At 48.9% G+C, this 70,305-nt stretch overlaps 1 protein-coding gene and 1 long non-coding RNA gene across 4 annotated transcripts in view; both read left to right on the top strand.

The window, feature by feature from the left end:
- The window catches only part of ACKR3 (atypical chemokine receptor 3), a 21,236-nt gene extending 16,665 nt beyond the window's left edge, over positions 1-4,571 (top strand). For all 3 annotated transcript variants that reach the window (XM_026049546.1, XM_026049553.1, XM_026049559.1), the window contains one exon: positions 2,719-4,571. In XM_026049546.1, coding sequence (XP_025905331.1) covers positions 2,746-3,840 — 1,095 coding nt within the window. In that variant the 5' untranslated portion in view covers positions 2,719-2,745 and the 3' untranslated portion in view covers positions 3,841-4,571. The remainder of the gene's footprint in view (positions 1-2,718) is intronic.
- Positions 4,572-15,975: 11,404 nt separating this feature from the next.
- LOC112955710 lies at positions 15,976-29,424 on the top strand. The gene is made up of 2 exons (XR_003250930.1): positions 15,976-16,045; positions 28,284-29,424. It is a non-coding gene; the product is annotated as an uncharacterized LOC112955710 (long non-coding RNA).
- Positions 29,425-70,305: the final 40,881 nt, after the last annotated feature.

Below are 70,305 nucleotides of genomic sequence, written 5' to 3'. Positions count from 1 at the left end.
GGGAGGCAGAGTTGCTTTGACTGATAAAGCAAGATGTGCAGTGGGGAAGTCTTAGCAAGCCAGGCGATTCATTGGGTTTAACTCTCAGCCTTGCTTTTTGCCGTGCCAGCAGGATGAAAGCCTGGAAGGTGGCGTGGATTTGAAATGATAGGCTAGATAAGCTAGATCTCCTCACATCTCCTCACGGGGCCCATTTGGGGCCCTGTTTATGGAGAGATTTGATCTCTCCTGGATGTGTGCGTGTCCCTCCCCATTGTTAGTGCCACCAGCTTCCCTCTGCGGGGACAATAGGCTCTTGAATCTTCTTCTCTAATCTTGCCCCCCTTATCTCCCTGCTCTTCCTTGGCCTGTGTCTTAGGCAAAGCCCAACTGTGGCAGGCAGGAAGGGTGGGAGGTCTGGGCAGAGCCAATTATGTAAATGGTGCCTTGAGAGCTGCTGTGTAAATGAACGGCCCCTCTCTGAAGTTGGAGCCTGCAGCGGCCTGACCTGATGGGATGCGAGGAGAAGATGCTGAGCAAGGAAATGCTATAGTAGTATGAACTATTCTTTGTTTTGTTGTCTCCTCCTGGCAATCTGTCGTGGCAAAGTCAGCGTGATGAAATCTAAGGGCGGCAGAGTTTTCCGTTTTACAGGGTTTTTCCATTTTAGTTTCCTTGATGTAGGCAGCCTTGTGAGCCCTGTTGAAACTTGCTTTGCACCCAAGAGGTCCTTCAGGGAGGAGAGATGGTGGGAGTGAGGACAGTGAGGAGCACGGAGGGCCGTGTGAGTACTGCCCCGTGCTGCCCTGGCTTGCCACGCTCCAACCATTTATTCGCTCACGTCAACATTGCCCCCAGGGCAGAGGCAGAAAGCGGAAGGACGATGCGAGTTTCACGGTTTGCCTCTAATTGCATGGACTGTGTGAGGGAGGAACACGGATCCTGGCTGCGGTTCAGGATGTTAGACGTGTCCAAAGAATTTTATGTCCTAAGGAGGAGAAGAGAAAAGAAATGCAAGCTGAAACCATCAGCTAACAAGGGCAATGAGTGAGGAATGCTTTTCCTGACGGATGCTTTGCACACTGCATCCCTTGACAGCTTGCTCGGACTGTCCTCCTTGTAATAACTGTTCCAGTGGCCAGACAACAGATTAGGAGGGGAGCTACTTTTAACAGCTGAGCTGGGAGGAGGGAAGGACCCGTGCCAGTTTGCTTGACTGCCCTGCGTTGGAAGAGACGCAGCTGCTGTGCAGTTCCTGGAGCTGCAGATGTGGCTTTCACAGCTCTCAAAGCCTTTCTGGGGTCTGCAGGTGGAGTGAGCCTGTGCTAGGCCATGAAGCTGCTGGACCAGTGGGGTGCTCCCTGTGGTGGCCTGGGAGCTTGCAGGGAGCACCCATGGGCTTGCTTTGGGTGCAGCCCAACTGGCTGCTCCAGCTAAAGACAAGTACTGAGTGTTACTTCAGGGGAAATGGGTTGCATTTCGGTGCTGAATCAGCAGCTCAGCTCAAGTGTAGGCGCGTTCCCTGGTGTGGGATGCCTCAAGTCGCTTCTAAGCTGCAGCCCCACAGGTTTTTAGCTCTGAAAGCTCCCTGGGTGATGTGTGGCATTCCCAGGCCAAGATAGGAGGAGTCAAGTAGAGGCCTGCGACAGGCGAGCTGCTGCCATGGGTGGAATTGTTGGCCCTGCAGGGTGGGAGGATCCTGACGAGGAGAGGAGGCCTTTTAGGCCGCCCCAAAAGCACAGCAGTAATTAGCAGTCAGGCTTGGATTTTGTGCAAGGCCTGTTGTTCTGCTGGGGCCCTTCCTTCTCCTGGCAAGGAGCTCAGCAAGTAGCCCTTGGCTTTGTCCACTGTCTGCCGGTGGACATGGGAGCTGAAGAGGCAGGAAAGTGTATTTAAAAAGAAGAAAAGGTGAGGAGGAAGTGGTTTGTGCTGGGTCAGCTGTGATGGGGGAGTAGTTTGTGAATAAAATCTCTCGTTTTAAAAGAAAACTTAAGCCCAGCAGATGGACTCAATGGTCAAGCTCTGATTTTTCTCAGCACTGCATGATAATCATTAAACATAGGGGATGCTTTGTAAAGTAGAATTGGGCAGAGGGAGGATGGAGCAGGATTTAAATTTGAAATTGGACAAGGTTACAAAGCCCCTTAGTTCCCATTTCTGCTGAATGCAGTTGGAGCTAGACTTGACGAGATGCTTACCAGAGCTCATGGTCAATGTTTTACGGTACCACGTATCAACCAGATCGATTCTGCTGTGCTTGAAGGAGTGCAGATAAAACGGCTTAAAGATTCCCCTGCTGAAAGCAATAGTATCATCATTTATCCTAGAGAAGACACATTTAGTTGCCTGACATTTATTTGGCCATAGTTTACTCTGCGGATTTCACACCCAGGGACGATAGCCAACCTCATGATGTCAGACATGAGCTGTAATAATAATAATAATAATAGAAAAAAAAAAAAAAAGGGGGGCGCAGAAAGCTAAGCTAATTTTGTATCTCTTTGGTCAACCAGATGGGTTTTGTTACATGTCTTTTTGGTGGTGGTAATGGTGATTGTTGTTCTTTCTCTGTGGATCTCTTTAATGGAAAGTGCTTTATAGAAATATAGCATTACCAGCGCAGTGTGTCCTATGTATGGTTTCCTTTTGGCAGACAATATTTGCTTTTTGTTAAAAAGACAAAGGTAGAAATGTTCCTGCTAACTCAGGTCTCTTCTTTTGACCCTGTTTTGTCTATAGGTGACTTGAATTCTGAAGTGAGCGAACATGAGTGCCCTTGACTTGGCGTCCGTCCTTGACTTTCTGGAAATGGCCAACTTCTCAGAGATCAACTGGACGTGCCACAACGGCGACTGCATCACGGTTGACGCCACAGCGTGCCCTGGCACGCTTAACAAAAGCGCCCTGCTCTACACCCTATCCTTCTTCTACATTTTCATCTTTGTCATAGGGCTGGTGGCCAACTCTGTTGTGGTGTGGGTCAATCTTCAAGCCAAAATGACTGGCTATGAAACCCACCTCTACATCTTTAACTTGGCTATTGCTGATCTGTGCGTCGTCATCACCCTGCCAGTCTGGGTCGTCTCCCTTGTCCAGCATAATCAGTGGCACATGGGAGAAATTACATGCAAGATAACTCACCTCATATTTTCCATCAACTTGTATGGAAGCATCTTCTTCCTGGCGTGCATGAGCGTGGACCGTTATCTCTCCGTTGCCTATTTCACCAATTCCAGTAATCGCAAGAAGAAGATAATACGCCGCTGCATCTGCATCCTAGTGTGGCTTCTTGCCTTCAGTGCCTCTCTCCCAGACACCTATTATCTTAAGACGGTCACTACCAGCAACGAAACCTACTGTCGTCCCGTGTATCCAGAAGAGAGCTTCAAAGAGTGGCTCATTGGCATGGAGCTCATCTCCGTTGTGCTGGGCTTTCTTATCCCTTTTCCCATCATTGCTCTGTTCTACTTCCTCCTTGCGAAGAACATCTCTGCCTCCAGTGACCAAGAGCGGAAGAGCAATGGGAAGATCATTTTCTCCTACGTCGTCGTCTTTCTGGTCTGCTGGTTACCGTACCACGCGGCTGTGCTGCTTGACATCTTCTACAGCCTCCATTTCATACCCTTCAGCTGTCAAATGGAGAACTTCCTCTATGCCACTCTGCACATCACCCAGTGCTTCTCTCTCGTCCACTGCTGCGTCAACCCCATCCTGTACAGCTTCATTAACCGCAACTACAGATACGAGCTCATGAAAGCCTTTATTTTCAAGTACTCGGCCAAAACTGGGCTCACCAAACTTATCGATGCTTCCAGAGTGTCAGAAGCAGAATACTCTGCTCTGGAGCAAAATACCAAATGATTGCGATTCTCTAAAGACACTGCTAGGACTTTTCTTTCCCTTTTTTTTTCCTCTCCTTTTCCCCTGTGCTTGTTACAAACGGGGCATGAGTTACGGCCTACAGAAGAGAAATAGCAAACTGTATTTTAAGAGCGGAATCGGGCACAAAAGGAAGCGGTACCAAAACCAAGCGTTTTGTTGGTGTGTTTTTGTTTCATCTCCCGCTAGCCTAGTCTGGACTGGTCAACACTGCTATGCAAATGGAAAAGACTTTCTAGCAAACAAAGCCATTGTGTACCGTAGATAATGTGCGTTTTCAAGATAAGCTTTTTCTTCCATGTGTAGATTCCCTCTTGGTCTTATTTGTATATGTTATATATATAGTGTGTTGTATTTAAAAGCTCAAGACTTTATTTTCTGGCTATTGGTGTACCGTATACAATTGTATTTGAAAGTTAAATATATTTTTATCGTGTATTTGAAGTATATTGCTGATGAGTGTATCCAGAGTGCTGTAGTCTGAGTGTTAGATTGCTGTTTGGTTTTAACTCTCCTAGGTAAGAGGGTGGCAATAAATAGCAGAATGGAAATGATCTCTTAAGGGCATCCTCACTGACCGGCACACTTTATCACTTTATTGACCATAGCTCTATATGGTGGTTGTACCCATGTCTGGAGCATAAAATGTATGTACTGTAGAATAGTTACCGTCATGTTAAAATTAACAATATTGTAGGAGCTGTTAACTCCTACATTGTGCTTCACAAAGCTGTATCCTTATGCTCAGAATGAATGATACTACTTTTGAGAGTTGTCTCTATTTGTAAGTTATTTTTGTAAAATAAAGAGCTGGAAAAACTATACATGCCAGTGGTTTGAGCTGTTTCCTACCCTCTGCTTCCAGTCCTCTCCTCAGGGGGAACAGAAGTTGAAAAGAAGAGAACTCAGGGCCGCATCCTGTCCTTCTTGTGGTGCGGCAGTGAAGAGGACAGAGCTCATTGCACTTCCCTCGTGTGTTGATGGCAGACAAAGTGCTGAATGTGGCGTGTGAGACGGGATGAGTGAATGGTATGAGGGGAAGGGCTGAGCGGAGTGGGACTGGACAAGAAGAGCAAGCACAGTTTGGGAAGGCGAAGCCAATGCGTTTTAAGGTAAAAGCTGTTGGGAATGATGAAAGGCTATGACTCTAGCTAAGATGTCAATGCTTCGAATGAAAAACAGGAGCACACAAATGGTAAGAAAGTTTGATCTAATCTGCGTTCAGTCCTTTGTGGTTTTTGCTTGCGGTAGCATTCAGCGGGGAGTATTCCTAAAAGCATTAGATTCATTTTTATCTGTTCATGTCTTTGCTGTGGTTTGCACTGAATTGGTGGTGTCACACTGTCAAAGCGTGGGGTGAGATTCAGCTGGTGTCCTATGTTCGAAGCAGATCTTCTGTAAACCACTGAAGCACTTGTACTGTGGTCGTCTTCATCCCAGGACAAGGTAACTAATGTTAAATTGATAATATCTTGTAGCCCATTGTTGACTTGCTGCTGCTGTTTTGTGTGAGAAGATGATACTTAAGCTTCTGTTAGTGTGCCCTTGTCCCTCTGAAATCCCAATAGCCAAACAGTTCTTGGGATGAGTGTATTTTGCTTCTTTCTACATGTGGTGTTTAAGTTTTCTCAAAAGAAAATACCCTAAAAAACAAATCATTGCCAGGGCTACAAAGGTGTTTCCAGAAAGCACTGGCTCATCTCCAGCTGGAGGAGCCTGGTGTAGAGAGGGGCCTTTGCCCATCAGTCAATGTGTTTTAATACCTTCTGCACAGACACTCCCTAGAAAACTTGTTTATTTGGCTTTTGAGATTCCTGTAAGCCTTTCTTACGGTATTGTAAAGCAAGTTCTCCATCATGCTGTGCTTAAAAGTAGAGGTGCTGGGATGGTACTGAGCTGCCTGTGAAGAGGTGCAGCCATCCCTGCCCAGATCCATCTTCAGGTCCACGTTTCCTTCCTCACACAGTTGCTTGCTGCTCTTCACCATGACCCCGGCAATATGTTTCTGTGCAAATGTCTCTAGCAGCGTTGCTTGGTTCAAAGCCTGCCTCAGGGCAGTATGTTTTCATGCGATGCTGTGGCTGGTTTGGAGCTCCAAGTTGGCTCGGATCCTCTGTTTCAGAAGTCCCCAACTTCCCTTCTCTTTCACAGTTTGCTACTTCACAGCGCAGCATCGGCTCTGGAGATCCCCATTAGCGCCAAGTGTCAGGGCGGTCCAGCAGGCCTGTTGTGTAGGCTGCAGACACATAAAGTCCCTAGGAGACGGATCATGGAAGAGCAAAGCTTCTTCCAAAAGCAGGATCGGCCTGGGAGGCCTGGTGGGAGGGGAGACTGTGACCCTTTCTGGGAGTAGCTGTAGCGTTGCGCGCTGGGTCCTCTCCAGCTCCTGGTGTGGGAAGGCCTGGGCCTAACCACCCCGTAGGCTGCCTCGGGCATCAAAAGGGCTGCCAGAGCTGGGACACCAGTCGCTGCTGCCTGCTGGAGTTCGGGTTTGGGGAATTGTGCCTGTCTGCCCCAGGGAGGTCTCCTCTGGGCATCAGCACTGGGGCATCAGGCAGAGAGAGGTCTAGTGAGGGGGAAAACTGTGATATCTTATTAGATTAGTTCAGATGGAAAGAATGTGACCTGCTGTTCTGCTCGCATTGCTGCGGGGCAGGAAGGGGAAAGCGAAGGGAGGTCAAACCCACCGTGAGATAAATGCCCCCCTCCTCACCTCCCCAAGCTTTGAGGTGCTGCCATGGCCCCTTGGGGTGTACCCGCGACCCTGATGGGAGGGTCTCCCTGGGTGGGCAGCAGTGTCTCATGGGCGCCGAGCCTCCCACGCCAGGGAGGCATCTCGCCATTCCCCAGAGGCCTGGTAACACTGCTGAGGGCAGCCAAGACTCCCCACGTTTTGCTCGAGCGTCTGCTCTCTTCCAGCACAGAGGCAGAACTCACACGTTGCCTTCCATATGCACCACGTTAAGGAAGTCATAACTCAAGGAGCAGCTTCCCAGCCGGCCTTCTCAGTAGCCAGCTTGCTACGGTCAAGGAGGGCCTTTCCGGGCCTTAAACGTGTTTCCTTGCCCACTTTTGGGGATATTCTCTGGCGAGGTCTAAAGGAGAGAGCAGATGGCAGCCCTCTCCTGCCCTTGGAGCTCCTGCAGCCACCGAGTGTGCACTTGCTAGGGTGGGAGGCAGAGGGCCCTAGTCACACTGGAGGTGAGGAGACTTGAAGTGGTCAGGATTCTGCAAGGGGAATGGCAGGGAACAGGCTCGAGGGGAAGCCAATGGAGGGCAAGACCTTGCAGGAGGAGAGGCGGGCCAAATTTGTCTGACGCTGCACATCTTTAACTCAGATTTCTCAATTAGAAGAAAAAAAATGTATGGGTTTCAGTGGGTCTGCCTTGTGCTGTAAGGATGCAGCACAGTGTCCCCACTGGTGTTTGCAGTGAGACTGAAAAGATGATCTGGGACACTTGGAGTTTGACCTGAAGGAAAATCTACCAGCAGATAACAGGTGAGTGAAAGCAGGTATCCCCTGACAAAAGTGACTGTGGTTTGTTGTGATTGATGTGCTGGCTCTTGTGATTGCCTTTCCCTAAATGTCCTGCTCCTGCAGCTGGGGACAGTATGAAGGGTCTCTGTCTCCTCCCCATGCTGGTGCAGGACGGCAGCTTTGGGGAATGACCGGAGAGCTGCTTCCCAGGAGCTTCCTCCTCCCTCTGGCTCTCAGGCCTCGCTTTCCAAAAAGACAGTTTGCTATTGGAAGAGCCTCAGTAGAGAAATTAATAAAAATCAAATGTAATATATCATAATCCATGTTGCGGCAAGTCCCCTTGCTTCACTGCCTAGCTTTAAGGCTAAAAGGGTTCCAGTGCTGTTAGACCGCACATGTCTCGGAGGCAGGCACAGAGCAAATAAAAATACATCTGCTCTATGAGAGGATTTTTTATATAGAAAGTACAGTCCTGTTTTATTGTTACTCAAACAGAGATTTCTTTTTATGAGCCATAAACGACATTCAGGTGTAGCACAGTGACTTTAAATCAGATCCTCTGGCAGCCATCTAGATAATGTACTGCAAGAAGCGCCTAACACGCTAACTGGCCTGTTTCTCCTTTGGCTAATTCGTGGTTTCAATGCTGCTGACTTTAGATACTCGCCTTTGATGAGTTCGCTGAGCATAAAAGCCATTGGAAGTTACTTAGAAGTAGGAAATAACTCAGCTGTGAGCAATATTTAAGCACGTGTCCATGACAGCGCTGCCAAAGCCAGATCTTAATCTGCTTCAGAGAGCTCCTTGATGAGGCGCGTTGGATTGGTCCTAGGTGCTTTGTGAGCCGGCGCTTAGCCCTGCGTGGGGCCAAGCTGGGCATGGAGCAGAGGTAGCATCTCGAGCACAAGCAGGGCTGGATAGAGGGGGATTGGTTTGTCTTTGCTCTCGCCTTGGGGTGGGGGAAGCCCTGAAAAGCCTTCTCGCTTCATGTCGCTCTGACACCGTGTGGCTAAGGAGCTTCTGAGCCAGAAGCTGCTCTGAGTTACACCGTGGAGTTAAACCAGGATCATGCTGCTAATTTGAAGGGAGCTATCCAGGATTTGGAGAGCTTTTTATAAGTAGGATCAGGAATGCTAGCAATAATCCTGTGCAAATGTATGTGTGTGCATCAGTACCGTTAGTGCAATGCAATGTAATCCCTGGCCTACAGCCGTACATAAAGCTGGAATAATGACAGCAAAACAGATAATAATGATACGAGCTTGCTCTTGCAAAAGCACTTGCATTACACAGTCATGGTTACGATATGATTAAAAACTAGGCTTACGAAGATCCCGTGATGGACAATCCAGCTGTAAGACGAAAATGCTGCCACATTTCTAACGCCCAGAGTCATGCACAGAGCACCTACCATTTTGGTAGTTGCTCTTTGCCAACAGTTCACTTTTTTTTTTTGTGTTCTTTTAATGAGTAGGATTTCAGTCTGTTTGTTTTTCCAGGATTATGTGGAATATGCAATGGCCTTGATCCCGTAAACGTTACAACCTCCTAGTGCCAACGTGACATCAGCGTCCCGGTGGTGCCGTGAAACCACTCGGTGCTACGGCTGGAGCAACGCAGGCCCAGTCCCCACCTCCAAGCCCTGCTTAGAAATCCCATGGCCATTTCACCGAGGGGCAGAGGACTAAGAGGAGCGAGACCTGAAAAGCTGATGCTAAGTGATAAAGTAAGAAATCTTTAATAAGATATATGTGTGTATATATATATAAATGTGGGGAACTCAACCAGATTCTCTGCAAACAGGCTTCGCTCCAATGCAAAGCTTGAGCTCAGTGCAACTCAGCAGATCCCCTTTAGCATAGGACTTGGGCTGCTTACGTGTTAGGTACCTTTTGACACTGGCTGGTTTTAAGCCAGCTTTAGTGATGGATGGTTTTACCTCTACTCTGTTAGCGGGGAGAGAGGAGGGGAACAAAACACCGTCGTGTTTGCTGTCTGAACAATGCTATTTCCAGATGAAAGAAAAAGAGTTAAATTACATTTTAGCAGAACAACACCGACAACAGCAAAGGTCAGGAAAGTTTTAAGTGAGGTCACCCTATCGATTGCAACAGTGAAAGGATTGACATCAAATATTTTGCCATGAAAAGCTGAAAAGAAGTAAATTCAGCATGATACATTGAAACCTGAGTCGCTTTCATGTGTTGCAGGACGTCTGACATAGCAGGTTTACTGTTCAAGCTGAGATATGTTGCCTTGCCAACATATATTCTGAGTTATCCAAGCACATTTAATGTTTTTGCAGTAGTGACGTTTCCCTTTTTGGGGGGGCATTTTCCTTTTTCTTTTCAAAAATTGTTGCAGAAGATCTCAGACCTACCTAGGAAATGACCTTAATCAATTTAGTTCCACCGATGAGTATGAAAACTCAGATCTTTCTTTTTGCCTTTGCTAAACATTGTCTTGGTTGCATTGAGTGGGGTGCCCAAGTCACAGCTTGATAGAAAGTGCGTTTTGTTTGTTTTTTTCTTTACCCATCCAAGTGGCAGCTCTGTTTTGTCCGCAACGACTGACGTGACTGACAAGGGTTTTGAATTTCTAAACTCTCCAGTCTTAAAGTTTCCAAACGCATGAAAAGCGAATGACACGCACACAAAAATGTAAATCCTTGGAAAACAGGCACCAACCAAACAACAAAAAAAACAGTTCGGCAAAAGGGTGACAGACGCTGCATTCAATTTTTTTTTTCTCTTTCTGTTTAATAAGTCAGTGTTTCTGGGCCACCTACAGGCACATTTATATGTCCTGCCGTGGAGAATCTGGATGCATAACACCCGAGCTGCAGTCCCTGCAAGCCATGTGGATCCATATGCATCTGGGCTTAAGAGCTGCCGGGGCTCGCTCCTGTTGGGTCTGTATTGATCAGGACAGGCTTTGATCGAAGGCACACCTGGCAGTTAAACATTATTATTTGGCCTTTGGCTTGCAGGAGTCCCGAGAGAAGGAATGGGCTCGGCCACGCCATCAGTGTCAGCTCCCAACCCAAGGAGCAGCGGATCCCAGGGATCCCTGTGGATTCCCTGCGTCCCCAGGGGCTGCGGCAGGGATGCAGATTGGACAGTTTTCCCCTTGCGCCACAGTCGGGAATCGCATGGAGGAAAAGGGACCTCCCTATCGCCCCAGTCCCCATGCTGCTCCTGTGCGCTGGTGAGGAAGGTCGTGGTGGGTCTGGGGACATAGACCTGAGCTCCTGTTGCTGTTTTGCTATGGGACCAAGGGCAGATATTGCCCTGGCCTCCGTTTTTATCTGTCTGCTCTACTGATATTTGTTTCACAGTGTGTTGGGTGTAAAGCTGTAAAGATAAGTGAATATAGCTTGTGTTACAGGCAGACTAACCCCTTACTCCACCAGGAGATCCCCTGCAGAGACCAGGTTGTGAAGACCCTGTGGCCTTGCCAAAGGATAGGTAAGGTGACCTTGGGTTATGGAGAGAGGGATGTGGTCAAGGCATGCAGGTAAGTGGTGCTGGACCCCTGGGCCAGGGGTGTTGTGGAAGGTGGTATAGGGCTCTGCTCCATTTACTGCTATCTGCAGAGGAAATAATTCACGTGAGGCCCTCCTGTGCAAAATGAAGGGTCTTAAAGGTGTTTCAGAAACGCTGCAGCTGGTGGGGGTGATGGTGGGATTGACATGAGCCAGCCAGGCACAGGACTGGCCCATATCTGTACTAAATAGTTCATAAGCACTCTGGAACGTGGCCAAGGTCCCTCTTGGCACCACCTTCCTGTGCAACCTCACTGTCTGAAACCAGCATGGGATGAAAGGTAGGATGTGCTGAGGGTGCTGAGCCTTTGAAAGCCCAGGGCCGAGCTCTTTTCAGTAGTCCAGCCAGCTTGCTTCAACGGTTGGCTTGAATTTCAAGGTTCCCCCATTGCTTTGGTGGGCGGCATTTTTGTAAAGAGAGCGGAGAGGGAAATAAAAGTTTCTCTTCTCATTTCCCTTCTTGTCTGGCCGGGTGAATGCAGCATTTTTGGTTGAGGGGATCGGTAGAAGGAGGGAGGCAGCGGGTTGGAAACGTCAGTTCTGCAAGTCCGCAGCCATCCCCGGCTGCTGCTTCCTCTCCGTTCGGCTCCGCTGCTTCATCATGGGTCCAAAGCGGCTGCTTTAATGGGAAGCTGGCCGGCAAAGGAGAATCTATACCTTCCCTTTGCAGGGAATCAATAACTAGCAGGAGGGGTTTGGATTCCTCCTTCCTGGAGAGAATGGCCTTCATTGTGAGCCTGGAGAATAACAGCAAGGGGAGAGAAGGAAAGGGCCTTTTAGCTCCCTTGGACAGGAGACAGTTTTGCTCAGAGTGTCTCAGCCACGTTGGGGTCTTGGTGCGGTGAAAGCGCTCTAAACCCTTCCTGACCGTTGTGTTTTTTCTGTGGAGGTGGCTGCCAGGCCTTGTGTGTGCAATGAAATTATAGGAGGGGGGTGACATTTGAGGCCAGGAATGGAAAAGAGGGGACATTTGGTGAGGGCAGCGTTAGCAGCCTCAGTGGGTCCCTTGTGCAAGTCGTCCTCCAGGCACAGTCCCCACTACTGCCGTCAGCCCGGGGCTTCCTTGCTCTGCTGCTCCATCCCGCTCGTGCCAGGGATGCTCCAGGCTAAAATCCCATGTTTGGGGTCAGAAACCAGCGCTGGTAGGTGGGCAACCGGGCTGCAGAGGGGACGGCTGCGCGCCGTCACCCCTGGCCGTGCAGACGCGGACCTGAAGTGCATTAAACCTTCCCCAAGGAGGGTGTTCCACACACGGGCTGGAAAGCACAGCGAGCTTTCCAGTAGCTGCTGCTTCCAGGCAGGCTGCGATCCAGGAGTGCAAAAACCCGTGGAAACGATGAATAAAGAACAAAAACCAGACCCCGAGACAGGGTCGGCTCCGAGCCTCCCTCGAAACTGGAGGCAATCTCTGCGGGCTGCGAGAAGTCTCACGCTTTATTGGGGGGGATTTGCTCAGGTGAAGCTGAAAACATCTGCCTCAAACTGCTGCGGAGCTGGGGTGCTGTTTGTGCAAGGGCAAAAGGCACCTTCAGGTGTAAACTGCAGGGACTCTGTCTACATCGTGGGGCGACGCACCTGGATGTGGCTGGGAAATCCGGTCCAGATAGTTGGATATAAGGGAACAGGACTGCACATGGGTAGGGAAGTGCTTCTGGCCCTGTGTACATCACTTTCTCCCAGCAATTTGGCGTTATGCTTGACAGCAGCCTCTTTTCTCTTGCTCTGTCAGGGAGAAAGTCCCATGGCCTGGGTTTCTGTGTAGGAGGCTTCCTTGATCCCCGCTGTGCTCTCCAAGAGCAGCAGCTTTTTGCCTGCGGCGTGTGCCGGAGCTCTGGAGGAGTCTGGGATTAAGTTGAGAAGTGGTTTGGAGCAGCCTGTGCTGCGCAGAAGGGAAGTCTGTGCAGGCAAAGGCGCCTCCAGAGACACTATAGCCCCAAAGATTAATGGTCGTCACGTAGAGTATAAATGGAAGGAAAATATGTTCTGTTTGGGATTATGAGTTGAAACCTGCCTTGTGCTACCACTGCTCTGGGTTGCTGCCTGGGAGAGCGCCCAGGGCCGGGAGCTGCAGCAGGGAGCGGGATGTGGGGAGCAGGGTGTGGGGAGCAGGGTGTGGGGTGGGGGTTATGGGGTGCAGGATGCACAGAGCAGGGTGCAGGGTGTCCTGTGCGGTCCTGCCGGGGCAGGCGATGAGCAGGGATGGGAGAACCTGCCTCTGCTCTGGCTCGCCCCAAGGGCTGTCACACGTGCCCTGAGTGACATAAAGCCCAGAGCAGACAGGAACAGTGTCGTCCAGCTTCTCAGACCTGCGCTTGGCTAGTGGGAAATACCCTAATTTATGACCTGATGCTGTCCCATCATCTGGGAACAAAACTGCTTTAACTTCATGTGACGATGGAAAAGGGAATTGTCAATGAAGTGCAGGTGACCAGGTTCACGTCACGCTGGTGCATTCCCTCAGGGAGTCTTTGCAAGGCAGTTTAAAAATCCCCCCTCACCCCTTATTCACAGCTTAAGTAATGAAAGGGAGGAAGGCAGCAGGACAGACAGGGGCTCCAAACACCTCTGCCAGACCTGCCGAGGTAACCTGCCATCCCGCAGGAGAACAAGGCTGGGGATAACCAAGAGCAAAGCCATGGGCTCCTACCAGGGCCGTGAGGATCACACATAAAGGGTTTTTGTGTGTGTGTGTTTTTCCCCTTCGCTGCATTATGTACCTGCTCAGCTGCTATCTCACTTAGCAGCAACACCTCCGTGTCTGATTCTGAGTCAGCCGGGGCCTTTCTGTGGCTTATTGTGCAGTCCGTGTTCTCTGGTTGCTCTGTCACGGATCCGGAGGGGAGAAAGAAAACGGGCTGGACGGGCTGTGCTGCCCCTTGCCTTGCGCCCTGCCTTGCGCCTTGCCTTCCTCCCCTCCTCATGTGCTGAGAACCCAGCTCCCTGCCGCGCGTTCCCGACAATCTCGGAGCCTCCTCTGTGCTCCACAGCTGGCCAGTCTCCTCCGGTGCCCAAGAAGGCGCTCGTTCCTGCCCTGCGGATCCCTCTCCCGCTGTTCTCAGGCAGAGGTGGGCACGGGTTTGGCCAAACCTCCCGCTGTGCCTGTTCTGGCGGCAAGCTGTGGTGCGCTGGGGTCCCATTGCTCTGCGCCGCTGTCCAAGAGCACCTTGGTGGAGGATCCCTGCTCAGCCGGGGCTGCCCGTCGCTGCTCAGCTCTTCCCAAGGTAGGGAGAGCCTTTGTTTTGCCACAAGTGTCTCTGCAAGGACATTTTGCAGGCAGTTCATGAGAACCAGAATCGCATCTAACCCCGTTCCGTTCCACATTTGATGGATTGAACCTTTGCTTTTTCTGAAATTCCTCAGAGATAATAGCCTAGCTATTTAAAGTCTGTTGTTTTACAGTGTAATCCTCCTATTTTTATGCTTGCTCCCTGGCTGCAGCAGCTGTAGTTGTCCCTGTACCCGTCTAATACGGATTAGTAATGTATCACAAGGGTAAAAATACATTTTTCTTTTCTTTTCCAGACATTTGGAAGCATCTGGTTAGACAGAGAAGTAACCAGCTTAGATAAATCATGTTTAAAAAGCTTGTATTTTTATTTTCTGACTTCTCTTTTTGTTTTGATTTTTACTCTTCCACCTCCTGGGGCATCTCCCCAGCTGCATTCGTTGCCTCCATTGCTGGGCACTGCTTTTAAAGGCTCTGTCTCCCCAAAGCCACCTTCCTTTTGCTCCTTGTTCCAAACAAACATTTTGCACAGGATCTTTTTTTTTTCTTTTCTTTTTTTTTTTTTTTTTCTAGACCATCTGTTCCCTTCATTTAAAACCTGCCTTTTAAGCTGTGCTTTGTAGATATGTAGTATTATTATAGCAGGACTGATATCGGTGCTTATATGTTAATTCCCTGCTCTCCTTATGGTGCCATGTCCTGTTCAGCAGCTTATATATCAGTCAGACTTGGCCTCTTGGGACTGGGATTTTCCACCTGAGGCATTTGCCTTCAATAGAGGTCTTCTGGGGAAATGCCAGTGCAGAGCGATCCAGTCATTTCTGAGAATTAGACTGCAGAAGGCAGATAATTCGCACCCATTAAAAAATTCTTGCTGCTTTCTGTGGAAAAGGGAAGGTGCTACGTGCTTAGGAGCAGGAAGTTTGAAATGTGGGGGTGAGAATACATGGTCAGTGCATTAGGGATGTGGGTTTTTTGCAAGTATCTACCCAAACCTGGCCACAACAAAGCCTGTTGTTTGCAAACGCTCAAGAGAGACCTGTTAGAGTTTGCAGCTAAGCTCCCTGAAGATGCCTGGGATGTGGTTTCCAGAACGTGTTCAAGTCTGAATGAGCTGGTTCTAACTGGGCTGGGCCTGGCAGATCCATTACCTTGAATTCCCTGGTGGTGCCAAGCTGCCTGCTAGAGCGAGGGTGCTGGTTTCATGCATGGAGTTGCATGTGGTCTGTGGTGCAACACGTGTTTGTGACCAAGAGCCCTGGGACTTGCACTCTGGGAGCAGGAGGAGGGACCTCTCTGCAGCCCAGTGCCCTGTCTTGGCTGCTGCCTTGCTGCAGAGCTGGGTGCTGGCTGCTTGCAGGTGCGTGGTGATCTCCTTGAGCAGCTGTTTTGGGTTAATGCTCCCTGGAAAGGTGGGTGGGCCCAAACCTGTGTTTATTTGAGACCCCACCGTGAGCTCCGTCACTCTCCCTCCTGCTCATGGAGCGCTCCTCTCTGCAGCAGATCAGTAAGGGTCTGGGGTTGCTGTGGACCTGCTTGTGCCACCGCTGATGTGGATGTTTTGCGTGTGCCGTGCTGGATCCCAGCACCTGCCTCAGCTGGAGTGATTGGGGACGGGATGTGCACCTACCACCCGCAGTGCCTGGTGAGTGCGAGGGGACGTGGGAGGAGTGAGTGCAGGTGAAAACCCTGAGGTAACCAGCTGTAACACAGTGCTGGGCTTGAGCCCTCAGTGCGCCTGCCCCAGGCCAGCCAGGGCAGGGGCGACCTCCACTCTGACAAGGGAGATCAGGCCCTGTGTTACATTAATGATGAGACTGCATGGGACTTTTATCTTGCCTTTTTTTGCAGGAAAGGCTGTGATGCCCCCAGGAGGATGGAGGACGGGTCTCACACTGCTCTGTTCCGGGACTGTCACCACTGAGCAGACATGCTCCAGGTAGGACTTCCAAAGTGCTTAAACACTCAAGGGGGAATCTGCCAGAGGGTCCTCCAGGAACACATTATTGCCTTCCCCCAGGCCAAGGGAGGAGGGTCTGGGTGCCGCAGCACAGGCAGCTCCCCAGGGCCAGCGCGACGGAGCAGCCGTGCTGCAGCTCCGTGTGCCCACCACAGGTTGCCGTGGGTCCTTCCCCTCGCCCGTGGCACCGTTTCCCCTGTCCCGTTAGCCCTGCTGCTGGTGCTCGGGCAGGCAGAGGCCTCGCAGGACCGGCGAGCTGTCGCCTCCCAGGCAGAACAAACGCGGTACGGGTGGCAAAGCCGCCGTGCGCTGGGAGCTAATTGCAGATCTGGTGTCAGAGCGGAGTCAGAGGTCAGGCTTTTATGGGGAAGACTCTGTTCTCGTGGCTGTAGAGCCTCTGATCTCATATCCCAGAGCCCCTTTGGCTCCTGGACACATCCCTAGCATCTGCGCCACCACTTCCACCTTTGCCTTTAATAGCAGTAAGGGGGACAGGCAAAGCTGGGTGCTGAGTGCGAGCCCCAGAGCTGCATCTGGGAGGAAATTGCACTGAAAGAAGGGCATTTTTCCCTCCAAAGACATCACAAAAGTGAACACATACATATAGTTATTTTATGCCACGGTTATGTGAGCTAGCACCCTGGCCCCTAGTCTTTCAGCTGATGGGCAGCTGAGCTCCCCAAATGTGTTGTCTGCCTCAATGTGATAAGAGAGGAGGCGCGGGTGGAATATAACTGATGTCTTCTGGCCGTCCGCGTCCCAGGGATTTACGCGAGGGAATGGTGCAATAGGAGATCTCCCTTGTAACAGCCTTTATGTTCAATTCACAACTGATTTGCTCCCAACAAACGCAGGCGTGCGCAATCTGCATGAGAAAAGCCTGTGAGGAGACGAGGGCCCCGCTGCTCTGTCTGTGAGAGCCGATATGATAACGTGTGTGTGGTAGCGGGTGCGCTCGGAAAAGCCCTTCTGGCTCCGGAACAGCTCCCAGGGAACGCGCGAGCTCCAGCTGACCAAGACAGCAAGTTTGAGAGCAGAGAGATGAAGAGCTGCTGGGTCTGGGCCTGTAGCACTGTCTCGATATCCAAAATCTGACCTGATTTTGCAAGGTTTGGCGCCAGGATTTACATGTGATAGGGAGAGGCTGGTGCTCAGGCTGGTTCACTGCCTCTGGCAACCTGCGGCCCTCAGCAGCATCCCCTCTAGGCTTGCAGCCTTCGAGCAGACCTTCCATGTGACAGGCTAAAGGAGAGAGTGTTATTTTACATCTGCTTGTCCTGGCTTTCTTAGGGCTCTCGTCTCCTAATTAATCTGTCTCTCGCTGCTGCTTCAGTCCTGTTGCGTTTGGAAATCTCCCTCTAAGTGCAGGCCTTGCTCAGCAGAGAATTTAGCCCCAGTAGATTAGAGTAAGGCAGGAAAAGCTTCTGATTGTGCCGTATCTGCAGCATAGGTGTTAAAGATGTATTTGTGAGCCAGTCAGAGAAGAATGCTGAGGAAATCCTGTTTGGGCTAATCTTGTTTGATTTTATAATCAAAAACATATGGCTCGCCATCTGGTGCTTCTTGTAATCAAAGATCTCACAATTAACACTAATTTACTTGCCCTGAGACATCCATGATCTTTCTGTGTGTGTCTGCTTTTTTATCTTTTTCCCTCCTTCAAATTTAGTATGTGTGGTCCCTTGCTACAGCACCTACTCTGTTGTAAGCCTGGTACTGGAGTTGCCTGTAGAAGGTGGTAGTGGAGACCACGTGGGGTTCTTGGTCTTCATCCTCTGGTGGGATCTGGGCTCCTGCTTGACCATCTACTTGCATCCCTGAAAACAGGGGCAGACAACATGCATTTTGCTTTGCAGACCCTGTACGGACTCAGGCTCGGGACAAGCTAGAGAAATGACACTGTTCATAAATAAGCAAATAGCCATCATGGTGAGGAAAGTAATAGTGAATTAAGAGGAATACACAAATCAGATTGATGTTTTCCCATCAGGCTATAGGATTTTTTTTCAGGGTTCAAAATAGTCATAGCTGAGGCAGGGCTGCTGCTGTTTAAGTGACTGAATGCAGATGATCTGCTGCAAGGCAAAAGCTTTTTGAATGCCTTGGCAGCAAAATAGGACATGGAATGAAATCCACCGGGCAGGTGAGATGTTTTTCTGTGCAGTCTTTCCATTGGGAAGCTTGTAGAACTCTCATGGATTCATCTTAGTTGATATGTTTAGTAGTAATCATGAGTCTGATGGGCAACAACTAACTGCAGAACCAGACACCATGGGGCTAGGTCATCCTGGCTTATCCCAGGGGTGACTTTAGTCCTTTGTGACACACCATGTAACAGAGATTCTCTTTATTTCCGGTAACAATAAAGAATTTCAAGGCAGAAAGCAGAAATATCCTGCCTTTGAGGGTGACAGGAACTGTATCTGGACTTGCAATGACATTTGGGGGGAATTCTGGGTTCTTAGGTGGTGCTGGTACTGCCCAAAATGTCTATATTTATTTTCTCCTTTGAAATGCCCTTCTGCTGTCTTGATCATGTTAGTTCCAGGGAGGACATTGATAAGCAGTGGTGGCCTTGTCAATAACCTCATGTCTCTGTTGAATATGTCCTTCTCCAAATACCTCTGGAGGTTAACGGTGTGAATAAATGAATTCCAGATGAGTTCTGGGTACCAGTAGGTAGGAATCCTCCTCGGTATTTCTGTAGGATTGCTTACTGTGTTTATTATCCCATATTTTTTGTGACTGCTGAGGAAAAACAATAGAGCTCTTCCACTCCAGAGGCCCACGTACTGAGGGCCTCTGTGTGTGTTCGGTGCATTGGTGCTCACTTGATCAGTGAATCAAGTCAGGGATCAAAAAGATATTTTCAGATATCAAGGTCTTACACTGCTGTTATGCTCCATCTTTCAAGCTGTTTATTTAAATAGGGAGTTTTCTGAAGGGTAAGAGCTCATTTTTAACGGGGCTCCCGCGGGGGCCTTGCCATCGATTGGATCTGCAAAGCTAACAGGTATAGAGTTTCACATTGTTCCAACAGTCAAATTATCAGATCTCGGTGGTGCAGCTTGGGAGTGGACCTGACACCCATCCAAAGCAGTTCACCATCTAGCCTAGATAACCGCAGTTAAAAAAACAAAGTGATTACTGGAATAGCATGAATGCACAGGTCAATAATATGGTTGTTATTAGAGCAGTGGAAAAAATGTTACGTGTTATGGTTTGAGGACTGTGCATGAGCATTTCTAGGTGAATGGTAAAGTGCAGAACATATTTTGGGCTTTCTATACAATTTCCTTTTTCCTGTCTTCCTTTTCCGTGGTGGGACCAGGGCAGCTTTTCATGTCCTCCAAGGTTTTACTGTTTTTCAGAGCTGACTGTGTGTACAACATCATTTTAAGAAGAAAGAATGAATTGATGGTTAAGACCAAGGTCTCTGGCAGGTATCTCCAGTGAGTGTCCCTCTCCTCCTAGGCTGTGTGTCACTTTGAGATGTCACTGGGAATACGGTTATGAGGGCTGACAGCTCTGGTCCAAGCTCTGTCAGGATTGTCCCTCCTCCTCGGTGTTTCTGTGGAGCTCTTTGGGTGGGATGAACGTGCCCTGTCCTTGTTCCTGCGGCCAGCACGGCACAGCCCAGGCTCTGGAAGTGCACGTGCTGTGGGTCAAGGCAACGTAGGCCATGGGATGTGCTCCAGCCCGCTCCTCGCCTTGCTGAGCAACACCAAGTCCTTGGGCCAGCCGGGCACACAATGTTGTTGCCGCTGTTGACCATGGGAAGGTGAAGCCTGAATGCCCCCCAGTACCTGCAGTGTCCCTCTGAAGGGCTGTGCTACCCATGCTAGCCAGAGGAAAGTCAAGAGGCACTGGGGACAAATAAAGTATGATGAATCAACCCTGCTAGGAAGTGACCCTTGTTTTCTAGAGAACTGGCTCTTGCCAGCACAATAGCTAGATTACAAAGCAATTTCCTCCAATTACCTTCTCTGTCAAGCCTCCGTGTCATCTGGCACTATGGAAGCTTGGATTCAAATTCAATGTGAATTGGGGCGATGACACCAGAGATTTCTAAATTAATATCCTGCCAAGAGGAATTGAGCTTGTTTTCTCCAGTCATGTCAGCTTTGATTCTCCTGCTTGTCAGAGAAAACTTTGGCCTGCCATCTGGTTTCCAGGGCACGGGTTAGGGAAATAACACACTGCTCGGCCCAGCTTCCAGCGTGCTGTATGTTTTCTATAGGATCATGTGAGAGAGCATTCACCCAGGGTCCTCCTTGGTGCCTGGCAAAGAGCAAGGGAGAGGCCCACAGGGACAGGGTGTTGGGGAGAAAGACACCATCTCCTCCTTGGAAAGAGCACCTTGTGCAAAGGAGCTGTGTTTTGGTCATGGTAGTCAGAATCATAGAATCACAGAATGCTTAAGGTTGGAAGGGACCTCAGAGGTCAGCTAGTCCAATCCCCCTGCTCAAGCAGGGTCACCCAGAGCACGGGGCACAGGGCTGTGTCCAAGCGGGTTTTAAAGATCTCCAGAGAAGGAGACTCCACAACCTCCCTGGGCAGCCTGTTCCAGGGCTCTGTCACCCTCACTGTCAAAAAGTGTTTTCTCAAGTTCCTGTGGAACTTTTGGTGCCTCAGCTTGTGGCCGTTTCCTCTAGTCCTATCGCTGGCCACCACTAGTTGTGCGAAGGCAGGAGGGGTCTCTGCCCGGAGCGCCTGAACGGCGGTGCGGGAGGCGAGGCAGGAGACACGGGCTGTGTGTCTGAGCGAGGTCTGCGGGAGTGGGCTCTGTTCCCGAAGCGCGGTGGGAAGAGTTAGAGGCCGGGATGATGCAGGCCCTCGGGCTGGCCGTGCTGCTGTGGGGGAAGCTGCTGTGGGCTGGGGATGAAGCCCCTGGGGAGCAAATCCTGATCGGAGCTTCCTGCCAGAGCGAGTCGCTGTGCAGTGAAGGACTGGTGGGGCATGTAAAACTGAGGGCTAGGGCGTGATTTATGTCCATCCTCTTGGCTCTTTTTTCCTTTTGCCGTTCCCTCCTACAGCTGCCCCATCCTTGTCTGTCCATACTCTTCTGCTGCTCTTTGCTTTTCTCTTTTCAGTTGTCCCCGTGCAAGTTAAGGGTGCAGGGCAGATAGCATCTGTGTGTTTAGACACGCAAAAGACCAAGCCTGAAGATCTATTGATCCACCAGACCCTCTTCCTCATTGGGAGCTCCTTAGCCCCCAGGCCAGTGCGAGCCTGGCTTTTGGGTACCATAAACCTGATCCAGCCACCTCTGGGGTGTAGCCAGCGACCCCCTCCAGCTGAGGAGATCGGCGCTGTCCTCCTTGGCACTGCTGTGTTTCGGGATCGTCACTCGTGGCTGACAGGGCCGCATGCAGGAGCAGGGATCCGCTCGCCCTGCTCCCTTTGGCTCTTCCGGCAGCGAGCCGGGATCCTGCTCGGCTCCATTTTATTGCGCTCTGTGTCGGAGGCTCTGTCAAGTCGAGCTGTGCCTTTCGTTAGAGACACTGGGGCCGACTTCCTACCAAAGGTGATTAAAGGGCTGGCGGGCTGCAGCCCCGGCGATGGCAGTGACAGCTTCCAGCGCTGCCTCTCCCGCCGGTCGGCGTGGGGCTGAGTCGGAGATGAGGTCTGGACACAGAGGACAGGCAGGAGGGAGGAAAAAAGAGGAGGGGGGGCAAACTGGGAGACCCCGAGACTGCCTTGAGGATTCGTCTGTGGAGTGTCCCTGTCCCTGCTGACAGGGTGTCCTGTGTGAGCTGCCCTGGACCTGGGTGACTGGGCCCCTGACAGTGGAGTTGCTGCAAGGTGAGAGCCTCCTTTGCTATCTTATTTAGCTGATGGTTGCCCAAAGCGCAGTACAAAGTCCACGTCCAGAAATCTGCAGCAATAGGGCATGTTGAGCATTAAGATAAGCGTAGTTAAATAGGAATAAATTGCAGCCAGAAGAGGGCTGGTGCTGAGGGGCCCGGGGACGTGACGGCCCTCGCGCTGCTGTCGGGCGTGGGGAGGAGGGCGAGGGCGTCGAGCCTACAGGCCGGGCTCGCTTCAAAGGCGGCGGGCAGCCCCACGTGCCAACTTTCTCATTCAGCTTTTGGGAACGGGGCATCTGATGGCCCTGGGTGCCTTTGGCAGCCTCTGCAAGCGGCGCTGCAGCTGCCGGCGCGAGGGCCATTCCAGCAGCCCGGGGCCAGGGCTCGCAGCAGCTGCAAGCGGAGCCTCCGACTGTGCCAGAGACAGACACGGCAGTGGATGACGTTCCTCATCCCTTAGCATCAAACACAGACCCCTCTGGGGCTGCCTGCGGCCTTGGCAAAGGACATGCACTCGTGGGGCCCCAGCAGAGAGCTGGTGTCCCCTCGGGACTTAGTCTTTGGCTCTGCATCCCCCAGCAAAGAGCTGGTGTCCCCTCGGGACTTGGGCTGTTGGGGCTCTGCATCCTGGCTGCTGGCTGAACGCTCGCTTTGCTTGCTGGGGGTCGCTGCGTGGGGGGGACATGGGCCTGGCGGCCCCAGTGCGTGCCAGGGAGCGCTGCTCACTGTTACTCTGGGGGGGGGGGGGAAATTTCTTGACCATAGCTATATAAATTCAAACAGATGTATTTTGAAAACTTGGAGGCAAACTCTGTATTTGAGCTGTTTTGGTTAGGAATAAATTGCACTTCAGTGCAAATGGTGTTTTCAAAGTGAAAAAGAAATGAAAACCATTTTAGCCCTCTCCTTCCCTGCCTCCTGCAGTGAAGTATTATTTGAAAAGTGAGGCCTCCAAAGCATGTGAAATGCACAACCATTTTTTTTTCTTTCTCCCCTTTGCTGTCCCTTTCTTTGCTTATATTTCTCTTATTTTTCTCCTATCTCAAGGCTGCTCCGGGCCTGCTCCCAGCTCTCCGTGTCTCCCTTGTCCTGCGGCTCATCTTTCCCACCCGCCAAGGGCTGGAGAAGCAGCCTGGTGAGTTATGACCCCACAGCAGCTCCTTGGTCTCACCCAGGAAGGCTGAGCTCAGCAAAGCGGCTTCTGCTCTTGACTAGGGTGTTGTTTTGGCTTTGGAAAGATTTTTTTAGCCTCTCACAGCTTTCTGCCTCAAAGCTTTGACAACAGATACCTGCTTATTCCAGAGGACTTATACGTAGGAATGGGGAAGCTTGGAGTTTCTCTGGACATGAGGTTTTCTTGGTCAGAAATCTGCAGAACAAATAGTAGGTGAAGGGATCTCTCTGCCATCCTCTTGATACCCACCGAAAGGTCCCGCTGCCTTCTAGAACCTGCTACCAGGATTTCCCTGCCCTCGTGGCTGTTCTGAGGTGAAATTTGTCACTGCTGCAAATGGAGCTTGGCTCTTCCACCCATCCCTGTGGAGAGGAGAGCTCTCATGCCCTGTGTCCATCATATCACCAACTCCTGCTGCTCCGTACTGCGAGGATGTTTGTCTGGTCTTCTCTGCATTAATGAAGCTCAGCTCCTTGGTCACCTCTGTGGGGGTTATGTCTTTTCTCAAAGCTCTTTTTGCTGTTCTTCTCTGGGCTTTCTCCACGGGGTCCATATAATCTGGGATAATAATAAACATCCCGTCTCATGAAATTCCTCAGTGGTCTTTTTTTGCATTCTGACCTTGTGCTGCACTTAGCTTGCATGTGGCAGGAGCCCAGGTTTTAGGAGGCAGCTGCCTTAGTGGCTGGGAACCAACTGGGACACTGAGACACTGATTCACTGGGCCTGGATCCCTGCTCTGCACACTGAGCTTTCCTTGTGCCCCGCTCATTCAGCAGGGACCAGCAGTGCTGCTCTACCAGAACAGAAAAATTAACTCGTTTTCTTGTCTTTCATCTGCTTAATCCTGTGAACCTTTTCCAGTGAGGGCTGCAGTCTGTTTGAGTTCCTGCCTTTCCCTTCCCAAGCCCGATCCATTTGGAATTTGAAAACGGGACCCTCTTGTAACCCGGTGAGAACAGGAGCTGCTTCAAATCCCGAAATCCCTGTGAGCTACATCTACTGTGAGCATGGTAAATACCTTGTCCTGGTGAGCATGAGACCTTCCGTGTATGTGCTACCTTGCTGATCTGCATGTGCCTGGTAAGTTTGTCCCTTCCAACCCCAAATATTCTGTGATTTATCACAGAGAGGCTGTGCTGCATAAGCACAGATAAGCTGTACAACGTGTGCATGTGTCAGCTGGTGCGTGGTGTCCAAGAAACACTGCTGAGAATCCGTTATTTTTAATAACGTGCAAATAATAACAGGCACAAGTGCCTGTTCCTCCTTCCAGCTCAGTGCTTTGTGTTCATGCGGTGTGACAATGCAAGAGCAGCAGGTTTGCCCACCAAGGAGGAATTCAGCGGGGTGATCGAGGCTGCTGCCAGGGAAGTAATCCTCATCCTAGACCCAGAAGAGGTGGAGGGCACCCCAGATGCTGCCTGTGCCTCTCTGAGCAGGGCTGGTGGGGCTGGGATCAGGTTGGTGCCACTGGGCCCGAGGAGGACAGACCCGGCACGGCAGATCTGCGGGATGAGGCAGTCAGGTCTGTGCTTTGTACATGGAATCACTCACGTGGTTTCGCTCCAGCCAAGATATTCTCTTTCAGAAAGAGAGCTGACCAGATGTCTTATTATTGCTGCTCACAATGCTGTCCTCGGAGCGCAGCAATCCATCAGGGCGCTCGGCACAGCCCCGCAGAAAAGTCCCTGACACATTTTTACGGAAGGGCCAGGTTCTCACCGCCTGTGTGCATTTGTACCCCTTGACAAATAGCTGTTTGACTTCGGTTTTGTTCAAAGTCACAGTTGTGTCAAGCACAGGGCTCCTATTCAAGTGCCTGCCAATGGTGGTCCACAACTCAGTGTTTCCTCTTCTTTTCTTGCTTTGTTTCCCCCTGACAGTCACTTGGATTCTTTCTTTTTTCTCTCCCTGTGTCTCATAGGTTCTTTGAAAGATAACTTTAAAGGACTTATCCAGAGCAAAGCAGCACTCTAAAAATGACTTGGAAGTTAAATCACATGAGAGTTGCTCATGTGCATTGATATGTTGCTGATAAGATTTTTTTCTCAGTTTTTACAACCTGGTGATTTGTAGAATTAGTCGGCAAAGCTTTGGGTACACTGAGGAATGCAGCTTTTTTGCAGTGGATTGACTCATCTTTGAAGGTTGGTGCCACTTAAAACTGGGAGATGTGTTTCTGTATGGTCTGACCCCATTGGACATGGAGTGCAGTTGGTACCAGTTACGAACTGGTGGCATTTGCCCTCCTGTATAAAACAATTTAGATAATGGATTGACTTTTCCTTTACAGTACTTTCTAGGTTATGCACGTGTCCAAAGTTTCTTACAATAGACCCTAGCTGTGTCATATTCTCTACAAACATACTGTGCAAAGGTATGTTGAGGTTGCAGGGTCCAGAGGATCCATAGGAAATCGACCTGGAAGTGCAAGCGTGCCCAGGAATGCAAGCGTGCAGGGAAGGTGTGTTTGAACATGACTTTCTGCTGAGGAATCTGATCCATCAGCAGACTGCACAATGCTGGCAGGTGTCACAGCCTGCAGCAACTAGCAGGGTAACCTCCCAGAAGGTGGGTGAAATCCATGGAAATCGGCCCACGTCATCCTGACAGCATAGCGTTTTTGTGGGTAGGTCTCTTAGCAGCAATGGAATGTTTGGCTTTATAAGGGAGGAGTCCTCCGTATTCTCCACGCCGTGACTTTCTGCCCGTCTTCTCCGGGTGAAGTTCCCTGTTGACTTCAGCAAGTATTTCCTCTGCTCAAAGAATCACTGGAGCCTAAAAAGGGAGTGGATTTATGGACTGGGGAGCAGGAGGCACCAATCCAGCGAATACCGAAGCGTGTATGTAAGCGTTTGCAGGCTTGGGATCTAAGTACACAAGTGTTCTTGATCTTCTTAAGCCACTCGATATTGCAAATTCCAAAGGCTGATTGGAGAACTTGCAATGCACTTTGCATGTCGATGTTTTCAGACGTCATGTCTAAGGAGAGCTTTCTCCTGATGGGGATGTTGCATCTTCCAATCACTTGTAGTCTCAGCCTGTTTAATAGGTGTGTAACTATCCAGCACCCTCAGCAGATGCTGAATGTCATGTTGCTGGTGCAGTAGATTCATTATCTTCTTGTGATGCCATCTATTTTCATAAATGTTGACAAGCGTATTATGATGTATCTGTCCTATTATTGTTTCTGTCTAACTTGACGTCCTCCAGTCATGGATCATCGTTAGGGAAGTCTTTGGTGGCCCTTCATATGTTATTATAATTTCAACAGAAGCTAGATTTTGCTTCAGTCTTCAAGATGACCTCACCATGTATTTGCAAACTCTTTATAGCTGGGTGAAGCCTGAGGAGCTTTGCAGCAGATTGTGAGTTTTTCAATTGATAATGGTAATAATTTCCCCAAAACATTGCAATTGTCAAAAAAAACTTCAGTTTTCTATGAAACTTGCAACCTCAAGGTCAACCTTGATCTTTCCATTCATTAGCAAAGGGGAGATGATGATATTGTCAGGCTGCAGAAGACAAAATTTGGGGTGGGAGGAAGAGAATTTGCTGCTTTGCTCAAATTAAAATGGTTCACTTAATGACTTAAAATGAAAGGTGCTTTTAACTCTCAGAATCACAAACTGAAGAGTTGAAGAAAATAGTTTTGGAATAAGTGTTTGGAGACTGTCTAGTAGATTCTTCTCATTTCCAGACAAGCCCAGTTATACCTGTGTGACTTTTCAGTCATGTTTATCTAACTGGTTTCTGAGTTTATGGACTGTTGAAATACTCTGAAATGCACGATATTTTTTTTTCTCCAGACGTGAAGCTCAGTAACACACACAGTTGTTTGGAATCTCATGTTAACCCCTGTGAGCTGTGGCTTTGGGAAAAGTACCAAATATCACAAGAGCTGTTAACACATCATTATTTGCATAAATGACTAATTTATTTTTTTTTTTTTTTATTTTTTAAGGAAACAATTTGGAGCTGGTAAAAACTCCTGTAGTGGAAGACTCTCTCTGAAAATGGGGTTTTCACAAATCTTCATGCAGAATTATTACATTCTTGCGAGCTGGAATCCTCTGCAAAGGAGGGCTTGATGCATCTCCATATAAATTTATGTAGGACTTCTTTTGCCAGATTCAAAGGAAAGAAGTCCTTTCCTTTCTAAAGGAGATAGGGTAGAGTGCGACTCATACAGAAGTACTGTCTACAAGTGATCAGAAGGCAACTTTCCACCTTTTGATTGGGGCTGATGTCTGCCTTGGGAAGACTCGCGTGATGATGCAGGGATGCCGTGTGATTGCACTTCCAAGTCTGCAGCACTCGTGTATCCCAATAGAAAGTTAATGGGCGAGAGCTGAGTTTTAATGCCGTGAACCTCTTTGGAGACGTTAAGTGCAAGTGTATTAAAACGTGATTTATTTTCACCACTGAGCCTTGAAATTTCTTGCAGGAGATCCCAGCGTGCTCGTACGTCTTGGCTCTGCAGGTTACGGGGATGTTGAGAGGGGACTTGGCTATCGTGGGCAGTTCTGATTTGTGGGGCTCCTCGGGGCAGGCAGCTTCCCAATGGGTGTGATTTTTGTTTGCTTTTGGTTCATTCTGTTCCCTGCAAAATTCTTTGGCATATTGCCTTTCACCTTGTCTCCAAATGAGTGTTTTTCCTTTGCGTCCCACTCAGTGACTCAGGTCAAAGGCATCTTACTCAATGCAGTATGTTTCTTGTTTTTTTGCATTTGCCAGATGTGCAGTAATTTTAGGAAGGAAACTGGAAGAGGCACAAATGTTATGAAGTGGCTTTGGTGCTCAGCTCGGGTCTCTCTGTGGGGAGACCAGGTTGACATGTGGCATGGAGCACCTTTGCTTTTCTCTGCCCAAGAACCAGGCCTTACCAGGCAGGGCTGGTGACTGCATCCCCTTGGGGTTGGTTGGGATGGCAGGTAATTAATGGCAAGTAGTGGCTTTGGGGTACTGGCAATTACATTATCTGCAAAATGCAGCATTTCTGCACAGATTCCCTCTCGAACAGCCTGATGAACCTCCTGCCCCAGCTTTTCCCACTTGTCCAGCCCTGCTTTGCAGCCAGCTGCTACCCGTGCAGCACAGGGATGTGAGATGTGAAGCTGAGCCTGCATCTCTTCACCCATTTTAATTTGCAGAGCTCTAGGTGCTTTCTTGCAGGCCCCCACACTGTGTTTAACTCTTCTGATGAGAGATGTACTTTTTTGTTTTTCAGAGACCTGTCAGTAATTCAGAGAACACCAGGTCTGCGGACCAGAGTCTGAGAAATGCTGCATCAGAGGATCCAAATGCTTAAGACATGACTGAGGTGCAACTGAAGGTCCAAAATCTAAAACTAGGAGCTCGCCAGGCCTTTTCTGAGCACCTCCATGGGACACTGAGAGATTCTCCTAACCTGTTTGGTCATGGAGTCTTTAGGGTTGCATATGGAACACCTCTATCTCAGTGTGAGCAATCTGGGGTTGACTGAGGCTGACCAGGACAGAAATCAGGATCCTGCACATGTGCATTTGGAGGCTCAGCTTCCCTCGTACAGGCTCAGAGGATGAGGTGGCCTTGCAAAATCTGGCTGTGCCTCCTGGGCAATGAAGCTGCAGGGTGTAACGTGCCCTCCCTCTGTGCCTGCAAGCACTTGTGTGCAAGGCAGTAGGCCTGCTGGACCGCTTGCCTCTGTTACCGAGGTGGAAGGAGCCAAACCATTGCTACCACCGTTCCCAGCACCTCTGGGGCTCTTCCTTTTCCCTGGATGCTACAAAAGTCCTTTTCAGTGTGTCAGGACTCCCCTTTGGAGAGCTCAGCACTGCCCTCTCCTTGCTATCTGGAGTGTCTCCACAGCCAACGGGAAGCCAAGTGCTTAATTACTTTTGGACTCTTTCGAAAAGCCTCAGATACTCCAATGATGAGCTCAGAAATGTTTGGATTATCAGCTGCAAGCAACCAGGGAGGTAGGTCAGCCTTTGGAATAGCTCATCTATCATTGCTGTCTATGATCCATATGGGAACAGGCCATCTGAACGAGCAACCAAACACCTTCATGTAGAGGTTTCTGCCTCTACATAGGCTGACGTGCTAAAGAGGGAGGACTTAGCTACAGGGCTTCTGTGTAGCACCTACTAATTTCCAATACAGCTCTGGAAATCCCGTCTCACATGTAAGCCAAGCTGCCTTCATCCTGCTTACTCTTTCCTATATGGCAGGCAGCGTCATAGACTGAAGCGAGAAGAAATGCACCTTCTGGTGTGCCAAGAATATGGAGTGCTGATGATTTCTTGCTAAAACGTTCCTGACTGGGGTTCTGGCCTCATGTTTCCTGGGATGCTTGTTTCACTTTGTGCTGACTTGCAGTGAAAAATACGTGATGGCAGTTTGAGGAATTTGCATTGTGCTTTCCATCCCTCTTCCAAACCAGATGCTTTTCCCCTAGGCAGATTTAATCCCCGAGCTGAGGCTTTGAAATGAATTCCGACCGGTAGGATTTCTTCCCTTTCGGGTTGTGCAAAGACCTGGTGGTGGGATCAGGACTTGCAATCCGCAGATGACCAGAGATGCTGTGAGATCCAATGCTTCATGAAGCTACTGTGAGGTGGGTGGGGGCATTCCTGCATATTTCAAGGGGAGCAGGATGTGGCTTGGATATGTATGATGTTGAATTGGTCCTAGTTTTGTCTAAACTGAAGTCTACGTATGTCAATCCTCTTCCACCCTCCATACTGGAATTATAATATTAGAGATGATGGTGAATTTCTTATCCTTGTTTCCCACAAGTTGAAATTTATAGCTGAAAATATATTGAAAGACTGGAGGATTCTGCAAAATCATGTGCATTTTCTTTCTTTTTTTTTTTCCCCTTCTCTCTCTCCAACTCTACTTTGGGTTCTGGGTGAGACCCCAAAGCTTCCTCACCTCAGGGCTGAGAAATCTGCACAGCTGGAGGTAACTGCTGGTGCTGTCTGTCTGTGGGCTACAGAAAGTCCTGACCACTGGCTTGGACTTGAGGCTAAAGCGGTGCAGGCTACTGTGGGCTAAGCAGTATGCCCATGGTCGCACTGGAAGTCTGTGGCACAGTGAGGAATAGAAGGGCTGCTTTTGCTTTCCTCCAAACCTAGTACTATGATAGTTAGCACCCACTTTTCTGAAGCAGAGCAGTTAGCATCCTGAGCGTCAGTTTTTCAGCCATCAGAAATGGAGGAGAAAAATGGAGCTGAGCATCTCTTTGCGGGAAGAAGGGCCCGAAACTGCTCCCGTTCCTGTCTCCTGCACAGACCTCTGCAGCTAATGGTGGGTAACTGGGGGACGGCTGGGATAGCAAGGGGCTGATGGTCATCCCTGTGCTCCTCTGGCAGGCCGAGGCAGCTCCGGCAGCAGTCGGGAGTTTTGTGCCTGTGTTTGTTGCACCATGGTCTTGGGAGAGACTCTGCACGTTCCTTCCCTGAGCACTGACTCCGTATCCCCAGGGAGGGACGGGACTGCCATCTCACCCCCTGGCTGGCCTGGTATGACCTCCAGGTGGGTACGTGAGGAACGAGGTGGGAAGCAGCCTCCTGAGATGATGCTTGGCCATATCAGAAGCAAAATACTGAGAAGTCTGATGGACTTCTTGGACTGCTCTGCATTTCTAGATCATGTTACCAAGCCTACTCTACCATCTCTCCTTATCTGTGTCTACAAAAGGCTTAAAGGCTGCAGATGGAGGGGCTTTATTTGTATGCTGCAACGTGCTTCTAGCACCAGGCTGTGATCCCTATGCCGAGTTGGTGTGGGAGGTGCTGTAAGCTGTGACCCATAATCATTATGGTAGTTTTTGCTTGTGCCTTAACCATAAGGAGAGTTTAGCTATTAGGTCTGTTTTGATTATAGCTGTTACAGACTGTCATAACCTGTAGAAGTGACCCTTCTGCAACTCTTTGACCTTTAACACATGAATAGTGATGCAATCTTGGCAGCAGTTATCTTTTCTTAGCACACTGCATGTCATAAAATCACAGAGCATGCCAGGCATCCTGAGAAAATGCGTACATTAATTTATTCCAGCCTTGAGAATATTCCTAAGCTCTTTTGCTAATCAGGAAATGGCAATCAACCCTTCCAAGGGTATTCATGCTCCTCCCTGTCCCCGTTTCCAAACCTAGACCCATGAAGAATGGCTGTACTATATTCAACTGTTGAGGGCCTTGAGTTGAATCAATGTTCCTTGTCGTCGGTGGATGGTGATAATGACTTTGCAGGCCGTGTGCTCCAAATGTCTTGCATGGAAAAAGTCTGGAGTAAGTCTCCTTAATGTTTCTATTTATAGGCCCAAAGGGCTAAGGGATCTGCAGAGGTCACTGCCTCCTGTTGCTTCCCCAACACCAACCTGTTGTGTTTCTTGTCAGTCTGTGGCCTTCCTTCCACTTTCTGGAGTGGCTGCCACGCTGCCCTGAAGGTTTGCAGTTCCTAAGCTGTGTCCAGCATGGATTGTCCCTGAAAAGTGTTTGTGCCCTGCAGATTAGCAAGCTGCTACCTAAAACATAAAGCATGTGGCCACCTTGACTTCTCCGCTCTTGAGTGGGAGCTAGTTTTCTCCCAGGGGTTGTTTCTCAGGACTGAACAGTCCTGTTCAGTGTCCGTTCCCAGACAGAACCACCTCAGAAGTGGTTGAGGAGTTTTGAAAAAATTGTAAGGATGGATGTAGATGTAATGCCATGAGATAGAGTGGAACGGGGTGAGGACCACATGGGAATCCTAACAACAGTCCCCTCCATCTGCTACGGTGACCAGGTCTGAATCGTTCCCTGGTGAGTATTGACCAACCCTGTTCCTGGTGGTGGACGTGTGGCTGTGGCCACCCTTGAGGGACGTGTATGAAAGACACTTCTGCCAGCCTTCCTTGGAAAAAGCTGGGACATGTCCCAAGTACTGTTCAACACTCAATCCAGTAGGACCGTGTCTCACAGGTGAGATAAATTTCTTCCTGGCTGCTGTAGTGGAGAAAACCAAAAGTATCCCAGAAGAGCCATGACTCTGAAAAAGCAATTATCTCCCTTTGCATGCACATGAGCACGCCGGCCCAGCAGCTCAGGACAGAGGTCAGTCAAACAGCAATTAGATGGGGTCAGAGCCACCGGGAGAGCTTTGGGTGGGTGGTTTGCCTTGGGCAACGCACCTTCTCCTGGGCTGTGCGTGGATCTCGGTGCCCTGGTTTCCCTCCGGTGCCTGTTCAAACTTCCTTGGCTAGTGTAAGGATTTTTGAAACTGCATTAGCTGAAATTATGGTCTGGCTTCACTGCACAAACTTGGATGATAGTTGCCTATGGCTGTGTCTTACCCGTTGCTCTTCAAATCTGGTGGCTTGTGTTTGAGTACATTTCATTTATGAAAATTAGGTGAAACGTAATTCTTCCCGTAAATGGTCACTCTTTTCCTTAAGGCCCGCTCAGTGTTTCAGTCTTATGTTTGAATTCAGCGTTTCAATTATTTTTTTTAAGTGGGAAAGGAACACGTACTAGTTATTTATCTGTGCGCAGCCCATATTTGTGTGGGTTTGGTGCTGATTGGCTGCATGTGTGTTTACAATAGCCTTGTGTTATCCCAGACGGCAGCCTAAAAACACTTCCAAATTATTCCACATCAGAAGCAAAGAGGGTTTGGATAGACTCCTAAGGGAAAGTCTTGAAGTGTTGCCCAAACCTCAGTCCCAGTGCTGTAAGTCAGGCACGTGGCTGATATTTTATCCACCCATGTTGGACTTCTGCAAGCTGTTTTGTTTGTGGAGGGAGCGGGAACTTGGGAGCAATTTTAATCAGTGGTTTCTCGGAGATGGACCCCCTCTTTTCACTTTTTCCTTCTTGACACACATGTGTGCATTCTGACCATGCTTTGTAAGAAACTATGTCAAATATGTGCGTGCATGTGCATATTAGCAAGGCTGCATGAGAACTTAGTCCCCTGGCGGGTATTGACTGACCCGGTTCCTGATGGTGCTATTGTGGTGTTGCTGGTTTTGGGCATAAAACACCCGCATGACTGTAGACAGATGGTGCACCAGGGGTTGCAGGTTCAGCTCTGTCACTATGGCCCGTTGTTTTTGCAAACCTCAAAGTGGCCTGGGAGGTTCAAATGTTAAATTGTGCTGTACGCAGGTGTTGGTGGTGCTCTGGTAGGTGTTTGGGGCTTTGTCCTCCTGCGTGTCACAGAGATTATGACTTTTACACTGCGTCTCCCATGGCGAAAAGCGGGATTCTATGGAACTCGAGCTCCTTGGGGTGTCCAGCTCTTGGACAGCTCTGTGGCACAGCTGCCGAGCGCTGCTGGACTCTCTAGGGCTGAGCTGCACCGGTAGCGTCCCTGGCTTTGTGCCGGGCCAGATGGCTTGGGTATGTGGTGCTCGCTCTGAACTGCCGCGTGTTTGGTGGCTCTCCTTCAGGGAAATCATTTCAGGTCAGTGCCTTGCTGTTCTGGCCGTGCGTCACCGGCCTCGCAGCTGCTCCTCGCGTCAGTTTAGGTCAGCAGTGGCCGAGGATGGGGACCCTGCCTCATTTCGAACGGTGCTGGGATTCTGTTGTCTCACAAAAACACAACCCTACAGTGGGATTTCAGTTCCAGGAAATATTTGTGTTCTGCTGGACTTCAGATGACTTTGTTTTCCAAAAATGTTGGCATTATTGTGGCCTAAAAATTTAAAAGGTGAGCCAGATTCTGTCTTGGACCTTCAGTTACGTGAATAATAGCATGCTTTGCTATTGGAATGAAGATTTTTTTTTTAATGCAATTTAAAACCAATATGCACACTGATTTAGGAATGCAAAGTGGTTTTATTATTATCTCATCTTAAAACTGTTTCCTTGACCGCCTGTTTTTCTGGACTCTGAAATATATTGCAGAAACACATCTGTCGTGCTATGTAATGTGAAATATGACTTGTTAGGGTGGTTGTTTGTCTCCAAATATATGTATACATTCCAGAGCAAGGCAAGAAGAATACGTACAGCACTAAATATAGAAACAGGTAGGTAATGTTTTACCCATCTGAGTGTTGGCTCAGAGGTGGGGTGAGGAAGTTCTTTGGATAGGATGGACTAAGAAATGTCTCTTATGGAGCTCACAAAATCTGTTAGCTGAGCTGGCTTGTGGAGGCTGTGCTGAGGGTGCAGCAGCTCCACTTCTTCATGGGTGGCACAGGATTCAGAAGGGTGGGACCTGCAAAGACCATTTTGTGTCTCATGTTCCAGTGAGATTCAATATTGCCAGGTCAAACATTTCCTAACCCTTGCACACTTGATTTTGCAACTCATTCTTTTATTATTAGTTCACTGTTGGACTCGGTGGAGCCACGTGGACATTCCAGGAACAGCTTTTGTTACGAATCTTGAGATGTCCTCTGACCAACACCATCTCTCCAAGGCCAAGGCAGTTTGGGTTCTGCTGAGTGCCCTCTTGCCACAAGTCAATGCTATTGAGAAGAGCAACCTGCAGTGATTGCCCACAGTGTTCCTGTGGCTCCCACCCAGTTCTCCACTCGCGACGTGCAGGCTTAGGCCATGCCCTCAAGGAGAGCCCCCAGGGATCTCTTGCCTTGCCAAGCCCAGGCAGAACAGGCTGGTACATAGAACCAAAAACTGTGAGCTCTAACAGAAAACCACAAACAAAGACTTGTAGTCCCCAAGTCTGTGAATCTCTAGGATCCATCCTCATCCTCTCCTTCCATGACCAACGCCACGTTCTGCCCAACATGCCCCTCATGAAAGAGAAGACTTACGTGAGGCATGCAATCACTTCAAGGACCTAGAGCTTTAGACTCTTTTCCTCAGCAACTTTATAACATAAAAGTATAAAATCCCACAGCACTGAATGACCTTAAAGAGAAAAGCAATAATCGCTCTGGCACTTGAGCCAGTCCTTTTATTCACAGGGGCAATTAAACTTTGATCTCTCAGGCAGTAATGCTGCATTTTTCAAAGTATTTCACACCTGCTTTAAATCTCAGGAAAGACCATGAAACTTGGTCATAGCCGCGTGATATCAGCTGTTAAGTCGTCTGTTAAAATGAATCAACTTAGATTAAGCAGCCAAAATTAGCGCTTGCTATCACTAGCCCGAATCTGCTCCCTTGGAGACATCCCAGCAAAGGGGCTGAATGCTCTTCATTAAACACTTTTAATGCCAAGATTAAACACTTCTCCACCAAGATGAGTCTGAAAAGCTCCGGCAATGACTGCACGTAGAAAACACAGAAGAAAATGCATGAGAAATTGTTTGGTGCATCAGGCTGCTTGACTGCAAACCTGCAACCGCAGCAAAATCCTTCATCAGAAATGCTTCCATCTGGCTGCCGAGAGCTTCCGTATCCCAGCCCCGCGTTTCCCTGCTCTCTCCCCAGTGACGTTATCTTGTGAATTTGTTGTTATTTCTGGCTGTATTTCACACCGCGGTACGCAGGGCTATTGGCAAAAATGAGAGAAGAGCCTTGGTAAACGGCCTTTGATTTTTTTTTTTTTTTTTTTTTTTTTTTGTCTTGGAGTGCGGGACGGAGACAGAAATTCCCTGGGGAATTCATCTGCGGGACCTACTCCGGACAGAGGATGGGGAAGGCAGCTAAGCCTGCGTGTGTTCAAACGTGGCCGGTGCCGATGGAGGGCAGGAGGGTGAGTAGCAAACTGTGCTCCATCCCGCTGGGCTCCTTGAGCAGAAGTGAGCGGCCCATCTCTGCAAGGTCTGTTTGATTTGGGCTCCCTGAGCGAAGAGGTGTTGCTTGATGCTCGCCGAGCATCTGGCTCCACAGCCCTCAGCAAAGCAAGCGCCTTCTGAAAGGCTGAGCAGAGAGCAGCTGTCCTGCCTGCTGGGCAGCGTGGCTTTGGTTGCCCCTTCCACCAGTGCTGTTTGCCCTTGCACTGAGGGATGTCCAGAATTTGAACAGGCTGCTATGTTTCTCCAAGGTAATTCCAAACATCAGACCATTGCTTTGTGTAAATGTTGCTCTCGGACTTTTTTTTGCCTCTTTTCCCCTCCATCCCTCTTGGAAAACCATGCACTTAGTGCACACAGAAGTCTTAGGGGAGCAGTCACAGTTTGTTTCTAACGAAGAAATTTAATCTCCTGGTAATTACAGATGGAAACACGCAACATGAGAACACTCTCACTTGAATAGACTGATGTTCCTGCCAAGGCCTGGATCATCCTGGAAGAAGCGGAGAGCTGTCAGAAGCACATGATGCCGAGCTGGAAATTTCTGGGGCCACATCCTGTGGCCAGAGGAAGTGCACGCAGAGGAAGTAGAACTCGGAGTTGTATCAGCAGAGGACAGAGCTCCTGTGAAACCATGCTAGCCACTGAGTTGGGGTCTCGAGGAATTTTGCTGGGTGAAACACAACAGATGATGTCTGAAAGCCAGCCATCTGTTTAACATCACGTCAGGCTGACCTCCACCAGCTCTGTGTAGTCTGGCCCTCCGGTCCCAATGGCATCTGATGTCAATAGTTTGCTTTTTTGTTGTTGTTGCTGCTGCTATTCTGTTAAAGACAAATTACTTCTGTGTTGGCTAATGGAGGACTTGCACACAGCCTAGAGCTGAAGAACCACGCCATGATGAGGACCTGGATGATTTTCCCTGTCCCAGAGTTGTAGTGCATCCCTTACAAGGCCGATGATCTTGCAACTTGCAGTGGTTTTTCTTCTGATAAAAACACGCTCAGAAGCCAATCTGAGGTGGAGGTAAAAAGGAGTGAGTGGGCAGTGAGACCGACATTGTGGCTTCTCCAGCGTGGATGGCACCAGCTTTGTTGCACTTATCCAGCAGCAGCGATCACAGCAAAGCTGATGCTACATCCTGGGATGCTGCAGTCGTGCTTACACTCACTGTGTTGGTCAATCATGGGTAAAGGGTGTTGCGGGGTAGTAGCAGCCCTCCTGGTCCTCAGTGAGCCAGCCGTGCTCGTCTCCACCTGGTGAAAAATGAAGCTGAAAATGGAATTGAATGCTCTTTAGGCTGCCAGCTGGAATAAGTTGGTCTGACTTGGCTTGAAGGAGGGAGAAATCTGCATGGGGCTTTGCCTCCTTTTCCTGCTCTGGTATTGCTCCCATTGCAGCAAAACTGCCACAGCTTGCAGGGAAGAGAAGGATCATAGGAAGAGAAGACGAAAAAAGAGGGGAAGATATGAGCTGCTTGTCTGTAGGATGCTGTCTGGTGTGTCCTGTAGGGCACGTGCTGCTCCGACTACCTCGTGAGCAGTTTCTGACAACCCTTGGGCTAGTTTGTGTCTCTGGTCCCACCAGCCCACCTAAATGAGCCGTCCCGTCTTGCGTTCGACTCTTCTCTGGCATTAGATTTTGGAGGCAGCAAAGAGCCAGAAAATCTGGAAATCTTACTGCAGAGGAAAGCTAAAATAGCTCATACTGTGTGGTGTTCTCGAAAAGCTCCTGGTGTTCCCTGCTGGCTAAAGATGAGGGAGGATGGGACAGCAAGTTCTGCAACACTATCACGATCCCTGGACAGCAGCGTATCCTGGTTCAACTCCAGCTTTTCTTAATGCAACTTCACCCAAGACCGAAGCCATTGACAATACATAAGAGGTAATTCAGCTATTTAAGCTTGATAAAGTTGATCTTAGGAATTTTCCAGCTCTCCTTTGCAGGCCCATAGCAAGACAGTAGCCTGTAGTGAGGAATGCTGCACTAAGCAGCAGGACTAGACCTTTTTCTCCACCAATAAGCAGGAGAAAGCTGGTAACTGATATCCTTATTTTTCATATAAATGCTGTTCCTCTTTGGATTTCTTCTAACCTCTTTCTCAACGTCTTCTGTCCTTTGGAGCTCGGTTAGCTAATTGGGCACCACTGAGTCTGTTTTATGAGTTGCTGTTTTTAATTTGTCAGGCTATTTCTCTTCTTTTTTCCTGCTCTGTACTTTGCCTCATAAAAGCCTCATTGTGGAGCGGTTGGAGCTCTGGGTGAATCGCCAGGGTTTGCCAGACACAAAAAGGAGGCGAATAATTTGAATTCAAATGCGACTTCAAAATGAAGGGGTTTGGGTTCTCTCTCAGGTTTGAATGAGGCCTAATCTTAACGTAAGTTTCTCATCTGTCTTTCTATCAAATTAATTGTAGCTGCAATTTCGTTTAGCGGAAAGTTGCAGTTTTTGATAATGAGGAACGTGGGCAGCTTCACTTGAAGCACAGGCATTTAAAAGCAGTGGAAAGTCTGGGAAATGCCAGCAATGCTTTTTTAGACGCTTAGTTTTTAAATAACTGTAATTTGGGGGAAAGAGCCTTATTTTTCCCTGCTTCATGCTGGTTCACAATGCTCTGCAGTGTTACTTTTGGTGGGAACTGGACAAATAGTATTGCTAGGCCATCTCCTCCCTCCTCATGTGAATATTGGTGTGACTGTTCCTGGCCTATCCTGGCTGTTGTGACCTTCTTCTCCTGGCCTTTGCTCACTGAAGAAGCCCAGGTTTTCCCTGACAGTGTTGCTCTACGGAGCCAAAAGCCGGTGGCTCTTGCAGCTTGGCGTGAGCCAGCCTTGCAGCTTCCTCAGCTGGTTGGTGCCATCCTGGTTTAAAAGCAAATGAAGAAGATTAGGCCAAACCAGTTCCATGGTGCACATTGCACATACATTGTCTTGTGGAAATGGGGGAAAAAGCTGCAAAAATCTTACCACATTTTAAAGAGCAGGCAAGCTTGCTCTCTGAAACCCTGGCCCCTTCTGACACTCGGAAAGGGAGAGTTATATGTTATTGAAGATACCGAGTAAGATTATGGTTTATCACTTTGGAAAAATATAACTGGAAGAAGGCAGAACGTACCAAAATTGTTCTAAGGCATCACTATGGTTTGCTTTAGCGGAAAGCACCCGCCCTTGCAGCAGCTTCCACGTGGACCGGTCTGCATCTCCACGCAGCAGCCGCAGCTCGCTGCGTGTCCTCGCTTTCCTCGGGGCTGGGTAATGGCACAGGAGAACCCAGCTTGGCCAGAAACGGAGAGAAGGTGTTTCCAATCCGGCATGTCTCAGATCTCATGTTGAACCAGTGGTGCCAACTGAGTCACGAGCAGAAAACCATAACATTCTTTAATGTTTTCCCCAAATGCTGCTGCCTATTTGCACGGCTGGATAAAGGGGCAGCGGAAGCGGATCGTCCCCAGACAAAGGCAGAAAACCGTGGCCCTCTTTGCCTCTCCCGACCCCGTGAGCATCTGTAGGAGCAGCTGTTGCAGCCACCGTGACCCGCTGTGCACCTGCGGCCCCGCGGACCCGAGGCACCCACGGTAGGAAATCCTTTCTGAGGCAATGCCTGCTTCTGGCAACTTGTTAAAGAGCTTTTACAGATGCATTTCTTGAACTTTGTTCTGTACAAACTCGCCTGCTATGTAGAGGGGAGGCTGCTGCCTGATAGAGAGAAAAATCTGTGTATTTCTCTGAGTATTTCCCCTCTGCAGTCACTACTAAGCAGTGTGTAGGGGCTGTCCCAGCAGCCTGTAAACTAAGCTCAGGAGCAGCTCGAGAGCAGTGGGAGCAGCTGTTAGCATAACATGCCTCTGTGATGGGTTTAATGGGGGAAATTTAAGCCTATCCTTTGGTTTCCCTATTGATGTGCTCCAGTCTGGCTCTAGGTGCAGGCACAGCAGCAGCTAGCAGCATTTGGCCTTTGCCACCTCTAAACCCTTCCCTCTTTCCCCATCCTGCAACATGGAATATTTCCTTTTTTTCCAGCTGGGTAAAAGAGCTGTGAGAGGGCATTGGGCTGAGGGTGATTTGCTTTAGCTCCGAAGCAGCCCCTTGGGACGCAGGGCTGAGCCCCCCAGGTTGGGGCATGAGCCCAGTGCCATGGAGGGCATCATGCTGGGCTCACTCCTGGTTGCTGGAGAACACGTGGGCTGCAGTTTCTGTGCAAGAAATTCCTGACATTTATGGACTTTTGACTTCATTATTTTTGGAAAACATTAGCTACGACTTGGCGTGCTGCCTGCTCACTCCTCCTGGAGATTTGGTAATTCGCCGGGCTGGGGGAATTTGGAGGCTTTCCTCTCCTGTGTCTAAGTCCTTTTTTAAAGAACCTCTGTACCAGTCAAAGAGCTAGTGGTGGTGCCAGTTCTCCCTCGGAAAGCTGGCCCTAATCCCCTTCTCCCTTTATCCAAACAAGCGCAGCGTGCGACATTCCTCCTGTCTGGCGTTACAGGGCAGAGACGTCCCCAGGAAAGCCTAAGCGTGATGTGAAAAGCAGCGAGATACAGGAATGGGGAAAACTGGGCCTGCTCTGGGAAAAGCTCTGGTGCAAATATCCCCCTCGTGCTGCTGGTGCTGCTGTCCCCACCAGTAGCGACTCTGGACATCTTCTCGTGCAGCCATGAGCAGATGCTCCAGCAAAGCTCTTGGAAAGGGCTCAGGGTTAGAGGGGAGGGAGGTCTGGAAATAACTGTGTGGTGCCAGCATTGCTGGTGGGGGAAAAGGACTTCTTGGCAAAGCCCTCCGTGTTGCTTAAGGATGAGCTGTGCTTGGCCCAAGGCTCTACAAACACCTCCCTTTGCTCCACGCCTCTCAATGAAGGGTTTTTCCTCCAGAGCAGCAGTAGATCCGTGCCCTGAGGATGTGCCAGGGCTGTTCTTTCCACCACCAAGAAAGTTTGGATATTTCTGGTCATCGGAATGAGAGGCTTTTAATATGCAATGTGCTAAAGCCCAGCTGTGGGTTCCCCTGGGGACCCCCTGCCTTCCCCACTCTTGGGCGAGGAGCAGTGTCCAAAGTGCTGGCCTTGCCAACACCAGCACGCACGAGGACTTCTCTTTCACTTTGCAGCTTTCAAGGAGATGGCTTAGCCAAGATGATTTTTGCCCCTTCCTTCACAGGGAAAGCTCCCACACAAGTCACGAACAGGTTTTAAGACCCTCCAACTATCCATGAATCGCGTGTCCTCAGGGCTGACCTTCCCCTTGGTGGACAACCTTCCGCAGCCCTCATAGCTGTGGGGAGGTTGTGGAGCGCCCGCCGGGACAGAATTTGCCCTTGGGTGTCGGTGTCTTTCCTGACGACCTATTTACACTTTCATCTCCTGGCCGTTACCGCTGATTTATGCTGTTTTTGGAGCTGAGCAACGCGGCAGCTGCAGCGAGCGGGAGATGAGAACCAGAAACCCCGCAGGCTTCCTGGGAGATGTGGTCCCGCTAGTAATAAATCTCCGGTGGGGGAAAGCCTGCTCTGATCCTCCGTACGTGCTCTGGTGGGATGCTCCTGCGGGAGCAGAGGGATCGAGAGGGATCAAACACACTCGCCTGCTCCTTTTCTCCACAGCTCTTTGGAGGGCTGGAGTCTTATTGCTGTGCTGGCCAGCAGAAGCCGTTGGCTTGACAGTCTCCTAACGTGCTCAGCTGTCAGCGACTCCAACCGAATGGCATTCCCGCCGTCACGCCTGAGCACTCGCATGTAGAGCTCCCCAGGCGCAGGCTGGGGCGCGCCAGGATTACAAAGGAGCAGGGATTACCAGGAAATGCAGTATCTGTCAAGCCGGAGCCCGTGTGGCTCTGACGAGCGATTAGAGCCGCGCTGTGTGAGGGGCTGTACAAATTGCTGCCGCTGGAGACGGTCCTTGCCTTGGGGTTCTCGTGGTGCTGATGTTGGTTCCACCACAGGGGCTCGACGGCGTTTCTGACGCTGCTGTTGAGCGTACGGGACATCTATTGACATAAGTATGGGTGATGATGGTGCTCGGGGACACTTTAGGGTTGACAGTCCCGTGTCCTGGGTCCCAAGAGCCATACTGTCCATCGGCCGAGAGCTGTTGTCCTGCTGGGGCTCGGGTTGAGCCCCCTGTAGCTTTGCTCCATCCAAGGATGGAGGCCAGGCCACCTTCTCCTCCCACAGCACCTCTGCTCAGGGGGCAGATGAGGTGCCTCGCTCTGCGTGTCCTCATAGCACACCTATTTTCATTACATAAATGGAATGGGGAGGCGGCACTAATGCCCGTTAATGGAAAAGCGCAGTGATGGAGCGTAGCAGAACTAATGCCAAACAAATCAATTGCTGCTGTGACCATTCCCTTACCCGCTTTACTGAAATACCTACCGACCACTTGCTGAATTTGCTTGCATGCTGAAAGAACCAAGTAATGAACCTTTTTTTTTTCTCTAAGGAAATGCTTTTTTTCTCTGAACTGGGAGGCCTTCTCCAGTTTACGGCTTCCTCTATCAGGTTACCAATTTGCTTTCCCAAAGGAATTACATGCTCTGTAAGTAGCTCCTGCTCCACTTAGGGGAGCAGATAAACAAAGGAAATATTCAAGTTATTTGAATTTTCAATGGGTTAAAATAAACTGTAGTGGAAAAAAAATGGATTTTTTTTACAAGCTTCTTACTGAGAGCACATTCTGGTTTCTGACACCCAAACTTTTAATGTGAAAAGGAAAAATTGCAGCTGTTAGCACAGAGCCTGGTGAACACAGAGCTTTCTCCCCTTCCCACTGTTGTTGGGGCTCCCACCTCCTAGGCTAAGCTTGCTCTGTTCCTCACTGTATCTCCTCACACTTCTCCATGGCCTTCTCCAGTTCTGTCATGTAAGTGGCAGGGCAGTTATTTTCTGACAGAAAAAACAACTTTGTCCAATTGCTGCATGAAATGTTTGGAGCGAGAGCCCTATGAAGTTTGTTGGTGTGGATGGACCTTGGGGAGCTGAGGTTTGGTTTCAGATGATGCAATGACTTGGCGTGCAGGGTTGCAGGCAGCCCACGGTTGTGTCCTTGGCAATTCCAGTGTGAGACTCATATACAGCAGTCTTGGGTAAGGATAAAGCCAAAACCTTGACTACAAACTTGCTACCTGCATCCAAACCAGACAGAGCATCTGTTCTGCAGCTATGTCTATGGATGGGGTGTAGGCAGTCAGCATCGCATCTTCTCCCTGCCTTTGGTGGAAATAAGGATATTCGTTGGAACAGAGATTCAACACCTTATCTTTTGGACAGGGTTACTCAGCTTGTGTGCTGTAGACGTGTTGGTTGTGATCTGTCTCCCCCAAAAGAAATCCTCCCATGTCTGTGTGAGGCATAAACCTCTAACAAAGCAAGACTGAAGACCTTGAGAAGACCCAGGAGAGGTCTACGGCATTCTCTGGGGTACAAAACTCTTCTGTTTGAACACAGGAAGGAAAATATATGTTGTGACTTCTGTGTAGGAGCATTGGTGTCTTAGCAGTAAGGAATCATCTCTCTGGTTTTCTTGAGAAAATGAGGGTCCTGGCTTCAGTGCACAGCTCAAAGCTTGGAGTTAACAATCTGGGGAGAGTTAGTGCCTTGCTGATCTCTCATTCCCAAATGCTTTCAGGCTATTAATTTCTGGGGAAAAAAAAGAAAAGCGGTGATAGATTAAAATGAAGAGAAGTGGTGCACTCTTGTCTGAGCTCTGTGCCTGGGGAGCCAGGTCCCATCTCTTCATGTGATGCCACGAGGCAGATAGAGCTCATCCATCACTGTGAGGCATGTGTCCAAGCCTTCTAATTAGTGAATATAACCAAAGGTTTCGAGCTTAAACTAGTTTTGACCTGTATTTTTTAATTAAGGCATTTTTTAATATAACCCCTGCTTCGGGTCATCTGATAATACTAATCTGGACGTAATGCCTAACCTTCTTAACCCTAAATCGTTACTTCTGCAGTTTAATGCCAGTCTTAAAGAAACATTACCCCATAAATGAGACGCCAGGTCCTAAAGAAGAACAGAACCAGCTGCAAATTAAAATACTTTTAGGGAATAATTGGATGTACCCCGAAGATCAGCTCCCAGCTGATGTTGTTAGGCCTCCCATAAAAACACAAAATACTCATGCTCCCCTTGTTAAGGTGCCTAATTGTCATTTGGTGTGCTTGCCCAGGGGGTCTAAAGGGGTTCCTATCATCGTTGCTAGTCCTGTTTATGATCCAGCTTAAGCCAAGCAGGGATAGCATCCCCAGATAGCAGCAGGAGTGTTGGTTGGGGCTAGTTGAACAGCCCGTGTGCGCTTAGAGTGGCCTCTTCCACTTGTATTTCGGCCCTTCCCAATACAGGGAGGGGGATGCCGAGGGTCAGGAGGTCTGGTTTGGGTTGCCCGAGGGCTGGGAGGCATCAGACCGGCCACGCTCAGGCTCCCACGTGCACATACGTGTGCGTGCACAGAGATAACTGATAAAAGCCTCCTGGAGGAGACCCTCGTTCCTTGCGGGGGATCGAAAAGCTGATGAAGTCAAGGGCTTAACAAAACAACATGAAGCTTTGTACAGCTTTACGAGGGCCTTTTTGTGGGTTTCTGCTTGCCCGGGGGAGACCCCGTATCGTTCTCTGCATGTAGCAGAATCACACTGAAAATCAGGAGGAGACAAATGAAGTCAGGGTTTTCCATACGGGAAGCGGCACGCTAAGAGCGTTGCAGGAGGGAGGCCAGAAACGGCCTCCTGCAAAATTCATGAAAAGCTCATGTAATGCCGTGTCAGGCTTGGCTCTTTTATCTGGAATAGTTAAAATATTTTCACTAGTGGAAGAAAGGTTGCTGGCTGGTTTGTTTGTTTGCCCCTTTCTGGATAAGGATCTTTCCGTGGTGGGAAAACACCGTTTTCCATTTGACATCCGAGGAGGTGTTATCCCGTGCAGCCACTTGGCACTATTTGTCATGTGGCTTCCCAGAGGAGCAATGGTGCTTCTCAAAGACCTCCAACCAAAGCCCGTGGGGGTCCTTGTTTTGAAAACGTGATGCGCAAAGGGGTTGCCTTTCAACAGGTTGTCCTGTGGCTTGAGTCTCAAACTATTGCGGGCAGACATCGCGTCTGAAGGGCACAGCCATGGGCCTTTGGGCATGAGGACACCCTGCCACCTTCTTGTGAAAGGCCTGGGGAAGCGTGAGAGCCCGTGTGCTCCTTGGGTGCACTGGGCTTGGCCGCTGTCCTTGGTTGGCGCCAAGTGAGAGGCGACGTTCAGCAAAGTAGTCCTGGTAGATGTGGTCATGGTGGCTGGTGCCGAAGACCTCGGTTCCTTCTTCCTGCGGTGCCGAGGGATTATGGCAACGGGCTTTGGTGTTGTGTTTGATGTATCTTTCTCCAGTGAGCAGACTGCCCGGGAACGGTGGAGAACGACAGCAGCAACAAATGTGTTTCTCATCTCCCATTTTCAGTTGCAACAGGTAGGATCCTGTAAGGGAGGAGGGCAGAAAGGAACTTCCCATAACACCTCAAATGCAACAAAAAGATCCTGAGGAAAGAACAAGCAATTTGGCTGAAATAGCCTCTAAATTCCAATTTTTTTCCTACCAGTTCCCCAAAATACAGCAATTCAGACCCTGGTGGCTCCATTCAGCATGTGTTTTCACGGGAGGGAGTGTTTATAATGCATTCTCTGCATTCCCTAACCAGCAGTGCTGTAAAATTGGATTTTTTCCCCGTCTGCATTGCAGGGAATGACTCACGTCTGGAAAATTTACCTTACAGTTCAGCCCTGAGCTGTTCTTGTAGAAACTTCCGAAGGAAAAATTGGACGTGACCTTGTGGGCATTGCTGCCCTGCAAGGGCGGGGGTTTGAGCATATTCTTGTTTTCTTAGGGTTAGTTCAAGTCACGGTAATAGCAAAAAATGGAGAGATAGGGGCTTTTGTGGAGGCTCTGCAAGATCTAAGGGGAGAACGGGTGAAATCATTGCTAGCTCAAGGCAAAGTGCCTGCTTCCCATGGTCATGGCTATCTGTGTCCATGTGGTCAGGGTAAAAGCACTTCTGACTGCCGTGCAGTCATGACCTGCAAAAATCTGCAAGGGAGGGAGAACTTTGGTAGTATCTAGAGTCATGCAGACGTTTGGAAATGGGGTAATCGGACAAGGCAAAAGCCCCAAATGCAAAATGCACGTGCACCGGGTGCTGGGGACACCCAGGCAAAGATAACAGAAAGGAGAGGTTGCTTGGAGTGCTCTGTGCTGAGGTCCTGAACTGTCACTTGGAGGCTGAAGTCAGAAAATGGGTATTCAATCAATGGTTTTAAAGATGAAAGAGTCTTATCCATTAGAATAGCTGTCCAAAGGATCTCGTGCATTTTCTGGTGCCTTTGTCCCAGGCTTACGCGTGTCACGCGGAGACGGATTCCTCCTCAGCTCAGGGCTGTTGGACTTGAGTGTAGGAATTTCTGGGTGAAAGCATGACCTGCTCGAACGCAGGAGGCCAGCCTGGGTGTTTCTAATGATTTCTTCCTGCTTTCTGAGCTTCTGATTAAATCTGTGTCGTTTCCCACAAGTCGGGAACGGAGCCCAGAGGGTGAAATTCCATATGATTCACCGATTAATTCCACCTCCATTCCTGCAAGCGGCTTAATTGAGAGGTCTTAATGGTTACAGAAGCCTCACTTGGGTCTCTCTGTACAGGAAGAGTACAATTTTCCCAATGCTGGTAGCCCTTAACATCCCTTCAAACCTGTTCCTCTACACAACCGTGCTCTAGCTCCTCTTAACTCCAGTGGAGTTGCTGCCAGGACTCTTGATGATATACGAGGGTGTCATGACTCGTTATGTCATGTCAGACGACGTGGTGTAATTAATGGGATCTGATCTGATGCGGCAGCCGTCGTCTTGAAATTAAAAGCAAAAAGGTTCTCTGTGCACCGAAGAGCACATCTGTTTTGTGGCATAATTCAAATTAACTTGCGGGAATTCACTGCATCTCGGGCGTCTTCCGTGGTGACATGCAGCATCGAAATGCAGGCTTGGAAAGCTTTTATGAAAGCTCAGCAAGCAGAGCGGTTTTAAATTGCTTTTTACCCCCCTTTCTTTCCTACTTTTTTTAAGAATTTTTGACAGCAATTTCCTACTTTTGACTGATTCTACCTCATTTACGTTTGCGCTGATTGCAGTTTTGTAAACATGAATTCCAGGGCGACGCGTCTTGCTCTACGCAGGAGTGAGATGTTCGGCTTTTCCCCTTCCTCCCAGCTGAAATGCGGGTCGCCTGCATCGAGCCTCTCTGTGTCCATCTCTGTTGTGCCTTAGACCTCAGATAGGACTTTAGAGCTGCTGGAAATGACTCCTGGCTATGTCTTGGGAGCCCCATAGCTCTGGAGAATGGTCTTGCTGCCCCGGGCTGGCTGGATGAGCAGCAGCAAGTGATGCTCTTGTCCCAGCCTCAGTGTCCTCCTTAATGCTGCTCTGCGTTATGGGGCACCTTGGGACCCCTGGGGAAATGCTGGCTGTTGTGGTTGTGCTCTGCCCCTCTGAGCTTGCATGGGGTCTTGCAAGTAAAGTGAGCACTGATTTTTGCTAACAGCAGTACGAAACGAGGGACTTAACTGCATTTAATCTCAGTCCGTGGGACTGCTGAGGTGACTGCATAAACTTTGCTGACTGGAAAAATACCCTTGTGGGAACCCAAAGCACACAGGACTGCTAGCAGTGCCCCAGGGAAGGGCTGTGACCCAGCAGCCTTGCCTGGCACCACTGGGAAGTGGGGCTCGCTATGGGGCTGGCCAAGGTGGGACTTGGTCCTAACGACAGGGTGGAGCTGGCCTGGGAGAGGATATAAGGCAAGAGCTGGGGCAGCTGCAGGGGTTTTAGGGCTAAATGCAGCAGTATAGGGCTCCTGAGGGCATCCTAGCAGCTTGCTTTGTTTCCTCCTCCTCTCTGGTGTCTCAGCTGCACTGATCTCAGCTAGGCTAAACTTCACTTTCTCCTGCTTACCTTAATAAGCACAGGATAGGGGAAGAGAGCAGTAATCTTCACTAGAGGAGAAATTCCTGAGTCTTTAAGCACTGAGGCCTTGCCTCTTGAATGGAGCAGAGCAGAGCTATATATAGCTAAAAGAGCAGAAGAGGTTGAGCAACCCGAGGAGAGACCAGATTGGCTGGGGCTGCTCTGTGTGGAGAGGAAAGAAGGGAGCAGGAAGATGATCAGGCTCTCATAAATACCCAAAGACAGTGGGCAACGCCAAGGTGGTCGTATTGTTCACCACCCCTAGCATGCGAGGACCAGGAGCACCTAACGAAACCAGTAAGAGACACGTTTAAAGGCGATAAAAGTGCTCCTGTCCACAGCAAGGCCAACTCCTGACATCTGCTCTGTTTCTAGCCAAGAACATCTTTCTTGCAGGTTTTCTACTTTAATTCTAAAGTTAATTTGCTATTGAAGCCTCTCTCCTAGTCCACTCGCCTAAAATACCAGGGCTGAAGTTTTTGTTACAATTTAGCTTATTTTTTTTCTGTGTGCAGATATGATTCTGAAGAGTGGGAAATACTAGAAGAGCGCGTCTCGCCTACCTTCCCTTGGAAAGATTTACACTTACTTCGTTATCTATCACTTGTACTGGTGCCAGAAGCCTGGAAAGAGAACAGCTGGGAGCTGCTGGATTCCTTACTCCTTCTCATGCTGGAAGGCTGCAAAATGCCGCTCTGTCGTGGTCATCAGGTAACAGCTCTCAGGAACTTGTGAGAAGGTGTCTGGGGATGTTTTGAGAGGGACTTTTGAGAGTTTTCTATTTTCTGTTTTGGAGGTCAAGGTGAAAAATGCAGCGAGCCTTCCACCTCCTGCTGCTGGCTGGCTGCTTGCTTCCTGCCCCAGGGACCTGGGCAGGCTTTTGTGCTGCAATTTAGCTCTTGAGGCCAACTATGATTCTTGAGGCAGCCTCTTCTTTTATGAATTTGTCTCCAGCGAGCTGTTTCTTGCTGCTGGCCTGCCCAAACCACAGCTTGTTTCTGGGGCAGGTCTCTTTTGCTCTCTTAATCTTTGCATTATTGGCCAGTATTTTTGTTAGCTGCTGGCTGTCTCTTGCTGTTGTGGAGGCGGCTAGCCAAGGGCACCTGAAAAGCTTGAGGCATTGAAAAGTTTGGCTGTTTTTGTGCGTGGCAGTCATCAGTTCTTAGATTTGCTTTCCCTTGCAGGATGGTTTGCTGTTTTCTTGGGGGTGTGACAGAGCAGAAAGCTCCAAAATTTCTGTCTATTCACACGTGTCTTCCCTCTCTCTCCTCTTTTAATTGGAGGCTCCCAGGGTTTGGGCTTGGGAGACAGCTGCAGGTGATTCAGCAGTGTGTTGCCTTGCAAGAGTGGACTTCTTCCTTCCTTATCCTTCACGCTCCAGACCCGCACTCCCTCTTATCAAGTGCTGGCTTCAGGGCCTGTTAGACTCTGATTTAGCTCACTAACCTGGTGAAAAAGGGAGCCAAGAAAAACATCAAGTGCCTCTCGACTTCCTTTGTGAGCTAAAGCAGCTCTGAATGTCTGAAGGAGGCACCCATCTCTTAAAACTTTTCGCTATTCATGTTGCTGGCTAAGTTCCTGCTGATTTCCCAAAGGTGGTGAATGCGGATCAAGATCCCTGATATGTGTCCTTCGTCTTCCCCAAATAAACGGGAGCATCTCTACAGCAAGTGTCACTGAGGAAGAGACACCTGGGATGCAGTGAGTGCCTAAGAGCTCTGGTGGAGCACAAGCTTTTGCGCTTGCATCAGTCTCTACTCTTTCCCTGTCCTCTGTTCCCTGTCTCCCTCTCTCCCCACAGCACCCGTTCTTCTGCCCTTGTTTAGCAGGGATTATGGGATGAGAGGCCTGTTCTCCTTGAGTTTAAGCACCAGGTGAAAGCACAGAGGTGTCTTTAGCCTTGGGCTCTTCCTTGCCACATGCAGCCCTAAGGCAGACAGGAGATTTATGTCAGTGCAGGGGGTGACGCTCGGCTTCACAATGAAACACCCAGGTTCTTTCAGCGGTGAAAGACAGGGAAGGCTGAACTGTTCAATCACAGTCTTCGCTGGCCCTCCCAAATCCCTCTAGGAAAGCCCACCCCCCTGAACCGGTGCGGCTGGATTTAATGAAAAGAGTTTCAAGGTGATGTGCTGGGAGGATCTTGTGTTTGACCAGGAGAAGAAGGACAATTTATAGAATGCTGTGTCGCCAGCTCCACCTTGAGCAAGTCAAAAAAAGAGGGTTTCTTTTGCTCTTTTGGAATTTTTTGTTTGTTTTTAGCCATCGTGATTTTGGCTGGTGCTGTTTCAGTTTCATCACATAGGAATATATCCCCAAATCTTACCCAGGGCTTTCAGTGTTATGTCTAAGTCACTGGTGGCTGGGTGTGCTGATGTTCTGCAGCTGATGGAAATGCCCACGAAGACTTTCCTTGAGCGCAAAGGAGCCAATTGCATCATTACCTTTCTTTTCCTCTCTGCTCTTTGCCAGTTTTGTTGAAGTGATGGTCAAAGAGCTTGAATGAGGAGGGTTGCACTTATCCTGGCTGGTGTTTCAATCGGGCCTTTTTACTGATGGCTGCAGAAAGTGAGTTCAGCAATGTCCCGGGGATCAGCTATTCAGTTTTTCCAATAGAAAAGCACTTAGCCTTTTCAAGACTCCTTTTTTTTCCCTTAAACAAGAGGAATATTGTCCTGGAAAAGATTTCAATTTAAGTCGGAAAAATTCTCCTGCAGAATATTCCTCACTGGTTTTCATGGCAAATACTCTCTCTGGAAGCATTTGGCTAGGCCATCATGAGCCATCCTGGCTCACCAATGCTATCTATGCTACCTCCAGTGACCTCAGGGGGGCCAAGCCACTTTAGGAGAGCAACCTCAGAACAACCCTGGTTGTAATGTCCATCCCCACTGGTTTCGATGCCAAAGTCCTGTGACGCGTTGCAATGTGTTATTGGGTAATTTCTGTTCTTTCTTGCCACTGGTGAAGAGCTGGAGGAAGGCACTAGAGAGTAACCAGCTTTATAGGAAAAATGCTTTTCATAAAAGCTACCGTGTTGTTCAGCCCGTCTTGTAGTCTGTGCCCTCTTAGCAGAGCAGTTCCTATGTGTTCGGCATGAAGATACTGTTGGGTCAGAAGGAAGATGGGTCTCAAGGTAAGGCTCAGAGAATTAACTGCAGAAAAGGAATATATGGGTGCTTTGCAAAATGCTGAATGCAAAGAATTAGTAAAACAGCCAGGAATCCCAGCCCAAATGATATGGGAGAGCCTTGCATCCACACTGCTTCAGGTGAGGTCCCTTGAGCAGAGCAGATCAGTGATGACCTGTCTAGGTGGCACTTGACCTTGGTGCTTTTCTGGGCCTTCGTGCACCTGAGGAGGAGAGAAAAAAAAAAAAAAAAAGGAGAAATTATTATTTTTAACCATCTCAAAATTGCTAAAATTGTGCCCATTGGACGTAGGATTTCTTGTGCAAGGGTGGCAAATGTGTGTCTTGTGCTACAAGGACATGTGAGATGTTGAACTCTGAGAGGGCTATGTCCAATAGAGTGATCCAGCCTGGCACTGTCTTGTCCACAGAGTCTTGTGAGAGATGCTTCTTTGGATGAGCCATGTCCAGGTTGGACCTGGAGAGAGGCAACCAAAGAGCCAGCACTTAAGTGCTGTGCATGGTCAGGGCCCATATCTCAGCGTCCATCACTGGTCATGCTGTCTCTCTGCTTGTTGCCCCAGCAGAGCCCTTTGAGAAGCCAATCCGATGCTTGGGAGCTCACGCGCTCCAGGCTGCCGCCAACATGTGAACCCTTCTCTGTGCAAACACCACTCCTTCATTGCAATGCTGCCTTTCCCCTCCTGGTATTTTATATAAATATATGTATGTCTATTTGTTTATCTATCGCCCACCCTCTTTCTGCCCTTCCCTGCTTTTCTAAACACGTTGAGCTTTATTAAGCCGACTGATCCTAGCTCCACTCCTTATGAGCGTGTTAAGAAAATTGGATATTTGGAGTAAGGCTCCTCCACCCATCCCTAGGCCGTGGTGCCCAAGGCTGCAGACAGGCAGATCCTGATGCCACCTGGCAGAGGAGGAGAGGCCAGTGCCCTGCACAGCCCTCACAGTCAGAAGCTGCACCCAAATAACTGCATTTAGCACTAATTAGTCTATCTGAAGTCAAGGGAATGTGTTACTGTGTGCAGCCCCCCGGTGCAGCTTCTCCTTGGCTTAGGACCCTCTTGACTTGGCTGGAGCAAGATCCAGGGCAGATGTTGGAGATCTGTCCTTGGAGGGAGGAAGGGGGAAACAGTTCCCTAAACAAAATCCTCCCTCGCATCCTTTAGTTTCCTAAAACTGTGCTCATTTGAGAGCTGTGGATGTTTATGTGTCCCCTCCAGCATGTATATCTCTCTGCGTGTACACATACAAACATATAGGATGTTTTATCCTGTTGCTGCTGCTTTCACGTCGTTGTAACAATAACAGCAGGACTTGTGCCACATAATGCAGCATTAGCTTAGCCTTGAGAGCATCTGAACCTTCTTGGCAGAGAGCATCATTAGTGGCTTCTCTAGTGTCTTATAAGGACACTTGACCATCCTTATTAATTCATCATACTTTGATTTTAATGCTTTTATTAGTCCATTAACAGAAAAAAAAAGTGCCTTAGTTTTCATGTTAGTTTTCATGGGGTCTTTATGTTGCTTTTCTGTATGTTTGTGCTAGTACCAGAAGCTGGTTTCAGACAGCAAGAGGAAAATAATGTAATTTAAATTGTTTTAAAATGGTGGCTTGCGTCAAGGGGCATCCATTGAAGTGACTAATAATTGTGCTGTGCTTCGCTGAGCTGCAGCAGATGCTTCTCCAGGCATGGAGCATAGGGCCAAAACCACTGTCAAGCTGCCACAGAGTCAAATTTTATAAGAAAAAAATGTTCCAGGAGGGTCTATTTGTCTCTGTAGGTGTTATCTTCTCTGGTATTTAGCAAATGAGGTGTTGCAAAGGGCATTTTTCACGTCAGAGCAGCCTCTCAGCTCCCTGGGCTGTTTGCATGATGTCCTCTGTGGAGCTGAGGTTTGCTCTCGTGGGTGTTGAGGCAAGTTTGCTTATTGCAACTAACCTAAATACGGCCATGTCTGTGTGTTTGAACCTCTATGCAAAGTGACAATTGCTTGCCTGATCGATATTTTTTATCTCCTGCAAACAATTCCCTCACTTTGAAATAAATCAGGAGCACGTTCTCCATCGACAATAAATCTGGGCTGGTATAACCCTGCCGGAGGAGAATGGGGCTCTCTGTTTGTAAACAATGATAGAAAATATATATCTCTTCACGCAGAGTTTACATTCCGTGCGGGTTTGCCTGCTATGGTGTCTAGTGAAAGAAAAGATGCATTTCTTTGCAAAAAGGCTGCAAACATCTGCCTGGTTGGCACCATCAGCAGATCCCCTGTGTGGAGTCCAAGGGAGGTCAGACATGATGCAGCAACCCTGTTAATTCAGGAGATTTTCTAGGGACTAGGAAGCTCTGTGATTAAGTAGCAGCAATGCAAAGCAGGAAAACTCAGGCCTCAGACTTTAGGAGACAGGCTTGGTGTGTGGGGAGGAATTTATTAATTAATTTGGAAGATGTTTTGAGGCTCCTTTTGTCATTGCCATCTATATGCAGTTGTCATCCTATGTAATTCTTAACTCACTTGGAAGACTTTTTGGCAGGTTCCTAATAGACTAGGGCTCAGAAACAGTTTTAATCAATAAAAATTATGGTTGTCTGCTCTCCTGCCCCAGCGTTTCGCTGTTCCTTTGCCAGATGTCAAAGCTGCCTCGGTTTTGCTGGTTCAACAGCATCTGATCCGTTCTTATTCTGGTCTGTAAATTATACGCTGGCTTCATCTTGGCAGTGATTAGAAAATGGCTAGAGATAAGGGAGGGAGAATCTATTATCTGTGAAAAGGAGGAAACAAAACAAGAAAGATGAGTAGTTCACACATGCGTGGAGACTAAATAAGGACTTCTGTATCTTACAGTGCCAATTCTGTGTGATCCTTTTTTCTAACATGATTGTCCTCTTTTTCTTTCTGTGTGTAATGTAAAGGTGATATCAACATTGCATTGTGAAAGCACCCAAAGTAGCCATGTAACCTCTGATAAGAGGCAGTGTGTAAAAGACTTCTCTGCATCATTTTGAGGATAACAGTGTGATATGGTTTGAAGAAAATGGGTAAATAATTTAAGCAAAATGGGAGTTTTTAGCAATCTAAAATTGCATGTGTAGAGGATAAGCTTTCCTGTGCTCACCTCTATGCTTCCACTGTACCCAGTAAGTCTCAGGTAGGATGCCACAGAGCTTCACTTGCAGGCTGAGTTCATGTTTATGACTTCGTTTTTTTCTGTGTTGGACTGTGAGCAATTGCACTGAAACTTTTGCAAACCATATCAAATATCCCACAAAAAATCAAGACAAAAAGTTATTTTTTATTGTTAGATGGCAAAAAGCACTCTTGCAGCTAAAGCTTTTCTTTTGCTTGTGTCTCCCTTGTCCTTACACCAGTAGACAGCCCAAAGCTTCTTAATGGTGGCATCCTAGCAGGAACAAAGCTTAATCAAACCTTTTGTGCCTCAGTGGCTTATTATATTTTTCTCTGTAATCTGTTGTTTGTGTCTGCTATCCTTTTCTTGTCTCTTAATTGTATATCATGCTCTTCCCTGGAACATTGGAAGTGTTCAGTGGAAATCTATTTGACAAAATTCAAGGCAATTCTTCCTTTTTCTCAGCCTTCCTCACAGTATTTTTCAAATGTGTGGCTAGGAGAGCAGGATGGAGCTTAGGATGGTGCTGCCTTCTGGGCTGTGGCGGGTTCCCCCAATAACATCTTTGATAGATGCAGCTCGGTGCCGGCGGCCGAGTGCCCTGCAGGGATCACCGACCTGACCACGCTCTCTCCTTGGGAATGAGGATCAAGACAAGATTTAATGGAAGTCACTAGACTATTCTATTCTTCCTCCGTTTTACCCGTAGCTGTTTATATATAATGTTGGGCAAGCCGCTGGTCGTGAACCCGCAGGGCCCGGCCTTGGCTACAAAGCTCCCTAAAGGAGGAATTTTCCCACTGCTAATCTCCCTGGCGTGGAGCTGAGCCTCTCTCAATGCAATTGTTATTTTTATCCATCTCTGAATTGCTTCTCCGCTCATTCTGGGTGGTCTTTAGGCCGCGGTGCACAATGAGCGCGGGCTGACCTGGGGAGAGGGGCTGTGTTGTCGCGGGCGAACGTCAGAGTGTGGGACCAGCCTAAGTCCTCCGGGCTGCTCAGTGAGGGGATGGCTTGGGGGGCTGGAGCTGCTCAGAGTGAGGTGAACTGGAAGACAGTGTCGTGTCAAGAGGCCCGTATCTATGTGTCTATTGTCTCTCCTTGTTTTTGCTGTCTTTGAGAAAGCCACTTGAGCTGTCAGTGCGGGTCCCGATCTTGCTGGACGTGTGTTGTCACAAGCGGGGCTGGTGGCTTTGTCCTCCAGCAACCCCTTTCAAGGAGGCGGCTTTGATGACCCTGCTAATCTCCAGCGCTGGGGCCTAGGGTTGGGCCTGGACGTGTTTGTCCTCTGCTGGGAATGCTGCCGACGTGGTCGCTCTCCATGGCCTGTTTTACCAAAACAAACTGTTCTAACCTGTACTTCGAGGTTAGCTCCTGTGGTCGGAGCTAACCAGAGAGGACATTTGACAAGTCAAGAGGAGAGTGACAGGGATTGGCTTTGGAGCACAGGTGCCAGTGCAGATAACATCCCTTGTGGAGAGTCTTCTGCAGCTACTACAGCCTTGCTGGGCGAAGCCTGCGGGACATCTCTGTGGTCCTCAGGGACGGCTCTTGCCCATGGTGAGCTCATCCAGGAGAGCAGTGAGCCCCTGTATTCTGCCTGGACACTGGTGGGCAGCCCAGGCCATGGTATGGCATTTCCAGGACTTCCAGTTCCCCAGGCATTTCTTTAAAGGGGAATGGTAAGGGAGGTGGGCTGGAAATGATTTTCAGCAAGAGATTACTGGGTGGTTTTTTTTTTTTTTTTTTTTGGGGGTTTTTTTTGGGGGTTTTTTTTTTTTTTTTTGAGTTTTTTTCTACCTGCTGCCAAAAGCTCTTTACAAACAACTGATTAAGTTTTGCAGCATCCCGTGGCAGCAGTAATTGGTAAATAGATCATTGCTTTATTTCCCTCTTCATTTCTTCAGCCCGGAAACCTCAGCTAGTCATCAGCAAATCGGGAGGTGCAGCCGGTTAATGAAACATGTAATTGAAAAAGAAGGAAAAAATACAATTCCCATATGTGCAAGAAGTTATGGAAGTCCCCGCATGCTGAGAAACAGATTAGTGACAGGTTGGAAAAAATAACTGTAGTTGTTGACTGGTGGTTGGCTGCAGCATCGTGGGCAGCACGAGGTGCCAGGTCCTGCCTTGGGTCCCATCTCTGGGTGCTCTCCCTCTCCAATGGACAGAGATGGGACACGGGGGAGATGAGGAGTTCAGGAGCGGTGCTGGGATTCCAGCCGGTGTGTTGGGATGGAGGGTCTTCAACCTGGATATTTGCTGTTGGATGGAGACCGCCAACTCGTTTTATCTACAGCAAGGAGCTGCGAGAGGCCTCCATCCCTGCCAGTTTCCATCAGGCAACATTTAGTGCTGTAGGGATCCAGGTCCCTCCTTCCTCCCCTTCCCTCTGCCCGCTGGACACCGCAGCGCAGCGGGACAGCGGAGGCTGCCGCGGGAGCCTGGAGCAAGGATAGCACCTTGTGAGCTGGCATGTGCATATCTTCATCGTCACAGCACTAGAGCAACAGGGTGATTCAGTTCCTTTTGATTAATCCTTTCAGTTTTCTAGGGGAAAATTTAATCTAAGTAATGCGTTTTTCCTCCTTGTTCTTCCACCTCCTGTATTTTTTTTCCATCTCTTGCCAAGTAGAAGGGAAGAAGAGGATGTGGAAAAGCAAAATTAATCTTGTTTTTGGTTTTCTTTCTTTTTTCTCCTAAGAGCTGGCTAGTTTTTGTGGTTGAAAACTAATGTGGAAAAGGAAAATATTCCTTTCTTCTGGACTCTAGGGATGCTGTATGGCAAAATACTTCTGACAGAGAAATTGCTGGGGATTAAATGGTTTCCAAAGCCATCCTTTTCATGAGCCTGTGCAATGTCCCCCGCCGGACACTGCCCCAGACACTCACCCTCTCTCCTGGGAACAAGTTTTGCCTTTACAAACTTACCATTTTAATTCCAGCCCTGAGCCCTCAGTGACCTTCATCAACATGGCCAAGGCATACCGAAAACAGGGAAAGGTACCTGCAGGTATCTGGTACCTGCCCAAAATAAACAGCAAGCAAATTTAACCTCTTCTAACCTGCAGCTACTGGTGACACCAGTCCCAGCAATGGTGATGTCCAAGTATTGCAGAGGTGATGGGGCCCCACTGTGCTATAATGCACTGGGAATGGTGGTGCCTGGAGCCCGTCCCAAGGGGAGGAAGCAGCTAAAGCTAAAACCTTTGCTTTTTCAAGTCACACTCGACGTGAGGAATTTAAAAATCTCTCCCCTGCTGATGTGTTTTGCCTGGCCAGCATCCCATAAGCTTTTCTCCATCATATGGCACCTTGCTAAGCATGGAGATGGACAGGAAGGCTAGGAGGTTTGTGTGGGCATTGAGCAGGGCAGAAACCACCTGGAAAGGAGATTTTTGGCAGGGAAAAGGCGGGGAGAAGCCCCAAGCTCTTGTTTCAATGCAGCAGTCACCTGTAAGGTGTCCAGCTGAGGACACAAGTACCAGAGGCCATTTATTTAACTATTTTTGTGCAGCATTGGAGAGCAACTCTGAGGGACATCCTGTGAATTGACAGGAACACTGTCACCTTGAGCGGCTTCTTGGCATCAAAACTGCATAAAAAATGTCACTGGAACAGGGCCAGCAAAGGCAAACGAAAATAATGAGGAGCTTGGAGAGTCGTCCATGGGAGGAGAAGGAGGTTAAACAGATTAGGGCTGTTTAATTCACTGAGGAGAGGAGTAAGAGGTGGCTGGGTGAGGTTTATGAAGGAGTGGTGCAGAGAAGGTCACGCAATCGCTCCTCTTCCCCAGCTCAGGGACTTTGTAGGGCACCGAGTGGCACAGGGAATATTAAATGAAACCTTTAAGGTGGTGAACAAGGTGCTGTGAAAGTACAAGTCTCTCTTCCAACTGATCCTGAGACAAGAAGGTGGCAGGGATGGTAGTTCTGCATGTGCCCCGGTTTTGTTGGGAGCCTTTGGGGTGGACTTTGTGCTTTGTGTCTTACTTCTGCTGCTGTCGAGCTGGAGCGATGGTTTGCATTGCATGTGACGTAGCATGATTCATTTTGCGATGGCAATACGTTTCAGAGAGACAAATGAGGCCAGGAGGAGCTGTATCACCCGATCAGAAGCAGCCCCACTGCCCCCCGACACTCAAACTGCGCTGACCTGCCCCACGGGAGGAGCAAGACACGGTGTCCTGGGCAGCACGTGTCACAAAGCAGCATTGAGGCTTCTCCCTTGGGAACCCACTGTCTCTAATCGGGTGTTTCCTAGATTAAAAGGGTTTAATGCCAAGCCCTGCAAGGAGAGGGCAGGACCAGGGAGCGGGGGCCACTCTCGGAAGAGCACAAGCTGAGCCCGCAGGACTTAAGGGCAAAAGGGAGGTTCCGGTCGGAGCGGACCTGGACGTGGTCCCTGCAGCTGGGATTTAAGGCTCACAGGGGTCAAGGCTGGTGGGGGCACCAGCATCGGATTCATCTCATCTCCTCTCATCTCCTTTGAAGAAACCTGTGTCAGTTTGGAGGTTTTTGTACCCTCCAGAGCAAAGGAAGGGACAGGGATGGCTTAGGATTGTCCTGCTCTGTGCAGACAGTGAGGCTCGAGGTGTCTGCTTGCAAAGTACAACACAGCTGCAAAGGCTCAGGCCAGGAGAAATGACTAGAAATTTGGGGAATTCCTTTTTCCTTTGGCAGCCTGCAGTTGGGAGCCGTTGGAGCTCGTGGAGGGCTTTTTGCCTTCTTGCAAAGACGCAGAGGCTGGGGATGAAAGGGAATCATGATTTATGTTAGATAAATTAGTTGCAAGGGAAAGGGATTGCATCCTAGAGAAATGTCTTGGCAGCACTTTTGGGTATCCATGAGCATTTTTTCCTCAGCTACAATTGGAGCTGGTGAAATCCTCCTGGGATATAGGTGTCTCCTTTGCTGGCTGTGCATCCTGACTTAATTTCTGTGATTTGCCAGGGCATTCGCTCCAGCTTGGGTGCAAACAGGACTCCTGCGACACACAAACGGTAACCACCAGGAGGGAAAGGTCTGCAGCCAGATGCGGCGTGTAACCCCATCTGTGGGGCTACAGATGCATGATGTGGGGCAGACCACGCATCCATTCATGCATGTGTGTACAGATGTGGGGCTACGAAGCCCCAGCTGTGCTGGCCTTTGATCCTCCCTGTTTGACAAGGGACAAATGCCCCGCTCCATTTGCAGGGCAGGAGCACTCAGCACCGGTGCCCGCCCGTTCCCCGCTGCTCTCCTTTCTCTCCCAGACAAAGCCGGCTCCTCTCACGCCACGTTTGACTTCATTTGTATTGTCAGGATGAGACTGATCTTATTATCTCCCTAAGGAAGATTTATTTCTCCCCCAGCTCAGGCTCGACAGGCTGCATTCATTTCATTTGCTGCGCTGGGCTCGGGCTGCCTCTCGCAGAGGCAGCGGCCGCTGCAGACCAGGTTTGTCCTCATGGCACCTGGAGCGAAGGAGGATTTGGCCGATGGATCTGCGAGCAGGTTTCATGGGCCTGTGAGTGAGTTGGCTGTGAATTATCACAGATGGGTGGTGGGGAGAGCTCACAGATCCAGGAGATGGGATGTGCGCGAGCACTCAGCTGACTTTGGTGCAGATTGGTACAAAAGAAGAATCATAGATATAAACTGCAGGAAATGGGCAATGCGGAGGAGATGGTTCAGGTCAAGTTAAACTAAGCGTGGGATAGCCTGTCATATAACATCTTCTTACAAAAGCTAAGCATAAATCATTTTGATGAGAGTATATTAACCACCTGGGCTCATTGGTCCAATGCTATTGAATGTGAGGCTGGAAGTAAATATTTCAGCTGCGTTTCATCCTTCTCCTCTGCAGAGCTCTGTGCCCGGTATTGTCAGGCCTGGGCCTGAGACAATGCCTGTTTGTTGGTGCTGATGGACACATTTCCTTGAGAATTGTCACTTGGGTTCAGCCAAGGTCCATAGCGATGAGCAGCTTGAGTTGGGTATGGGCTGCAGTGGGACCCCCACCACAGCCGTGTCCCATCACTGCAGACGGGCTGATCCATGGTACCTCCTCATCTTTAAACATGGAGGAGCTTCTATGCCAAGGAACTGCGGAAAACTTGGATCCTGGGGGTTGTATTGCCTGCGCCTGGGGTTTTTTGCCTGGAATTGGGCCTGCATATCGGCTCTGGGCAGCTCTGTGTGTCCCTGCAGCTGAACCAGCAGTGCCTGGGGAGGAGGGGTGGGCGGCTGCTTAATGAGCTTAGGTATGCAAGGGGTCGATGAGACTTGCAGGGCAGAATGCAGCCCTGAAGGGCTAGAGACGTGGCTGTGTGCCTTAGGTTTCAGTGTGCCTTTGGTCCCCTTTAATATCCTGCGCCTCCTGTATGAAAAAAAAAATTGACTTGGAAGAGAATGGTTGCAGGATATTATAAAGAGTGTTTCCAAACTGCTGTTTGTTACAGGGGAAAGAAAGAAAGAGAAAAAGTAATGTAAGCAAGCCCTTGAAACCTCAAAGTTGTGGGATTTTTTTCTGGCAGGAAATGAAAAAATTGTCTTTTCCATGGTATTTTTCTCTTCATCTTCCCTTTTTTAGGAGGGCGATGTAATTTCCTGACTATCTCTAGCTTGACCAGTATTATCAAACGGAAGAGAAGACAAATTAGTGTAGCTCCTTGCTGCAAGGAAATGATGGAAATGATTTCCAATCTTTACTTGAACATACTGGAGTTTTGCGTCGCTTACTGACATCCTAAGATAATCCTCGAGCTACCTCCAGCAGAGCTATGGAGAGCTGCTGAGATGTGGTTGGGTTGGAGAGGAGGTTACAGATAAAACTGGGATCCAGGCTCATGACTTGCTTGAAACATGGTCCCAGTGTTGATAAAACCTGGCTTTGGTAGTGGTGCTCCACAGTTTTCAGCCCCATCTGATAGTCTATTAAGATACTTTTCCATTTTGGTTCCTACAGCAAAATGGACATCAGTTACTCTCAGTTCATCGTGTCGCCTCCAAACTGCAACTTGATTTTTAGAAGATTTAGATTTGTGGCTCTAGTTTCAGTCCATTTTTAATTTAAAAAAAAAAAAAAAGGATGATCCTCAGGAAATTGCTCTGTTTTACAAAATGCTGATTTCCAGCATCGTGCGTAGTATGGGGCAGGGGCAAAACCTTACATTTTTTTAAAACTCTTAAGTACCTTCTGCATAGTCTAATTGCTTTTGCACTCAGCCGAATCCAATGTACTTTTAGAGAAAACGGTGGGAAAAGAAAAGTTGCCTGTGTCCTTTGGAAATGGAAAGCAGCTAAACAGAGCCCATCACCAGTGAACTGGCAGAAAAGCCAGTTCCCAACAGTTCCCAAGCCTAAGCAGAGGGCCCGCAGCGTGCTGCAAGCAGACAGACCCAAGGAGAGGGTAAGGACCATTTCTTCGTGCCCTGGTTCTCATTATCATCTTTAGCCACAGAAATTTCCCCCTGCTGCAAGAGTTATGGCGTGATCTGAAGAAAAGAAAATGTAATACTTACGTAACTTCTTAACAGCATGTTTTTGGTCATTTAACTTGGTGTTCTGTAGTATAAAAAGGAGCAAACAGGCAGGAAATGTTTGCTTTAATGCCCTTCTGGAACCCTGCTCTTCTCCTAGGAAAAACCATCGGCAATTAATATAAGTTGCTCGCTTATAAGTACAAACAGGCTTATTTAAACAGCATGTTCAATGCTGGGGGATGCTGCAGGAATAGGGCTCTTCACCCTGGAATGATTTGACTTGTAAAACTTCCACAAATTGTTGAAAACTGTTCTGGGTTTTGTCAGGGGGAAATAGAAGCTTTAGGCAGGCTTGAGATTTTTCTGTTTCTGCGAGAAATGCAAATGTTCAAGACTCGCTGTCGTCTGTGATTCTCTCTTTGAGAGATCATCTTCAGGGCTTTTAGAAAAAGAAAAGAAAGGAAAATTAAAGAATATGATTTCCAGACGCGGGGCTGCAACCTTCTGGTTTCAGTCGGGCCTTTGGAGCGGCAGCTTTTTGTAAGCAGATGAGCAAATCTCCCTGCAGAGGAAGGCAGGGAAACTGTGAGTCCTTTTGCTCCGCGAGGGCTCAGAGCGGGATCAGGAGAAGTGTTTGCCCCCAAACCAGCTACAGCTCAGACATCATCCTCGACTAGGTGGCTTCCTGACTTAGAAGAAGTCGCTAGACTGGCTCCAAACAGCTGCTGGGAACACAGCTACGTGAGCCCAAGATGTTGCACCAAGATGTTGTGGTTGGAGCAGAGAAATCCTAGTTAGCGTGGAGGTGGCCGTGGAAGGGAAAGAGGAGAGCTTTGCACTGTTTTCCACCCTTTCTAGGGCCATACTCCTTGGTGAATGCCATGCTGATATATTTGCCATGGAACTAACTAGTTAACTATGTAGTTCAACCTCCAACGTATTGGGAGCAATTTGGAGGCAGCTCCCTCTCCTGTGGTGGCTTGGCTCGGTGCCTGATGCCCTCTTCCAGATGGGATTGCTAGCTCGGAGCCATCCGTTGGGTTTCGTTGTGTGCATTCATGTGGTGGGGAAGATGACTCGCTGCTGCAGGGACCCCAGCACAGGGGGTTTTAAGGTGCAGGGGCATTGGTCTCCCACCTCTGACATGAAAGTGAGGGGGGAAATGAGTGCTCTAGCCAGCTGCCTCAGGGCTGCCACAGAAACTGTAAGGTACCGAAATATGCACGTTACGTTTGGCCTTGTGTTGTACACATCTAAGCTCTTGCCGCATGGAAGTACTCCTTGGAGTGCCCATTTTCTGCTCTGATTTACCCCTTCCAAGGTTATTTCAGTCCCAGCAGCAATCTGCACTCCTCTCAGAGGGCGACTGGCCCTGGTTCAGTAGAGCACGAGGTCGTTGGCAGCACTCGCACCCTTGCAACGTGTTGTACTAACACCATGCTGAGCAGGGGTCCTTGGGAAGAGAGGATACGAGGTGGTTTGGGTCCTGTTTGGTTTGCTTGCTGTAGAAATTAAAACAGGTTAAAGGTGTCCTGCTGATGAGGCATCACATCGCGGCGGTGCTGTCTGCTGTGTCGTGGTCGAGCTCAGGGCCTGGTGTGCTCAGGGAAGAAGCTGTGAAGGCTGCTTTGGACGTGGGGAAAGGAGAGGATGGTCTTAGGAAAAAGTGAGTCAGAGCTAGTGGCCTGGCTTTGCCCAGCTGTGTGAGATGGCTGAAAAGCAGGTAGGGTGGAAGGGGGACAGCAGGGAGTGCTACAAGTGGATCCAAAATGCTGAGTTAGGGGAGGACATGAAGGAAAACGCCATATCCAAGTGACTCCCAAGTTCTTCCCTTCCAAACTTGAGACTTATTGAGCATTTCTCTCCTCTGCTGCCCCACAGCACCCTCTGAGCTTCACCATCCAACAGAGCACAAAAAAATGGCACGGTGGTTTTACCATAAATCTTGGCTGCCTCACGTTGCGCTTGGCCAAGTGGGCTCTGTGCCTTTCAGAAGGGAAGAATCTGAGAGCTCTGCCTTTCTCAATATCTATCTGTCTATTTATATGTGTACATATATATATTTATGTGTGTGTATAAATAATCTATGTGTAGAAGAAGCTTGTCTAGAACCGCAGCAGGCAGCTTTTCCCTGTCAGCAGGCTTCTTGTGAGCCTGGGCTTACACATGGGCACCAGATGTGGCTGTCCAAAAAGGTCTTTACCCCTTTTCTTCCTTCCTTTCTTTCTTTCTTCCTTTTTTTTTTCCCTCCCTACTTAAGTTCAGCATGAGACATACAGGCCAGCTCTCCACCTGAGGCTAAGCGGAAACCAAGAGTGATTGCTTACAATGCCATAAATAGCTAAATAGCCATTTTCAATAGTAAATAGGGATATGAGAATTAAGAAAGAACTCTCCAAGCAGTTTGTAGACATTCCAGTTTCTTGTTTTAATATTTTTTCTGTGCCTTTTCCCCCGCCCTTCCCTTCTCTTAGCAGGAGGTGACACATTAACAATGCTTCCCATGAGCAAGAGGCCCAGTCTGGTTATCTGAAGCAGAAAGAGAAGCTAGGAGTCCTCAAAAGGAGCCTTGCAGAACTAGAGATCTCCTTCATCTTGGGAGCTATATATTCAGTTCTTTGAGGGGACTCTGGAAAATCCCATCCACGTGATATTGGCAGTAGATGCAAGGATTGACGGATGTGTTGCCAGCTCAGAATCTTTGTATTAATTTTCAAAGCTCTCATGAGTTGTCTCAGCTGGCCACCCTTTCTCTTGACAACAGTGAAACCCATCCAGAAAATGGAATTCCCGTCACATGGAATGAAATTTTCACACAATTTTCCATTTTCTTTTGTTCCAAGTCAGGAAGAAAAGTCAAGCTTTTTCACCAAGTGGAATTGGTGAAATTCCAATTTCTGAGGAAATTTAGGTTTTAGAGACATGGAAGTGACCTCACTGAAATGGGCTGTTCAGATATTTTCAGTCTAAATGCAATATAAGGTAATATAAAATATAGACATCAGAATGAAAGAAAAGCCTTGACTATAACCAATGTGAAAAAGTTGATATGAAATTCTTGGCTTTAGACCCAAGTGTTTCTGATGTTTTGCTGTCCAATTCTATAAAAATCATTCTTTTTCCCACAAGTCAAACAGTTTTTTTGTAGAGATTAGAATTTACTTATGGAAAAGTGTTCTAGAAACTTTAGCAATTTGCTCCAGACACAGTCTGCTCTCTGGTAGCTGGAGCTCAGCGCTTACTGGTACAGGGAGCACTTGATGGATAGCTAAGTTTTGTGAGGTGAGGCAGTGTTGATGCTCTCTGCAAACCTTGAAGCTCCATAATTCTTCACTATCGTGGCAACTTCTGGCTTTGGTTGCCCGTGGTCTTTGAGAGCCTCTAGTCACTCATGGTTTGGAGGCCGAGTGTGTTGGGGGTGACAGTGTGGCTCATTCAGCCACAGCACCTCAATACGTGGTGTGTTTGGGCATTTGGACACAGGTGCTAAAACAGCGCGAGGTCCACCGGTTAAATCCTACAGCAGAAAGCCATCTCCAAGTCGGTGAATTCAACAGGGGGTTGGACTTTAGTTGTAGTTTCAATGGTGCTCAGCATCGTCTCCTCAGCTGGGTTTCATTCAAAGTGGGTGGGAACCATTGCCTGCAAGCCAGCACCGTCCTCGCAGTCCCATTCTCTCACTAACTACTTCTGGCTGCCGTGGAAGCCCCAAGGATTTCAAGGGGATGACACTAGATTACATGAGACTGTCTCTCCCGAACCCCCATCCACGTTTCTCAGCCCATGGTGGTCCATAAGGCTTCGGAAAGGGACCTACTAAGCAACTGCAGAAAACATTAAAGCATACTGCACGTTCCCACAAATGTGTATTCCCAGAGTGTTCCCACAAAAGCAAGGAAAATGGAGAGAAATCAAAGTGCTAATGAACAATTGAAACAGCTGCTTTTTTTTTTTTTTTAATCCTTTTTGGCTGTAAATGAAAATGCATGTGCACAAGATGGATTTTATTTCCCTAATGCATGAAATGGTTCTTGAATAAAATGCACAGAAAGACACCCTGTCCTGCTTCGGGAAGACTCTGGGATGAGATGGAGGTGATCCACGTCATTGGGCACCATCAAATGTCGTTATTAACGTGAGCCAAAGTTTTTTTTAAGGGACACAAAGGACTACCAATGCATTAATCCCATGACAAAGTCATAACCTCAGCAGCTTTAATATTTATACGTCTCCTTTGCAGGAAGTCAGCAGTGCAGATTATAGGAACGATGTCTCCTTGCCTTTGGGCAAGATATGTAGTCTTTCCTGAAAGAGCAAGGAAGATGTTTTTCACTCCATCAGGCCATAAAATCCCGGTGCAGACAAGGGAAAAGCTCTTCATTTTCTCACGGAGCAAGGCAGACAAGGTTAAGCATGGACATAGCACGGTATAGGAGGGGCCAAACCCTTCCTAGGCTATACCAGTTGCACCATTTGCTCCCAGTCTCTCTCAATGGACCTGACTCAGTGAGAGGAGGAATGGAGGTTGCCACAAAACTGGTAAGAAAGCGGTGATCTGGGAAGGGGCAAGTAGCTCTGAACGTGCTCATTTCTGCAGCCTATTAGTGATCTTCCAAAGAAACAGCCTTGGATCAGCGCTGAGACGTTAAACCGAATGCCTGGACCTGATGTAACTGTGGTCGCTGTAGTCCCTGATGGGTCAGCCTGCTTCTCTCACTGCCTTCTGCAGGCAGCGGACCGAGTTTTGCCTTCTGCTTCTAGAAAACTGGGGAGAAACTAAGGCTGAAAGGGACTTCAGGGGTTCGTTAGGCTGTCTTTGAAACTCATGACTGATGGATGGACATCCAAGTAGACCTTAAAACCCTTGGGAGATGGAGATCCCTTAGTTGCCCCACACAACCTCTTTTTATTAGAGCATTTACCCTTAAACAGAAAGTGTTTTCTTTTCTCTAGGAAACATTTGGTTTGGTTGGCTTAACCAAAGGGTCATGCTCTTAAATGTACTTGGACAAGACAGTGCATGCTACTGTCCATAGGCCACTGTGGCCTCTGGGTACTTTGGGAATGCGTTTCTGTTAGATTTTTGGACCATGGCTGCATGAGATCTGGCTGTTCCTCTAGGAGAAGCTCTCGACAACACACAAATCCGTTCCTCTTTGGTGGCGTCCCTCCAGACCCTACCTGTGCAGGAGATTTTGGCGGGAGCAGGAGAGGTGGATAGTTAATACTGAGAGCACCACCTGGTGGGCTGCAGGACCAGCCATTGCAGTGCGTGTAGTTTGGGGCTAAGGACAGGGAGGTTGTCCTCAAAGCAACCCAGAATTGCATCAAGTTGGGTGCATCTGGTGCTTATGGCCCGTCTAGACCGGCTTGCTGTAGCCAACAATTGGCAGCCTCAAGGAGAAGTTGGAAATAATCCCCAAGGAGACAATTAGGAAGCCGGGTTTCCTGCCTTCTGACAGCCAGGGCTCGACACGCTCCTTGAAGCGTGACGCTGGATACCGGATCCTCCCAAAACTGCCTGGAAAACTCCCTGGCTCAGAGGACTCAGCTCCAACCATAACTATGCACTCCTTTCATGAACACTCATGAAGTCTTCAAATCAGTTATAAGAGCCAATGAGTCCCAAAGTTTTTTATATATATTTTTATATATATATATGCACATTATATATATATTTTTCTCTCCATCTCCATTTTAAGTTGGCTGATTTTCAGCTGTATTCTCCCTCTTCCACTTGGAGGGATAGGAACTAAATGGTGCCCGAGCAAGTTGGTTTCCATCAACTACACTATCATGGTTTCATCCAGAGCCCTACGGTATCCTGCTAATAGCAGTATAGGCTCTGAATTTGCTGTGCTGGACAAAAACTAGATGACGTGACCTTCAAACCATACCAGAAGTCAAATGCAAATCATGCACTATTTTTAAAAACTCTTTATTATTATTGAATTATTGGACCTAATCCCTGAGTGCTTGGGGTGGGAGGTATCCTTGAAAATGTGATATGCTCTTGCCAAAAGCTGGTCCTCCTTTCACATGAGGAGCGTGAGTCAGAGGTGCTGCTTTGCCAGGATCAGGCCGTGCGTCTGCCAGAGAGGTCCCCCCTTCGCTGCCCCAATCCCTGGGTCTTTTGGTGCTATTAATCAGCCAGCAAGTTTTGCTCCGTGAGTGTTGGCCATGTAGAGCATGAGCTGTCCAGAAATGTGGCTTTCTGCAGGCTCAGTTAGATGCAAATTAGATGCAAAGTGGGGCCTTGGCTCCATCGGGGCACTTGAGATGTGCTGCAAAGTGATGAAACCATAAGAGCTGAGATTTGTTGCTGTCCCTGGATGCAGATGGCCTCAGGGGAAGCAGCTCTGCGAACTCACGTCCCCAGACTCGGAGGCGTCCGCCTGATTTCCATTAAAACGTCCTCCAAGCAAAGGGAAAAGCAATCACGCTGATTAAGCAGTTTTAGCAGCACGCTGGCTTTGTGCTTACACCAGGCTGCAGCCGCTGGTCCCCAGCATTCCCGGTTGGACCGATGGTCTGGGGAGCCATCAGGAATGACGGAGTGATTCCCAGCTCCACCAGCAGTCAGGTTTGATGAGTTGAAGCTCACACCTCCTTCCCTGGCCTCTCACCTTGTCCTTATCGGAGATTCCTCCTTCCTCTCCCCATCCCAGCCCTGGCGAGGGCCCAGGGAGATCCTGCTCGCTCTCTCCAGCGCCTCCGCTTCTCCTGGGTTTGGCTGCTTCAAGATGCTTTTGGCAGAGAGAGAGGAGTGGATTTTGGCCAGAGTCCGACTGGAGAAATAAGGGGCCTGGGGGATTAAAATTAACACATTTATTACAGCTCAACATCTTCTGCCTGTTGAGTGTGGTAGCTCCGAGCAGTGGTTCCTGAGAGCTAATCCGACCACTTCCCGCACTGCCTTGCACTGAAGCCGTCCCTGCTCGTGACTTTAAGGGTACAGTAGTGTCTCTGTGTGATCAATGAGGGGAAGATTGTGCAGCTGCCCTCCTACATAAGGGTGTTTTCCCCATGCAGAGTCCTGTCCCGTTTGATTAAATAACCTGGATTCATCCAGGCACTGCCTGTCCAACGATAACTTGGTCAGCGTGCGTTATTTAGCCAGAGTGGCGGCTGCTGCTCTTTGATCCTCAGCATCCCAGTTGTGTTTCCTTGCAACTCAGAGCAAGTGCAGAGGGAAAAAAAAACGGGATGAGGGAACTTGCAGGCTGGGATGCCTTTCCAATGGCTCTGTGAGCCTGTCAGCCCCTGGCACTTGCTTCTTTGTCCTCCATGCAGTGGTTTAACAAGCCCAAGTGGCCGGTGAGCTTCGAGCCATGATGTCTCCCTCCATCCAAGTGTCCCTTTGCCCTGTGCTTTCTTCCCGCTTTGTTGCCATGTCCGGGAGTGCCCGTCTACAAGCCCCCTCGCCAACACCCTGGCGTTAAGCGAGGCGATGCTGGGAGGTGTAAAACCTTCCGTACCCCCTCCTGAAGGTGGGAAGCTGTTAACAAGGCATCCTGCACCAAGGCCTGGCAAACCCTTTGATTAAAAACCTTTTGCTTCTGATTAAAAACACCTCTATTCTGCTCCTGGTTTAAGCAACATTGGAGTAGCTTTTTCCCTCTGCTATTCCATGCCCATTCCCACACAGCGTCGCTCCTGATGACTCTAGTGCTCTTTGAGCAAAGACCCTCTGAGCGGAGCGCTGGCCTTTCCGCCCTCCCCTCCCCCTGTAAATCCCCAAATCCCATGTTTTCCCAAGGATTTGCCAGCTCCAAAGCCTCCAGCTCTAAGGTCACTTATCTGCAGTCAAGTCAAGGTGAACAAGAGGCGGCCGCAGCGCTGCACTTTGCGTTTACTGCCCCACGAGGCAAAGGCTCCTGCTCCCTCTCTGCTTGTGCCTCACTTGGGCTAAGGTGCTGGACATGGGTCCATAGGGAGACACCGGCAGCAAAGGCATGAGCCAAGGGGCATGAGATGAAAGAAACAGTGATGCATGGATCAAAACATCCAATTAAACCCGCCTTGTGCCCCCTCGAGATGGCTTATTCAGCTGGCAGCTCCTGGAGGCCTTCCCAAAACCACCGCTCTGGCCCTGCTCCAGGCAGGCTGTAGCAAAAAAAAGAAAAGCCTGAGACCTCTGAGACCTGTCAGTATTTTTAAGTAGGAGCTTTCTGCAGAGTTCTCTCGTTGCAGAAAATATTTGGCCACATAAGAGATTTCCTGCACATCATTTGTTTTTTAATCACATTTTCTGCCTTTACTTTGCAGCCAGTAGCATCTGCAGAAACAGGAGTGTGTGCTTCTTTTCCTCAGATCAAAAAGGAGCAACTCCAGACCTACATCTTAAAAATCTGTCCACTCAGAGCTGGACTTTCACGCCAAGAAAATAAACCCGGCAAGGGAAGAAGGGGAAGCATCCAAAATCTCAGGTGAACTTTGGGCAACCAAATCCTGCATCAGACGTAATCCCCGCACAAGGGCTTACAGCTTGACAGCTCATCTGGTTATCTTCCCCCTGACATCCTTTGGGCTAATGAAGGAGGGACCTCTCTGCAAATGCTCAACGTTAGCTCGTGCAGCCTACAATAACACTGCCTTAAATGCGAGGGGTGAAAGAACCTTCTAAGCGGTGACTATTGAAGGTATTTGAAATATTGCTCATCGCTTACAACACTAAAACTTTCTTGAGTCCTGTTTAAAAATGAGGGAAAAGCTGTTGGGTGCCTTCGCAAATGGGTAAAATGTGAATTAAATGTCAGATTTTGGGGCCAAGATGCCAGCACCAAAAATAATTTGCTTAATTTTCCTTGGCCAAAACTTATAGTTCAGTGTTAGCTAGAGTGA

The sequence above is a fragment of the Nothoprocta perdicaria genome, unplaced genomic scaffold (genome assembly GCF_003342845.1).
Source record: "Nothoprocta perdicaria isolate Ctin4 unplaced genomic scaffold, notPer1 scaffold_11, whole genome shotgun sequence".
Lineage (NCBI taxonomy): Eukaryota > Metazoa > Chordata > Aves > Tinamiformes > Tinamidae > Nothoprocta > Nothoprocta perdicaria.
Note: the sequence above shows the minus strand (reverse complement) of the source record. Positions and strands in the feature narration are given on the sequence as shown.